Source organism: Peromyscus leucopus, chromosome 2, assembly GCF_004664715.2.
Source record: "Peromyscus leucopus breed LL Stock chromosome 2, UCI_PerLeu_2.1, whole genome shotgun sequence".
Taxonomy (NCBI): Eukaryota; Metazoa; Chordata; class Mammalia; order Rodentia; family Cricetidae; genus Peromyscus; species Peromyscus leucopus.
This window is the reverse complement of record NC_051064.1, coordinates 130,969,251-131,039,433: the sequence shown is the minus strand read 5'-3', so window position 1 is coordinate 131,039,433 and position 70,183 is coordinate 130,969,251. Positions and strand designations below refer to the sequence as shown.

Here is a 70,183-nt window from a genome sequence, read left to right as displayed (position 1 = left end):
AGCTCTACAAAGCTCTCACTGGTGTGTGTGTGTGTGTGTGTGTGTGTGTGTGTGTGTGTGTGTGTGTGTGTGTGTAAGGCAGAGGTCCACATCAGGTGTCCCCTTTGATGGCTTTCCACCTTTATTTGCTTTTATTTTTATTATTTATTTTGCGTGTACAGGTGTTTTGCCTGCAGATACGTCTATACGCTCCTGAATACCTGGTGTCCTCAGAGGCCAGAAGAGAGCGTCAGCAACAGATTCCCTGGGGCTGGGAGACATTGTGTGGATGTCTGAATTGAACCTGGGTCTTCTGGAAGAGCAGCCAGTGCTCTTAACTGCTGAACCATCTCTCCAGCCCCGATCCACATTTATTTTTGGGAAATGATCTTTCACTGAGCCTGAAAATTATTGATTTGACTGTCCCAGCTGGCCAATGAGCTGCAGGGATCTACCAAAGTCTCCTGCTCCCTCCTAAATGAGTTGAAGCGTGAAGTTGAACACTGAGCTTTCAGGTGGGTGCTGAGGATCCAGGCTCAGGTGTCATGCTTGTGCAGAGGCCCTTCCCATCCGAGCTATCTCCATAATCCCATGGCACATGGATCTTTGTGAGTTCCAGGCCAACCTGGTCTACACAGTGAGCTCCAGGACAGTAGAGAGACCCTGTCTCAAAACAAAACAACAAACAGAATCCTAATCCTTATCTCCTCTCCTTTTGTTTTTTTTTCTCCCAGAGGTCTCCCTTGAGAGCATTTTGCAATTCTCCCTCCTTCCCTCCCTCCCTCCCCACCTCCTTCCCTTTCTCTCTCTCTTTCTCTGACAGGGTCTCGTTGTGCAAAGCTATGTAATCAAGGATGACCTTGAACTCCTGACCCTTCTTTCTCCCCATCCTGAGTCCTAGGTTTACATCATTGAGCTACCACAGCTAGTTTATTTATTTTTTTTTTTGTTTTTCGAGACAGGGTTTCTTTGTGTAGCTTTGCGCCTTTCCTGGAACTCACTTGGTAGACCAGGCTGGCCTCAAACTCACAGAGATCCACCTGCCTCTGCCTCCCGAGTGCTGGGATTAAAGGCGTGCGCCACCACCGCCCGGCCACAGCTAGTTTATATGATGCTGGGACTTGAACCCAGGGCTTTGCCAACTCAGCTCCAGCCTCCCATTTTGCATTTCTGTGGTTGAGTCCACACTTGCAATGCTACTTCACGATCGCTTTAAGCATTGCAGGGAGACGTTGTACATGTGGACTGGGGTTCAGTTCCCAGCACCCATCTGTAACTCTAGTCCCAGGGGATCTGACGCCTTCTTCTGGCCTCCAAAGGCACTGAATGAATGTAGTGCAAAGACATACATGTAGGCAAAACACCCACGCACATAAAAGAAACCGAAGAAAATCTCAAAAAAATATTTTATTTAAAAAATGTTCATGACCACTAGTCACCAGGAAAATGTGAGTTAAAACCACAGGAAGATATCACCTCACACCTGTTAGACAGGCATTATCAAAAAGCCAAAAGAGAGCAAACACAGTTGAAGCTGCTTCTCACAGGAGACATCCCTGTGAATGTAAACAGTAGAGGCAGACAAGCAACGTGGAAGTTCTCAAAACATTAAAAACGGAACTGCAGTGTGACCCCACAATCCCACATCTGGGTGTGTTCGAAGGAAATGATGTTATATGCTGAGGTGTGTCTGCTCACCTGTGCTCATCACAGCATCCTTCACAAATGGCCATGGGAATGATCCTGGACGTCTACAGATGAATAAGTGGTGTGGAATGTCCCTCATCCCCAGAAAAGAGGGCAGCCCCCTCGTGTGCGGTGTGGATGAACTTGGAGGCTGTTAGGTTAAGTGAAGTATGTCATCAAAACACTGCAGGGCATCACTTAGATGGAGAATTCAAAAACTCAAGTCAGAGACACAGGGTCACATGACTAGGGGTGGAGGGGGGGAGAGTGCAGGGATGAGGAGAGAGTGCAGTGCAGACTTCCAGTTCCGTAGGGTGAGTAAGCTCTGGAGACCTAGCGCACTGCATAGGATGATGGTGACGGTGCTGACTGTGTATTTGAAATTTGCTCAGAATGGTCTGAAATGTTCTCATCTATCTCCCTGCCCTGTCTCCTCCAGTTTTCAACATTCCACTGTGGGACAAGCTGGGACATTCACAAAACTCACAAGACAGTTTCAAGACTCAAAGGCCCCTTCTTGGGTCTATATACACAGTAAATAACGGTCGGAGAGAGCAGAGTCCTCCACGGAGTGGCCTACAGGTTGGGCAGAGAGCTCAGGTGATGTGACTTTTGTGATTGGTCACACACCATAGTGGGTTCCTCAGTGATGCAGCCCTCCCAGTTGCTTATGCTCCTGTGAGTAACCCTCATCCATGTGTCTTTGAAGAACCCCAATAGACTCACTGATTCACGAAGCTGGACCAGGGCAGACTCATTTGGTCTGTCATCAGGCCTCTACCTGGAGTGGATAGACAGTGTTCACATGCATCCAAGCAAAGTCATGCAACACACACACACACACACACACACACACACACACACACACACACACACACAGTGTGGGAGGTGATGCCTACTGTAGGAAATTTAATTAGCTCAAGAGAGAAAAATCATTTCTCATTGTGTGTGTATATCAGAACATCACAGGCAACTTCATTAGATAGAGTTTTATTGATGATTCCTAAGTAAGCCAGAACACAGTGTGGTGTTAATCACAGCAAAAGAAACGGAAGCAGGGCGTTGGGGAAGGTGTACCAGGCTCACATCAGTTCAGGGAGGCCTCACATCTTTGACAAGTATTGTGTACTAGACAGAGGGAAGAGAGTCCATGCCTGAAACAGACGAATTTTAACGTCAAAGGGAAGGTGAGGGCCTGTTGAACAGGAGAGGCACACGGCCCCAGAGGCAGGGTGGCTGCTGCCAAGATGGCCAGCCAGACGCAGTTGAAATCAGAATGATCGGGTCTTCAAGGGCCCATGGTATCTTCCTATGGGTTGGTCAGCTTCTTTTCTTATACCACTCAAGACCACCTCTCCAGGGTGGCACCGACGACCCCAGGAGGCTGGGCCCTTCCACAGCAATCTTTAATCAAGAAAATGTCCCATAGATGTGCCCACAGGCCAATCAAGTTCCATCTTCACAGATGTCTAGGTTTCAAGGTGTCGAGTTAACAAAAGCTAAGCAGGACACCCAGAGAAGCTTCCCTTCAGAGTCTGTGTAGAGACGCGGTGGTGACCAGGCTGTTGGAATAGTTTCCCGTATGCTTGTGTCCCTTCCTGCTGGGAAATTGAAGCCATTTGACTTCATTCACTCCAGGCCACTACTCAGTCAAGGTGTAGCTGGTCATCTGAGCAAGTGATGCAAGTAGGCATGTCCAACCCTTTTGACATTGCCACAGGACGCTGTCACCCATAAATGGCATTTTTGAGAAACATGCGCTTGAGTCACACCGGCCGCCGCCGCCGCCGCCACCACCACCACCACCACCACCACCATGGGTTTGTTTTGGTAGTCTACACCAAAACAAACCCATAGTCACTGAGAGTATAATGTTTTCATAGAGTTCACAGATTTGTGCTGGGGTTACATTCATGGTCTCTTCATCCTCATGTGGTCCACAGGCCCTTGCTTGGACACGCCAGACAGAACAGGCAGAACCTGGGTGACGGAGCTTCTGTGAAGGAAGGGGTCTGATTTAACCAGCCCCTGGGTCTGGCTTCCTTAGTGTTCCCAGCCTCCGATCCTGCAGGGACTTATTAACATAAATTATATAAAGCTTGCAATTGCAGAGTTACAGCCTTCCCGGCTGGATTGATGTGGTTACTGCCTTCATAGATCCCCAGAAGAGGAGGGGGGATGGGGTGTAGCCGGGAGGGAACGGCTGTCACTCACAGCTCTTTACAAGGTCACAGCGTGGCACTTAGAGAGTCAGAAACAGCTCACCCACCCAGGGAAGAAGATTAATTGTACTGACAAAGGAGACATGACGTGATCTGTGGGCTAGAGGTTCATGAGGCCTGTAAATCTTCCCAAATGGCCACATTATACATCTCGAGGTGCCGCCAACCAAGTCAATTCTGATTTCATATAAGAGTCCAAGGGTCTATTATGACAATCTGTGGAAAAATTTTGTTTACTCTTTTGCATGTCTATGTGTGAATGCATGCACAAATATGTGTTTATGCGTGGGTGCAGGTACAGGTGTACACCAGAGGCCAAACGTCAAATGTCTTCCCCTACAGCTTTCCACTGTACTTTTTGAGCCAGGGTCTCTCACTGAGCCTGGAGCTCAGCATGTCAGCAAAGCTAGCTTGCCATCGCGCCTCAGGGATCCTCCTGTCCCTGCCTTCCCTGAGCTGGAATTAGAGGCATGTGCTGTGGTGACTGCTCTTTATGTGGACATTGAAGACCCATTAGGTCTCCAAGCTGTGTGACAGCACTCCACTGATGGCCATCTTCCTAGTCCCTAAACAGTTTTTTTTTTTTTTAAATCTTGAGGATTCAACTCAATGAAAATATAATCTGTATAATACCACCCAGAACAAGATATAAGCCACAGAATATTGTAGTACCCCAAAAGGCTCCCTGGTGTCCCCTCGTCGTCAATAGGGTCTTATCCAGAGGTAAGGACTCTTCTTAACATAGAGCTGGCTTGGTTTTGAACTTCATATTAAAAATACCATACATTCTGGCCATGGTGGGGTGTGAAAACTTAGGTACTCTAGAAGCAAAGGCTGGAGGGCTGAGCATTCAAGGCCAGTTTGGCCAACTTAGTAAGACCTTGACTCTGTAGCCTTGGCTGTCCTGGAATTCCCAGCGTAGAGCAGGCTGGCCTCAACTCATAGAGATCCGCCTTCCCCTGCCTCCTGAGTGCTGGGATTAAAGGTACGTGCCACTGTGCCCGACTCAAAATAAAAACATTTAAATGAAGAATTGATAATGTCAGCCAGTTGGTAGAGTGCTTACCTAGCAAGTGAAAAAGAGAAAGAATTACAAAGTATTATAGCAAGTATCTATGTATAGCAGCTATTATTATTATTATTATTATTATTATTATTAGTAGTAGTAGTAGTAGTAGTAGTAGTAGTAGAAGTAGTAGTATTGAGCCTGGCTTCTTAGGTTCAAAATTATGTTCAAGATTCACTCATGTTTTTACATTTAGCATTGGCATGTTCCTTTTCATTCCTGTATATGAGTCCATAGAATAGACTATTCTTGTATAATATTAGCAGGACCAGCCTTAATATTAATACTTCCCAGGGGCTCAGGAGAGAAACTACGAATGGCGAGGACTATTTTCAGGAAATAGAATCTCAGCACACGGAGCTCTATAGTCCACTTGCTTTAATTCCTCTGGCATAACATCCTTTATACACAGCTTCAGTTATGTTCTCGTGCCTAGCTCCTTTCTTGCCTGATTTTTCTCTATATTTATCTACTGTTCCCTCTAAGTTCTATCTTAATTCTCTCGTCTTAATTCTGCCTCATCTAGGTCCTTTTCATCTCGTTCTTACCCAGCTAGTACTTCCCCATCTGACTCTTCCTCATCTTCCATCTCGTCCACACGTACTTTCTAGTCAAAATCCTCCTTATCCCTCTCTGCTCTCCGTCTCTAAGTTCTCCACATTCCTCCTAAGTCTCCCAAGAATCCAGTTATGAACCCAAGCAATAGCAATCCCCTGGTCAAGCAAGGTCACCAGGCTTGAATTCTATGGGGTCATAAAGGCAGGTAAGAATTTTCCTCAGGCAGTGACCACCAGGCTTTCTTTTACAATCCAAAATGGGAGTGGTAAAAGAGGAGGCCAATTGAGTGCTAATGACCGGGTAGTGTATGAAAAGGGGGGTCTATGTGCTCAGTCTACGTTCCTAGGAGTGGTTAGGTAAGAAGTTACGGGTCTGTTAGTAAGGTTGTATAAGAAAGGAGGGTCTCACCCTAAATTGCACAAGAAATAAAGCTACCCACCTGACCTAGGAGACAGGTGTTGTTTCGTATGGCCTTGGATGCTTGATAGGCATTTTAGATAAATACACTGTTAGGAGTTCTTGGAAGCACACAAGAAAATCATTTTAGGAACCAGCTAATATATATATACAAAAGCTAAAATATCACCAAGACTGCTTAAACAACGGCTTGACCTTTGGAGAAGTCCTTGCCTTTCCAAGTAGTAGCTTTTGTGATAGTAGCTGAATTCCATTATGTTTTCCTGTGGCTTGCAGCAGTTCTGTTTTTTTTCTTTTAATAAAAAGGAGAATGTTTAATTCTCTCTAGGGTAGTGAAAAACATGGATAAATTTAAATTTGGAGATGACTGGAAAATGATAAGTAATGGTTAATTAATATTGATATTTAATCAATATTTGTATCAATAGTCTGAGAATTAGTTTAACCATCTAATAGTATTGGATATAGTTAGAATATCTCTGTCTCAAAAGGGGAGCAGAGGAGTAACATAAAAAAAATTTATTATTAGCTAGTATGGCATAATATGGTCAAAAGTGTCTGAATACTATGATTATGACTTATCAAAAAGAAATGGTTACTTTGGAACATTAACTCTATCTATTAATCTTTGGTTAGTGGTATTAATTTGGTTAACCTGTATTTTAAGGAGGCATAGTTAACGAGTTACCTGAGTCATGGGCACCTGTGGGACCAAGGCTGCAGCTGAAAATTACCTAGTTTAAATTTGTAATCAATGCAATATTAAACCACTAGCTATGAAAAAACAGGCCGGGCGGTGGTGGCGCACGCCTTTAATCCCAGCACTCGGGAGGCAGAGGCAGGTGGATCTTTGTGAGTTCGAGGCCAGCCTGGTTTACAGAGCGAGATCCAGGAAAGGCGCAAAGCTACACAGAGAAACCCTGTCTCGAAAAATCAAAAAACAAAAAAAAAGAAAAAGAAAAAAAAAAGAAAAAACAGTAATAACCTGTGTCAGGGTATACATAGCAAGACTTACATACAGAACAATTGTCATAAGTATATGAGGAGAATGTCTGGTAGTACATACATTTGAAGATCATGGGCAGAACTCATACAATTAATAACAGAGCATTTTTTTTTTTTTTTTTTTTTTTTTTGGTTTTTCGAGACAGGGTTTCTCTGTGTAGCTTTGCGCCTTTCCTGGGACTCACTTGGTAGCCCAGGCTGGCCTCGAACTCACAGAGATCCGCCTGGCTCTGCCTCCCGAGTGCTGGGATTAAAGGCGTCCGCCACCACCGCCCGGCCTAACAGAGCATTTTTTAAGGGCAGTCCAGCCCCTGGGCTGGAGAGTTCAGTTCAGAAAGAAGGGTATGTGACAAAGGGGGCTGTAGAAATCTCTCATGGTTACTTCCTGCTGATATGGGGGCGAAGCTGGGGGTCTTGAGGCCTGGGATGCAGTGGAAACCCAGGAAGCGCAGGCCATTTTAGGCTCTGTGAGACATGTGCAGCAGGCTTTCTTGTCTTGTGGGCTGGAGGGTGTGATGCAGGGCTGAACCGGACAGCTCATCAGTGTGGCCTGGAGGGTGGGATGCAGACCTGCAGCTAGACAGCCTGTCCGTGGTCCAGAGGATGAAAACTGTAACTCCTTAAATGGTTAGAATTTCTGCTGGAAACAAATATGTGTATTAATGGTAGAACATGCAGCCGAGGAGTTTTAAAAAGGAAACTTTTTCTCTTAGGTGTACCTATGGAATATTAAATATGGTTAGCAGATGAGAGAATGGGACACCAGGCCAGGGAGAGGGAAGGCTTCCCCCGGCCCCCAAAGAGAAGAAAAAAAAATTTGTAAGTGGGAGATAAAAACTGTAGTTAGGTTGCATTCTTTCCCGTCCTTCTTGGCTTGTGAGCATTGGAAAGGTTGATCTCCTAGAGCTTAATAGACAAAATTTTAGACATGCTATCAATATAACAATGGCAATTTTTTTAAAGATTTGTTTATTTATGTATACAGTGTTCTACCTGCATGTATGCCTGCAGGCCAGAAGAGGGCACCAGATCTCATTATAGATGGTTATGAGCCACCATGTGGTTGCTGGGAATTGAACTCAGGACCTTTGGAAGAACAGCCGGTGCTCTTAACCTCTGAGCCATCTCTCCAGCCTCAACAGTGGCAAATTTTGTCAGAGCAAAATTATGAATCCTTGGAGCCTCAACAAAATATCAGGATGGCCAGAGAATAAATCTGAAATGTGTCATTTATATATATATATCTCAAGTCTCATTTATCTTTTGACCAAAATTAATAAAGTACATTTAGAACAGAATTATTACTTCTAATCATATTTCTATAAGTTTTATATCATTGATGAACAGTTCTTCAAAAGGAATTGTATCAATTTATTCATATTCAAAGCTCAATATTTAAGAACCTAGAGGTAAATAACAGCTTGTAATCAGACTGTCGCTAGAAGTGAGCGCCTTTGTCCTGTAGCGGTCTAGCCATTGGTGTGACCAGGCAATCCAGGATTCATAAAGGTGGGTCCTGTGAAGACATGTATCCTCTTCCTGATGTTATGAAAACATCAGGACCTTTTCAAATACCAGTGAGAAGATCGTAGTGGCTTAGGTATAACTTTGTGTCTTGGCCTGGGGGTAATAAGGAATGCCTGTAGTGGGAGATATGAAAAATTAAGCACCAATTCTTAAGAGCTCTTGAAGTATATGTAAGGCTGTTGTCTATATATAAGCTCTAGGCATTCCTAAAATTGAAAAGCAGTGGAATAAATGGTGTATTACTTCTTATTTCATAACCATAAATCATAAGGATGTAAGCCTCATGGGTGAACTTCCATAGGGAGAGAATTTGTAATTGTTGGACAGACATATGAAAAGGTGCCAGTATATCCTGTAGAGCTATTTGCCATTCTATAGACTCATAAGTTTCATAGTTTGATATAAATATAGTATCATCTGTGCAATAAATGTATTGTAATATATATGCATATACACGTACATATATACATACATATATTGTTTTCATTAGGTTGGGTATTGTGAGGAAGCTATAATTGACAGTCAGTTCTGATAGTCAATCTGTATATATAATGAGGAACTCTGCTCAATAAGTGAGTCCTGGATAACAGAACTTGAATTTCCTGCTCTGTATGTCAGTTTTGGCCTCCATCATGGCAGGGTGAGTAGCAAGCTAAAAGTGAAATGCTGACAATCTTTAGGGTGATGAGGTATGGCAAAGAAGCAATCTTGTAAATTTATAACACTTGTTATTTTGATTCTTAGGGACGGCTGTGGGAGATGGCAAGCCAGGCTGAGAATCCCCTTGGCTTTAATGAATTTTATTTAATTTCTTAAGATCTTGTAACAGTCTATAAGCCTGATTTTCTTTAAACAACAAATATTGGGGTGACTCAAGGGCTGGTGGGAGGCTTTATAAGTTTCTCCTCCACCAGACAGGTCGCAGTTACAATTCTCTCAGTATTCAAAGGCCATTGTTTGATCCAGAAAGGAGCAGTAGATTTTCCTGAAATGTGGTCAGCAGTGAGGGGGATTGTAGCTGCTAGGACAAATCCTGATAACCTAGGCTATGTCTGTCATTTATAATTTCTGGAATAATGGGCTCAATTATGCCTTGAGCTTGTTTACTCAAGTTCCTTTAAGTTTAAAACCCATCTGTAGCATTTGAGATATTAGTCCACAGCAGAGAAGAATGGTACATCCATTTGTTACAGTATGCCTCTTTCCCCATAGTGTGTTAGGTATGGAGGATGACATATGGGCAGAATATGCCATAATTTTATCTAGCTGACCATCTTAATATTTTTGAGCTGCTAGCAATAATATTAGGTTGACCTAGGCCTATAAGAGATGAAGGAGTAATAGGCATCTTAAGTACTTGGCAAATCTTTTCCTGAAATATAAGAAACATCGTGCTTATGTCCAGCAAGCCAATTATTTTATTTCCCTGTATTTTAAGTGTTTAGTTGGTTTGGAATACTTAATTTCCTGAACCCAGAAGGCCATGTCACTGGAATCCACACCAGCAGCTCCCTTAGGTGTCTGTCTCCCTGCATGAATCTGAATTGTTTTTGTAGGGGGTTGTACAATGATCTTAATCTCTCCAGTAAAGTCAGGATCAACCTTTCCTGGGACAATTTTTTATACCTTGTACAGCAGAGGAGCTACAGCCTATATTTAGGCCCAGTGTCCCTTTTGGGGAGGTCCAGAGACTCTTTTATTAAGGCATATAAGTCCATTCCTAAAGCTTATATACCTCAGACCTTAATAAAAACTTTATCCATAGATCTAACTTAGGCATACACCCTCAGTATCTCTAGGTTATTTATTGAGTTCATGTATCATTTATAACATATCTAGATGTTTATGTGTTATATTTATCTATCCCAATAACTGGCAATTCATATATCATAAGTTATTTTTTAACTTTCCTAAACATTCTCTATATCTAAACTTTCATACCTTTATAAAAATTTTTCATCCAAAAGCATCTACGTATTAAATTCATCAGGAGAAATAAGTGATTGATTTTTTTTTTTTTTTGATTTTTCGAGACAGGGTTTCTCTGTGTAGCTTTGCGCCTTTCCTGGGACTCACTTGGTAGCCCAGGCTGGCCTCGAACTCACAGAGATCCGCCTGGCTCTGCCTCCCGAGTGCTGGGATTAAAGGCGTGCGCCACCACCGCTCGGCTAAGTGATTGATTATTGAGAATAGCCAGTGTAAAGTGAATTTCTTTTAATAAAGGAACAGTAGAAGGTTATTTTGAAATCTGTTAGGTGAGCTATCTTTTACTTGAAATTGGACAAATTATCTTTTAGGCCTGGTAAATGGGGATATAATCTAAATGATCTCAAAGCATAGTCTGGACAAAACCCTGGTGATAAGGGATATGGCAGTTTTGTGCAAAGCTTAAACATTTTAAATGCTAGGGGGCTAAGTAATGAATTGATTATATGAAATTTAGCATACTTAGCATGTATATAAATATGATTTTGTATACATTAGAGAATTTGATCATTCATAAGATGATCAAGTTTTAATTTGTATCCTAATAATTATCTCTATTAGCTTATAGCTTAAGTACAACTTATCCTTAACAGTTTACAGTTCAGGTCGGCCAATCAATCAATAAGTTTTATTTCTTAATTATCTTTAATTAAGGTAAACTTGTTCTGAGCAATTTATAAGTTAGCTGTCCTTATAAGCTTAGAATTTAAGTTTTATGCCTGTCAGGTTTAGCCTTAAAATTATTAAGTTTGTACTGAAGTTATTTTGATACAGAAACAGGAACTCTTATTCAAAAATATAGTATATAAGGACAGTAACAATTTAACAAATAAATCCTTTGAGGTGTAACATGAAATAAGATAAGCATAGTAAAAAACCCAAACTAAAACGGAGGAGAATTTTTTTTTTGGTAGCAGCTGCAGCCAGCCAGTTAGTCCAGTCTGTATCAAGCCAGATAGCCCCCGGGAACGGCAAGGGGAGGAGAAGGGTGGAGACACAGGTTGAGATGCACATAGCAGATAGTTAGGTTCAGAGAGAAGAAGAAGGCAGAGGTTTAGGATTCCAACCCCCAAACGTTTTGGTGGGGTGTCTGATGAATCCATACAGGTCGCAGTAAGGCGTCCCCTAACCAGGACCTGTTCTTTTGCAATAGGTTACCCGAAGTTCTTGTACTTGGCCGGTATTTTTGTAAATTATCAAGAACTTAAAAGTCAACCAAAAAAGAGGAAAGAGAGAGAAAAGGACACTTTTTTAGGAGAGCTGAGAGTTGCCATAAGTTTATAAACTGGCTCTGGCTGTGAGGCTTGCATTGTTATTTAAATGAAGGCTGCTGGAGTGAGCTCCTAATTTAGAAGTTTGAGGCTCAAGTTAGCTTTTAGATCCAGTTAGTTTTAACAAAAAAGGCTGTTTGTAGCAGGACACTGCTGCTACTATGGAGAACATAGTGAACTTTATTAGCTCTGGTTAACGTTCTCAGGAGGTCTGGTAGTGTAATAATATTGTTTTACCTCCTTGTAAGACCCTGAATGAAGTAACGGCAGGTTTCTCCCTAAAAGGGAGGGGTTAGAATCACTGCCGTTTATCATAGTCTGACGGTAAATCAATTTCATAAGGCTGGAAGCTTTTAGGGGTCTCCTAAATCTTTCCTTATGTTTTTTAGGAGGCCTTATGGTGTTAAGATAGACTGTTGTTTCCTTATCTAAGCCTGTAAACTGGAGCTGACTGAAATGCCTTTTGTCTTAAGTCTGTGTCCTGTAACTTCTATCAGAAGCTGATTCTCTTTAGACTTGTTCTGACTCATGGTGCAAGAAAGATTCTTAATAGGGAAGGGAGATATTCAACTACTCACCACAAAGAGGCCTGGGGTTCCTCCAGGTCTGCAGCACCTTTGGTGTGGTCCATCGGTAGCTGGTAGCTGGCACTTCAGGGGTCACCTTTACGACTCCCTGGAGAGACTGCCTCTTCTCTGGACAGCTTCTGCCAAGCACACCACTGCTTTTTGAATGTGTTTGGTTGATTACTCTTCCTGAGACTGGGTACCCAAGGGTGCCAGGTCTTGTATAATAATTAGAGGGACCAGCCTTAATATTAATACTTCCCAGGGGCTCAGGAGAGAAACTACAAATGGCGAGGACTATTTTTGCAGACTATAATTTGCTTATAAATTCTACTGCTTGGAGCTGGAGAGATGGCTCAAAGGTTAAAAGCACTGATTGCTCTTCCAAGAGGTCCTGAGTTCAATTTCCAGCAACCACATGGTGGCTCACAACCATCTATAATGAGATCTGGTGTCCTCTTCTGGTGTGCAGGCATACATGCAGGCAGAACAGTGTATGCATAATAAATAAATAAATCTTTTTATAAAGTTCTACTGCTTATGGATTTTTGGCTGGTTTTCACTTTGAGGATATTATAAATGTCCTTCCTATGAATGATCATTGTTAGGATCCTGCTCTCACTCTTCCGGATCTAATATCTTACATCATCGGGGGCACAGGCAACTGCATCCTCACCTTAAAAAGCCGGACATGGACCCCACCCTCTCTTTCTGTTTCCTCTCTGCTGTCTGCTCTGCCCCGCTTCCCTCCCCTGCCAGGCCTGGCTTCTCCCTCCTAGGCCCTCTTCTTTCTAATAAAGCTCTTTCTAACTCTGGTAGCCATGGCCCATGACTTTTCCGCCGACCAACCAGCGCCGTTCATCCTTTCATTGGTGCCGTGACCTCGGATAGGAAATTCCGCACACTCGGCGTTTCTGAACCGACGGCCTGCGGCTGCCCTGCCCGCCACGCATTTGCCCGCCACCGCGGTATCCTGTTGGGACTGTGCTTGCGACTGCCGGTTGGTGCGGCATTCTCCACTGCACGTTTGCTTGGTGAGTCCCGTTTCCCGAGGCTGCAGTCTGACCTATATTCCTCGTGTGCTGGACCACATGGGGGCGGTCCTCGGGCTGCGCTGCAACGACACATTTTCTCTCCTGACGAGGAGGTCAATGCTGTCGGACCACTGGGTGGTCCACGTGTTGCCTAGGCTCCCAGGCAGGAATAACCTGTGCTGATTCATAGATACTTCCTCTACCTCAGGGATGCTTGAGAAAGGAGCCTAGGATCTCAATTTGTTATTTTAATTTTTTTATTTTTCTCTCTTGGCTGCATCCATGAGACATAAGGGTGGATACCAGTAAATCTGGCAGATACCAGTAAAATTGGCTGCATAACAGCTTCACGGGAACTTCTGCCAGTGAACGGGCAAATAACAAGAGTTACCTTATCCCCAAGCCTTCTACTGAAGCTCCGAACCCTCCTCCCTCCCCCTACGGCCCCCTGCCACATGCAACCATTTCTGTCTGACTTCCACCTTCTGCTCCCTGGCAGTGGGTGGGCCGCTTCTGCTGATTCCCACTTTAACTCACCTTAACTTCTCTCACTCATTCTCAAGCTGCCATGAGAGGCACAGACAAGTCTGGAAGCGGGCTAGGATCCATGCAAATAAGTTTACAGTAATCAGGATGGCTCTTAAGCCAGAGATCAGTTTATAGCCTGCCTCCTGGCAGGTCCACCTCCCTGACATAGGCATTTGGAGAGCAAGACTCTTGACCCCACAGGCGAAAGTTTCATCTGCGGCATTCAAGGTGTACCAGAGAGAGATGAAAAAGCCTGAGAACAAAATTGCCAAGTGCTGGCACACGCTGTCTCCCAAAAGCCATTGGGTCCCTGTTCTAAGTGTGGGGGATAAAAGGCCATGCAGGCTAGTGAGTGCTCTACCAGGCTATCAATTGAGCCTTGTTGAAAGTGCCACCTAGAAAGACAACCGGTCAGCTGACTGCCCTCAGGCACCAAGATGGCGTTGGAACATCAAGCTAAGACCTCCAGCAGACCTAGGCTTGTCCACAGGCTTGTTCGCAGGGAATCCAGAATGCAGCATGGAAGTGATCCATTTCTTTCCTTCTGGACACCAGAGCCACTGACCTGGTCCTGGGAGTTTTGGGGTGTCACCTCTCCTCGTTTCCCTATTGTTGGTGTAGGGAGGACAGCCTTACCCACCTCACCAGACTTAATTGTACTTTCAGGATTACTTAATGGGAAAAGATTTCCAGCTAAGATAGGAGCTTCCATGTGCCTCACTCCAGACCTGTCAGAGTGCTTCTCCTCCTCATGCACACAGACAGGGCCCTGATCTCTGCCTTGTTCCTAATTCCAAGAAATAAGTTCTCCTGCACCACAAGCTTTTCTCTTCCCAGTTCCCTGTTCTAACTCACTGCTCAGCTAATGGTACAGGACCACCACAGAACCGGAGTCCAGAGATCATCAAGGAAGAAACTATTACAGCTAAAAGGAATTTACACCCCCAGACTCAAAAGTGTCTGGGCTCTGCAAAACCAGGCTTTAATATAACCATCCATTACTGTTAAATGCTCTCAACAATTGATCACTTGTGTCTCCTGGATGCTAAACTAGTAAAAGAAATAGGTGCTTTAAACAATCTGTCTCTGATAAAGCTTAAAAACATGTTCCAACCTCTCTGTCTCTCCCATTAACACTAACCAATATAAGCAGAGTATTAAATGCTACCATGGTTTCTCATGGCTGCTTCTTAACATGTTCAAAAGTTTTCCCAAGCTCCAGAAACCAGCTTAAATCCATCTGGAGAGGTTGGATCTACTTCAGGCTTTTTCTGTCCCACCAGCATCCTGTGAGACACAAAAGTGGCCAGGGTGCCAAGCCAAGAGGGATGGACAGATCCAGAGCAGCAGGACAGCCTTACCCACCATCCCAGGATGCCTGTCTACCTCGGAAGACCCCCTTCCCTATTCCCCCTAAGAGTGAACCAACGCCCACCAAGTCAGCTGGAAGCAGTTTTTCTGGGAGAAACGACGCCCCTATTCCTATTTACTTGCTTTTTTATAACAAGCAAAAGTCTGGAATGTTAGGATCCTGCTCTCACTCTTCCAGATCTAATGTCTTACAGCATCAGGGGGCGCAGGCGACTGTGTCCCTGCCTTAAAAAGCCAGACACGGACCCCCACTCTCTCTTTCTGTTTCCTCTCTGCTGTCTGCTCTGCCCCGCTTCCCTCCCCTGCCAGGCCTGGCTCCTCCCTCCTATGCCCCCTTCTTTCTAATAAAGCTCTTTCTAACTCTGGTAGCCATGGCCCGTGACTTTTCTGCTGGCCAAACAGTGTCGTTCATGCTTTCAATCATTTGGTGCATGTTTTTGATAGACACATCATACACGTATTTCTAACAGACATCTGCTATGAAGTAGAGTTTTTTTGTTTTGTTTTTTTTGAGACAGCATTTCTCTGTGTATCCCTGGCTGTCCTAAACTTGCTCTGTAGACCAGGCTGACCTTGAACTCAAGATCTGCCTGCCTTTGCTTTCCCAAGTGTTGGGATTAAAGGTAGAAGTAGAGTTCTTAAGCTGTAGGGTATGTGAGCATTTAACTTGTGAGTATTATCAGCATGTTTTTCACAGTGGTTCTACTGATTTACAGTCCTGCTCTAAAGAATGACAATTTCATAGGGCCTGGAGATAGTGGTGCATGTCTGTAATCTCCTTGCTGGGAATACAGAGACAGGAGACTCATGGGGACCACTGGTCAGCCAGCCTAGTTTAATTGACGAAGAATTCCAGCCCAAAGAGAGACAATCCAAGCAAGGATCTGGATTAGCTCAGCTCCATCCATATCTGTGTCTCTGAGGCCAAGATGCTAGGGATCCACAGATTCTCCAGGCTGGGCCAGGTGACAGCTGTCCTGCTGTATGTCACAAGGGAGCATCACAGAGTGTTGCGCAGGAAACCCACGAGGACCCTCTTGCTTACTGTCTGTCTTGGTGCTAGTGTTGTTGTATCTTAGATATTACTCCTTGTCGATGCTCTGAGTCCTGTCCACTGTGTAGCGGGCCCCAGACAGGCCCTGCCTCACCATGTTCCTATGGAGACTCCGTGAGTTACCCAGATAGAGCAGTTGGTGTGCATATCCCATGTAAGCAGTAAACTGTGCCTTTATCTTTCATTTCTCTCATCCATTGATTATCACTGTGAATTTTCTTCTTCTTCTTAGACTGATGAGCTGCTTTAAACGTGTTGTAAGTGGCTGGGGAGAAAACTCATTGGATAAAGCGCTCACAGCTCAAACATGGACATAAGAGTTCAGATCTTCAGAACCCATCTAAAAGGCAGGCAGGTCGGCCGTGGTGGCACAGCCTTTAATCCCAGCACTCCGGGTGGCAGAAGCAGGCGGATCTCTGTGAGTTCGAGGCCAGTTTGGTACCCAGAGAAATCCTATTTGGAAGAAAAAAAAAAAAAAGTCAGGCAGACATGGTGGCCGCATGCAATCTCATTGCCTGGAAAGTAAAGATGAGGTATGTCATGGGCAAACTGGTAGCTGACCAGCCAGAACTGGTACACTCCAGGCTCAGCAAGAGACCCTGCCTCAGTGAAATAAAAATGGAGAACAGTTGAGGAAAACACCTGATGTCAACCTCAGACCTCCATATAATGCATACACATGCATGCAAACATGTATGCAGCACACACACACACACACACAAAGAGTTTTATTCATTTTTATTAAAAATTTTCCCCTACATTGTATTTTGATCATATCCTTTGCCTCTCCAACTCCTCTTCAGATCTTCCCTACCACCCAACTTCATGTTCTCTCTCTCTCAAAACAAAAGCAAAAGCAAAATAACAAAAATCAAAACAAAAAAAATCAGCAAGACAAAAATTACCCCCCAAAGTTCCCCACAAAACAAACGAACAAAAACCACGGAGTCTGTTTTGTGTTCCCAACATGGGCGTTTTAATTGGAAAGTTTTGTCAGTTGCAACAGCATGGATAAATCTTGCTAAGTGGAATAAGCCAAGCCCAGAGGCGTGCCTATCACAGGATCTCCTTTATCTGTGGAATCTTAAGAGCTAGGCTCACAGAGATTCGGCTGGAACAGAGAATCCCAGAGCACAGGGGCGGCGGGGGGGGGGGGGGGGGGGGGGTGATGAGGAAAGGGCCGATGCTGGGCAGCTAGGACCTAACCACAGCAGCACAGAAGGCAAATGTTCTGGGGTTCTGTTACCACAAGGCTTCAGAGGGCTTTTGTCTGTCTGTTTGCGATGGGGTCTCATGTGGTCTGAGCTGGCCTTAGACTCTAGGGGTGGGGGTTGTTGGTTTGTTTGTTTTTAAATTTTCTTCCTTCCTTCCTTCCTTCCTTTCTTTTCTTTTCTTTTTTTTTTTTTTTTTTTTTTTTTTTTTTTTTTTTTTTTCTTTCTTTCTTTCTTTCTGTGACAAGATCTCTCTATGTAGCCCTAGCTGACATGGAACTCACTTGTAGCCCAGGCTGGCCTCGAACTCACAGAGACCCACCTTCCTCTGCCTCCTGAGTGCTGGGATTAAAGGCAGGAGCCATCATGCTTGGTTTAGGCAGCTTCAAGTATTGAACTCCAGCCACAGTGTTAAGAACATACTTTAAACCCCATATTTTTAAAAAGATTTATTTATTTATGTATTATGTACGTTGGGGTTTTGCCTGCATGTATGTCTGTGTGAGGGTACCAAATCACCTGGAATTGGAGTTACAGAGAGTTGTGAGCTGCCATGTGCATGCTGGGATTTGAACCGGGGTCATTTGGAAGAGCAGCCAGTGCTCTTAACCTTTGAGCCATCTCTCCAGCCCAAATTAATATGTTTTTAAACAGATGAATGAGACAAGATGGTTCAGTGGGTAGAAACACTCAAAGTGCAAGAGTGAGCCCATCTCCGATCTCTAAAGCCCATGGTGCAGGCAGAGAACCTACTTCTGAAAGTTACCCTCTGGCTGCACCTGCGGGCAGTGGCCACGCACACACACACACACACACACACACACACACACACACACACACACACACACCCATAATAATAAATAGAAAAAATTTAAAGTTAGAGAATAAAATAGCTAAAAGAGATGATTTGAAATGTTCTCATCACAAAGAACAGTAACCATTTAATGTGAGGGACATGCTAATGACTCCAAGTTTATTATTCTGTGATATTTACATGAATAAAAATGACACTGTATTACATAGTAATTGTTTATGTGTCAATCAAAAATCAAATGAAGTTTGGGGCTGGAAGTGTAGCTCAATGGTAAAGAGTTTGCCTAGCCATCAAATCCATTGTCCTGGTTATTAGTTAGAACCAGGCACTTAGCTCCTCACAGGTGAGAACTTCTGTCACCTCATGTCATTCGATGTCACCCTGTCCCATCCCATCTGTTGTAGCATACCTTTCTCATTGCTATGACACCCCCCCCATGAAGACAACGTAAGGAAAGGAGGTCCCCTTTGGTTCACAGTTTGGGGTACAGTCCATCATGGCTGCAGGAGTGTGAGGCAGGGGGTCACATTGCACCCACAGTCAGGAATCAGAGAGAGGTGGACCCTGGTGCTCGGCTCACTTTCTCCTTTTCATCCAGTCCAGGATCCCAGCCCATGGGATGGTGCCGCCCACATTCAGGTGGGATCTACATACCTCAATTAACCTAATCTAGAAAATCACTCTCAGATACGCCCCATGGCTTGTCTCTTCAATGATTCTAGACTCTATCGAGTTGAAAATTAACATTAGCCATCACACCATCCCATCCCACCCCATCCCATCCCACCTCACCCCATCTCTTTCCCTCTCCTCTCCTTCCCTCCCATTTCATGTCATCCCAACCCATCTTTTCCCCTCCCTTCCCCTCCCATCTTACATCATCCCACCCCATCCCACCCCACCCCACCCCATCTCTTCCTTCTCCTCTCCTTCCCTCCCATTTCATGTTATCCTAATCCATTTTATTTCCTCCCTTTCCCTCCCACCTTATCTTACATCATCCCATCCCACCCCACCCCATCTCTTCCCTCTCTCTCCTTCTCTCTCATTTCATGTTATCCTAATCCATTTTATTCCTTCCCTTTCCCTCCCACCTTATCTTATATCAGCCCAGCCCCACCCCATCCCCTCCCAACCCATCCTCAGGACCTTCCTGTGATGTAGAGGATGAAACTGAGGTTTTGGAGGCAAAAACACCTCCAGGGTCTAACAGGGGAGGTGCAGAGCTAGAGAAAGCCTTTTCCAGAGTCAACTGGTAGGAGATGATGTTATCTCCATGGAAACAAGTGCTTTTTCACCTTTTTGTTTGAAGCCAACCCCTCCATGGTTTGACAGTGGAATTCAGGAGGCCCTGGTGGCTCAGGGATCTTCTCTCGATCCACTGAACATCCTCCTTCAACTCCGAGTTCCTCCTGCTGGTCCTGCTTTGACTTCTGAGTCCCTGGGAGCCTGGGAGCTTTGGCCCCTGATGAGAGAGGAAGGGGATGGAGGCTCTCAACTGGAGGATCTCCTCAGCCCACAGGAACACCCGGACCCTGTCTAGTGGCCAAGGGAACCTGCTAGTCTGCTGCTACTAGGCACCTGTCCCCATCCAATCTTGGCTTCTTGGAATCTAAGATTCAATATTAGGGGTAGGAAGATGGGTCAGAAGCTGAGCGTTTGCTCTGCAATAATGAGGACTGGACTTCAGATCTGAACACCCATGTCACCAGTCAGGCATCCTGCAAATGCCTGTGACTCCAGCTCCAAAGGATCCATCATCATCTGACTTCTTCACCTGCACGGAACCTCAACCTGCACAGGCATGTGCACCCCAAGCATACACACACACACACACACACACACACACACACGCATATACTAACACAGACACATACACACAGTTAAATAAATAAAACACATCTTCTACAGAAAGATTCAATACTATACTTACTCTCAGCCCAAAAGCCAAGAAGCCACAGGACCTGAGATTTGAGATATCAAAATAATACCTTTCTAAATCAAAGGCACTCCTACTTAATCCATACCACCATCAAGTCAAAGCTCAGCAAGAACCAACTCCTACATCTCGAGATGGCAAGAAGCATTGGGTTCTATGATGGTGAATTTGTGCTAATCATAATTGATATAATCAGTCCTTCACAGTGTCCTCTATTTGGTCATATGTGAGCTTAAAAGGTAAGCCCCATAGGCATGTTAATTTCCTTCTGCGTTCTTAAGTATGCTTTATGGCTCATTTAAAAACACATGTTTAGAGATTGGAGAGATGGCTCAGTGGTTAAGAGCACCGACTGGTCATTCAGAGGACTCAGGTTCGATTCTCACCATCTACATGGTGGCTCACAAGCATCTGTAATTCTGGTTCCAGGGGACTCAGGGCCCTCTTCTGACCTCTGTGGGCACCAAGCATGCACATGTTGCATAGACATACACAGAGGCAAAACATCAAACACATAAAAAACACACACACACACACATTTCGCTTTCTGAACAATCTCACATTAATTTTATTGGCACAAGCTATTCTCTGTGCCACCCACAGTTTGTTCTGTGAGCCTGTCCTTGCTGGCCAGTGGCTGAAGCCTCCTGCTCAGAGTCCATCTTCCGCCCATTCATTCTTTCTCATGATCCTGACAGCATGCTTGCTAGGTCCTGTGGGTTGTGAGAAACACCGTTTTTACTGGGTTCTCATTTCAATCAACACAGGAGACTCTATGACCTCAAAAGACAAGTGTGTGCATGTGTGTCTGTGTGTGTGTGTGTGTGTGTGCACGTGTGTCTGTCAGTGTGTGTGTGTGTGTGTGTGTGTGTGTGTGTGTGTGTGTGTGTGAGAGAGAGTGAGAGAGTGTGAGTGTGAGAGAGAGATGTCTAGAGAGAGAGAGAGAGAGAGAGAGAGCATTCTCTCAGCAGCATTCTGCAGCAAGGCCTTGTGTGCTTCTTATTCCACAGATTCCTCCTCTTGTTCCCCAAGATCCCATTTTCCAGATGAGGAAACTGAAGCTCAGAACAGTCAGCTGATGCACCCACGGCCACGTTTTTAGAGTGGGAAGGTGGCTTTGCCATCTGCTGTCCCGCGGAGGGAGGACCACAGAGAGGCTGCAGGCAGGAGGTGGCCTATAGGAAGGGACTAATGAGTGGGCTTGATTTCTGGGTTAAGACAGACCATGTCTCTAGCGCTCCTGTCACTGGAAGACCTGGCCCCTCGTGTAGCTAGCCCCTGGTGTACCCATTCTGCCCAGGAAGGAGGGGTCATATGAACAGGAGCCTGGTCGTTATTTGCTGGAATAATATTGGACCTACTTGGATTGTAGCTTGCAGGTGGGGGTGTAAGCCTTCAAAAACTGACAGCTGACATCCCAGAGTTGGCCCTGCCTCAAGGTGGTGGTTCCATCCTGGGATGGTCATCAGGTCACAGGGAAGCCTTAGAGGCTCTCCCGGAAAGGGAGGGTAAGGAGAGGGAGGGTGGAGCGAGATGGAGTGACACAAACAGGCTCGCCATCCCAGTTAAATTGGCAGCAGAAAGCAAGAGATGCCCTGAGAGCCCAGCACCTGCTCCAGCCTCCAGGGCCACCTGACTAGTGCTGGAGACGAGATTCTACTCAGACCCACCCCTGTATGGAGTGATCTGGACACCTCTGGGGAAGAGGAGGATTGAAAGGCTTTCCGGGCTCTCCCGCTTCTAAAGGTGGCCAGTGCTTGCTTTCCACAGGTGTCCCCATCCCTGAACACCTGTCGGTAGGTGTTCCTTGGAAGGTCTTTCCCGGAGGCTTGGGCTGAAGGTAGGCTTCCTGCACCCTGAGATCTTGTTGGGACCAGATTTCCCCATAGATATTTTCTCATCACCCCAGCTCTCCTGCGCTGTACTTGAGGAAGCAGGTCGTAATGTCCACAAGGTGAGTCATGTGCGGAAGGGTCACAGACACAGTCCCATGCAATCTGAGACACTCCTTGAGGAGTGGTCACAGGTCTCACTTCTAATGTCCTATGATATACAGTTGGACTCTACCGCTCTCCTGAGTCTCAGGTTCTCATCCTGAGTGGCGAGCATGTGGGGAGGAGCCTGGGGGGAGAGTCATAGGCTTCTGTTCTGAGGGAATGGCTGGTGTGTCTTGCTTGTCACTGGCATCCATGACTCAGGCCATGGGCCATCAGTAGCCTGCTGTAAAGGTTGAAAGTATCACAGAGCTTGGTGGAGTTCTTGGGGCTGAATGGGGCCCAGGCATCAATGACTTGGCTGTGGGAGGGGCAGCAGGGGCTGAGGAAGGAAGACTAGGTCCGCAGAGCTGTCTTTTCTAGGATGTCAGAACTGTGCCCAGAGAACACCTCAGCTGGAGTCTCAGGGATGAGCACCCACCCTGGAGACCCGAGGGAGCAGCTAGGAGTCTCAGGAAGCCTGTGGCCATCAGAGCCCATCATCCTGGGGCCAGGGGGATCTGCCCGGCAGTTGGTCCTGAGGAAGATCCAGGAGCTCTCCATCGAGGTAAGGGAGAGGGTGAGTCCAACCTCCTCCGTTGCTGGCACCCAAGAAGGCTTCTGATTTACAGCTTGGAGGCCATCAGACCAGGCTTTCCCAGGGCCTGCACTGGGGTCCTGGGTGAGCTCTGCTATTCTTTCCATTCCCTTCCCTGACACTCGGGCTTTATCCTCAACCAAGCCATTGTCTAGGGCTGAAGCCATCTGTCTCCAGCTATGGTCTACAGATAGCTGCCTCCCTGCACCTCTGTTTTAAGAGACTAAAAAGACCAGAGTTCAAATCCTTTCTTTGCCCGATGTGGTGGCGCACGCCTTTAATCTCAGTACTCAGGAGGCAGAGGCAGGCAGGTATCTATAAGTTCAAGGCCATCCTGGTCTACACAGCAAGTCCCAGGACAGTTAGTGCTAGATAGAGAGATCCTGTCTCAAAAGAAAAAAATAAATAAATAAAAAAATCAATTCTCTCTTTGTCATATTCTTGCTGTGTGACCTCAAGCCACTGATTTTCCAACCAAGCCTTTGTTTTCCCTGGCCCTTAAAAAGGGAGAAACAGCAACGGGCAGTGGTAGCACACACCTTTAATCCCAGCACTGGGGAAGCACAGGCAGGCAGATCTCTGAGTTCGAGGCTAGCCTGGTCTACAGAGTAAGTTCCACGACAACCAGGGCTACACAGAGAAACCATGTCTCAAAAAGCAAACAAACAAAAAATCCACAAAGTGAAATGGAAGGAGAGGAAGAGAATGAGAGGAACAGTAATGCTTTTGTCATAGAGTGGAGAGGACTCCAGGACCTGACCCACTCCTCATCTCCTTCTCTTGTTCTTGCTCTAACAGGGCCGCCAGGACCCCTTCATGGTGGCTGACTTGGATGTGCTGGCCAGCCGCCATCAGACCTTCCTCCAGGCCCTGCCCCAAGTCCAGCCCTTCTATGCAGTGAAGTGTAATAACAGGCCCAGGGTGCTGCTTGTCTTGGCTGCCCTGGGCACTGGCTTTGACTGTGCCAGTCAGGTGAGCCTGTGCCAGCTTGCCAACCACCTCCCTACAGGCCTGTCACTTTCTGGAGAAATACTGCCCAATGCTCAGGAGATCAGGAATGGGGACTCTGGCCTCCAAGATGGTGGCTGCCATGTTGAGGGCTCAAGGCTTTGTTTGCTGTTATTGTACTAGTGTTTTTTATTTGTTCTGAATCTAACGTAGTCCAGGCTAGCTTAGAATTCACTACATAGCCGAGGATGACCTTGAACGTCTGGTCCTCCCACGTCTACCTTGCCAGTGCTGAGATTACAGGCACAGGCCACCAGTTCACTGGGTGCTGATGGACCCAGGGCTTTGTGTACACTATGCATCACTCCGCCAGCTGAGCTGAGGCCCTGTCCCTCGGGTGCTTTAAAATGAATAAAAGAGCAAATTGACGTGGTCAGCCTTGCACGTGACTATGTGACAAGACCAGGTAATCCAAACTAGGGGACCGGATCCCTTCCCGGCATAGCCAGTCACCCATCTGAGCCTCACTTTCTCCCTCTTTAAAATGGGAGCAACACTGGATGAAAACAAGGACATGATGGCTCCTAGGTATGGTTGAGGAGAAGGTTTTATTGTAGACATGAGGGAGAGAACAGTCCGAGGCATCTGGAACATGGCCAGCAGAATAGACTGGGCCATGAGAGGAGGGGAAGGGGCAGTGAGAGAGGAAGAGAAGAGAGAGAGAAGAGGAGGAAAAGAGGACCAAGAGGGCAGATGGAACTGAGACAGTGAATACACAAAATGCCCGAGTCATACAGGAACAGAAGTTGGGGGAAGGGAAGAAAACCCAGCCCTGGGTGGGAGCGGTTCAGGGTAGGGGGCAGGATGGGGGGTGCTGGGAGGAGCCACAGGTACTGAATGAGGTTTCTTTGGGACCTGACTCTCCCAGTGAAGGACCTGGTCCCAGAAGGAGGTTCATTGGCAGGTATCCCCACTAGTTCAAGCTAAGGTCCTGTCCCCAAAGAGTCAGGGAAGGCAGGGACAGCAGGGCAGCCCTGACTCTGGCCTTCACTCATGCCAGGGGGAGCTGGAGCAGGTGCTGGGCTTGGGCGTGGCCCCCTCACGAATCATCTTCGCCAACCCCTGCAAAGCCGTCTCCCACATCCAGTATGCAGCCCGCTGTGGGGTGCAGCTTCTGACCTTCGACAGTGAGGAGGAACTAACTAAGGTGGCCCAGCACCACCCCGGAGCTAGGTGAGGTGGCCGAGGTACAAGGGGAAACAGTGTACAAGGGACTCCGACAGATGGATCTGGGCCTCAGCAACCAGGCAGAAGGTGGCTCCAAGAAAACCTCTGGGCAACAAGATGGCCGGATTGCAGGCCCAAGGGTTCAGTCGGAGGCCCAGTACCTTGTCAGGAGTACGTTAGTACCAAATAGACCTTGTCTCTGCAATGGCACTGGACAGAGCTTGGCATGAGAAGGTCTGGCATCCATGACATCATAGGAAAAGTACTTGTACTAGAGTCAGACCAAACTTCTTTTTGTTGCCTCACAGCTCTGGTCCAAGGTCAGGAGCTACATTTCACATTCATTAGCCATATGCTGCGTGATCTCAGGAAAGGTGTGAAACATCTCTGTTTGGTTTTTCAAGACAGGGTTTTCTCTATGTAGCCCTGGCTGTCTTGGAACTCACTCTGTAGACCAGGCTGGCCTCGAACTCAACCATCTGCCTGCCTCTACTTCCCAAGAGCTGGGATTAAAGTCGTGTGCCACCACCACCCAGCTTATACCTCGAACTCTTTAGAAAGTTTAACTGTGCAATTCTATCTCACTTGTTCTTGCCTGGCAAAATTCTGTAAATAACATGTTTCACTCCTTGGTCTCCATGCTGGGTCGTTGGGAGCAACTAGGCAGGGGTGGGTGGGAAGGTTGGAGGGCCTCGGGGTTCCTGTGCACCCATGCCACCCTCCCTCCTTCCCCCTCCAGGTTGGTCCTTCGAATCCAGACCCAGGACAGTGGAAGCACTTTCCCGCTGAATGCCAAGTTCGGCGCTCAGTTGGAGGCATGCGGACGCTTGCTCCAGGCTGCCAGAGAGCTGAGGCTGGCCGTGGTGGGGGCCTCGTAAGTGAGCACTGGCCTTTCCTGTCTTGATTTCTATTGCTGTCCCCAGGCAGCCAAGGACTCTCAGGGACACCTCTGCTTTGTGCGTTTTCTAGGCCTAGAGGATGTGAGGCGCTAATAGCCTCGGGGACAAATTGAAGTAAACATCAAAAACTTAACGCTCCAGATATATAACATTTTCAAACAGTATTTAAAAAAAATCAAAACAAATGCAAAAATCTCCATGATGAGAAAAATTGGAATTTTAAATGAAGTCAGGATGGATGTTGCTGATTTCCTTTCTTCCCTTGGGGTCTAATCACTTTACAGATCGAGTCTCGGTTTGAAATTTTTTGCATTTCATTCCTCCGGGATCCGTGCATTCATTTTACTCTTTAAGGGATTCTGAGCCCTGGTTTTGTGGACACACAGCCCTAATCCCAGCACTCCAGGAGGCAGAGGCAGGAGAGTGACAAGATCAAGGGCAGGCTGGACAACAGGAAACCGGGTCTCAAAAAAAGGGGGGGCAGGGCTGGGACATAGCTAGATGGTAGTGTTCTTGACTGGTATGCACCCCGTAATCCCAGCACTCCAGAGATGGAGGCTGGAGGGTCAGAAGTTCAAGGTCATCTTTGGCTATGTAACAAGTTGGAGGCTAGCTTTTGCTATATGAGATACTATTTTTAAAAAGAGAGTCATTTGTTATGTTTTCATGGTCCCTTACAATGTTTTTTAATTTAAAAAATTTAATTAATTTTTTTTACATTTATTTACTATGTGTGTGTGTGTGTGTGCACATGCCACGGTGCACACGTGGAGGTCAGGGGACAAGTTTCAGGAGTCAGTTTTCTCTCTCCGTGTGGGTTTCAGGAATTGATCTCAGGAGGGGTTGGTAGCAAGTGCCTTTACTCTTTGGGCTATCTGGCCAGCCAGGCTTTGCATCTGAAGAGAAACATTCACTCACTTCATCCCCTCTAACCAGAATTGGTTTCTCAGTTTACCTTCAGGGGGCACCGGGTTGTGGGGTTCTAGGTAAGAGAAGGGGAACCCCTTCAACAAAGGCGTTGGGAGTGGGCAGCTGATTGTCATTAGCCCTGATTGGGTGACTATGGGATGTGTGTCTCCATGAGGACGCCCACCCGGTGTGACCAAGGCCACAAACATCCATGGGTGCCAAGTGGGCCAGTATCACCTTGGCACTGGCTGGCATTGGTCTCGAAGCCCCTGGGTGGTGTTCCTCAGTGCCTCTGTCCTCACACTGACTTGAATCTCCCCCTCTATGTCTTCCACACCAACGGCCACGCTCAGCTTCCACGTGGGTTCTGACTGCCAGACACCCCAGAGCTACAGGCAGGCCATCGCGGACTGCCATCGTGTGTTTGAGATGGGCCGCCGGGCTGGCCACCACATGAGTCTGCTGGATCTTGGTGGGGGCTTCCCTGGAATTGAGGGCTCTGAAGCTAAATTTGAGGAGGTGAGGTGGATGGCCCCAGGGCATGAGGGGCCGTCGGGGTACAGCAGCTTGGGATCGGGGGAGAAGTGTGTGCGCACGCCTGTGTGGTTTGTACCCAGAACCCTGCATAACTGGGAGTCTGTTTGCGGGCCCTGTGGTTTGATTCTGACAGCATGTGTGATTCACCGGACTGCATGTGTGATTCACCGGACTGCATGTGTGATTCACCGGACTGCATGTGTGATTCACCGGACTGCATGTGTGATTCACCAGACTGCATGTGTGATTCACCGGGCCGCATGTGTGGCCGTGAGTGCGTCTGAGTGTGTGCACCTGCTTGCTGTGCTTCTTTTTGTTGCCTCCCAGCTCTGGTCCAAGGTCAGGAGCTACATTGAACAATGGTCTCCTCCTCTTCCTCTTTCTCCTCTTCCTCCTCCTCCCCTCCCTCTTCCTTCTCTTCCTCCTCCTCCCCTCCTGTCTCCCTCTCATCCCTACCCCTTTGCTACTCCTTCTCCTCCCTCCTCCTGTCCTCTTCTTCACCTCCAGCCTCTCACGAGGCAGGTGTTATACCCTGAACTACCCCTACAGCCTCTGCGTTCTTTAGACACAGCTGCTGGCCCTGGCTAGGCCTGGTGGATGGACACTCATGGTCCCTTAGCTTCAGGGGACCATGGAGACATTCTGTTTCTGCTGACCATGCGTCAATTATTTGCAATGTCACATTGCTCAGGGTGCCAGGGACCGCACGCAGGCTATGTATGCACTTTGGCCTCTCTTAGCTTCGTTTCTACCTGTTTCTTCTTGAATAAGAGGAGGTGAGCTTGTTGTCTGAATGGCTATTGTAGGGGCCAAGGATTGGGGGGGGGAGCTGGTCATGACAGTTGCAGAGACTCAGGATTCAGCAGAGAGCTGGGTCTGTCTCCACAGATGGCTAGAGTGATCAATGCTGCCCGGGCCGAGTACTTCCCGGAGGGCACTGGTGTCCAGGTCATCGCGGAGCCTGGCCGATTCTATGCAGAGTCTGTATGCACAGCTGTTGTGAACATCATAGCCAAGAAGGCCTCGCTGGAGCCAGGTGGGTGCCAGGTATGGCCACTGCCCAGGTGTCCCCGGGACTCAGGGAGAGGCTGGACCGTGGGTCGGGGAATAGGAAGTGAGATCAGAGCTGGGCACTGGACCGGCCCTGTCTGTGCACTGCTTACTGTTCCCCAGAAGGGGGAAAGTAACGGTGAAGGACAGAGCCAAGGTGCTCTTCTAGGTAGTGGGTAAGTCTACCCGTCACTGAGGGAACCATGGCAAGGTTCAGCCCCCAAGGCCCTCGACACCCATTTTTAAACCTAGTCAACCATGAGCAGACCCTGGGGTGCAGGAGGTGACGGTTTCTATCACTAACAGAGTACTCGAGTACAAATTCCCACAACAGATAAAGCAGGGCTGCTGACTGCTGTGATCGGACGCATCCCTAAGGCTGACATCCTCTGGTGACAGGAACTTTTGACCCTCATCATGGTGTGTCTCCCAGGAGAGCTCTTCAGCTATTTTGCCTCTGAGTGTGAGAGGGAGATGGGGTTGCCATGTTCCCAGAGAATGAACCAGAAATGTTTTTTTATGGCAAGATTGAGAATATTCCCAGGTCTGCAGCCGCAGGGTTAGCACTCTTTGATCTTTGGAACTGAGTGACACCGGCATGTAAATATTTACTGGTCACTCTGGTCCCCTCTCCTGGTCCTTTGACGAAGTGTCTCATTGGAGGATGCTGGGGTGTAGCCCACCTGTCTTCTGTCACTGTACCACAGCCAATCACAAGTACTTGGGGGCTCATTATTCATTACATCAACAGAAGCAAAAGCTGCCAATCTGCAGAAGTCAATGACAGCCGAAATACATATTTGACCTCGTGTCTGCTCACCAATCTTGTGAGACAGCTTTGAGTTACCCCCAATGAACATGTAGACCTCAAGACTCAGAGAGGGCCAGTGACTTGTCCAAGGCAGCACAGTCAGTCAGTAGAGCAGCCAGCCCATGTCTTCCTGACTCCGGGGCTGGTGCCCTTCATCCCTAGCATCACGACGAACTCAATCCAGAACTGGTCTGGATACCATTGGAATTGGGGTTAAGGAAATAGGGAGGAGAAAGTACCAAAACCAGAGGTGAGAAAATCTGTGCTCAGAGTCAGCATCCAAATGGCCGCCAATTGCCCGGATGTGAAGAGAGTCTGACTGGAGTCCTGGATACAGGCTCGGGGGCAGTGTTGTGAAGAAAGACTAAGATGGCTGAGAAGAACAGGCTTGGTAGGCCATTGTGTCTGGGATCTGGGAGTCATAGAACAAGAGTGTGAGGGAGCTGGGGGAAAGCGGCCACATGCTTGTTTGAGTAACGTCAACAGAGGCCGAGTGTTCTGAGGGAGGGAGCCGTCTGCAGCCGCCGGTGCTGTCAGAGTTGGGCACCGTTTGATAGCACACCCAGGATTTGTCCTAAGGATTTGTTCTAATTAGCTACGGCAAGGCATGCTTACATGGAGACAGCTGTCTCCGAGCAATTTTTACACAGTTTCCCAGAGACAGGAGTCCCTGCATGAATTATCCACACAGAGTGGATCCGGCGAGAAGGGAGAGTAAGCTGGCATCTTCGCTGTGATGCTTGTTTGTGGATATAGGGTCTTGTGTAGTCTAGGCTGACCTGGAACTTGTGGCCACTCTCCTGCCCCAGCTTCCTGAGTGCTGGGATTACAGACGTGAGACACTCCACTCCACTTCCATTGTGATTTATGAGGGAGGGAATGATGAGGTTGGGCATCCAAGACAGGCTTTGTTCTGGCTGGTTCTGGTGATTTCAGCCAGCTCCAGAGTGTAAGGCTGGCTCTGGTCTCTCATCCCAGGGTGACAATCCCCAGGAGAAAGTGGCTGGAACAGGGACAGCTCACGAAATGAATCAGCAGGCCAGAGAGGGGGTCAGCAGTTTAGAGCACTTGCTGCTACCGCAGAGGACAATTCTCAGCACCCATATGGTGGCTCACAACCGTCTGGAACGTCAGTTCTAACGCCCTCTTCTGGCCTTCATGGGTATTTCATGAATGTGGTGTTCAGACACACATGCAGGCAAAATATTCATACATGTGAAATAAATACATCTAAAAAACTCTCTAAAAAGGAAGCTGCTGGCCGCTTGGGCGCTGGACTGGTGGTTGTACACGGAGGGAGGCCATTTGTGGGGACAATTACTGCCTCTAGGAATTAGTTATCCAGAGAAGGTCAGACTCCCGTGTCTGCAGAGCCCAGATGTCAGAGTGTCAAGAATAGCAAAGACTAGCAAGAGCACTCGGGAGGCAGAGCCAGAAAGGCCAGCCTGGGCTACCAAGTGAGTTCAAAGACATAGCAGAATAGCAAAGACTAGATATGCTGGTGCCCACCTGTGATGCCAGGATGAGGAGGCAGTTCGTGAGTTCAAGACAAGCCTACACTACACAGGCCAGTGTGGGCTATGAGAATTTATCTCAAACAAACAAAAACAACACAAACCTAAGATAAAGCGGGGTGTGGTGGCATCTGCCTGCAATCCCAGCACTCGGAGGCTTGAGGCAAAAAGTCACAGCTTCAATGCCATATTGGGCTACATGGTGAGATCCCATTTCAAAAGCCAAGATCTGTGGATATAGTTCAATGGTAGAACACTTGCCTAGCAAAAGCCAGGCCCTGGGTTCAATCCACCAACACCATGTAGATAAGAAAGAGAGGAAGGAAGGAAAGAAGGTAAAACGCAGTTAACAAGGCATTCCTTAAAGAAAGGAAATGTACGCACTGGCCCGGTCTGAGTGAGACATCAAATAAAAGCCTCTGCTCCTGTCCTGCCTCACACAGCAGGCACTTGGGGACCTAGTCCAAGCACTTGAACCTGCGTCTGGGGATAATCCCAGCGCATTGCCTACTCCTGTGGACTTCTGACAAGACTCAGTTTCTCCAACTGTGCAGGGGTCATGGTACCCAATAAGTGTAGGCAAGAGGATTCATATACTCCTCACATGAGTACACGTGGAGCTTAAAACAGATCGTCACATCAGTTGCTGCTGTTCAGTGTTCCTGTGTGGGGAGCGGAGGGCAGTGGGGCCCAGCGCCATGCATCTAGCCATGACAGGAGGAGGCTGGGGAAGACCCTTAGGACCAGGCAGGAGTTCTGCCTCACTGGGCAGTCGGCCTCTCCCAAGGGAGTTGGGACTCATTAGGGAGACCTAGCTAAGCACACTTCATCCTGTTCACTCCCTGTTCCCAGGAGGCCAAAGGAAGCTGGCATACTATCTCAATGAGGGCTATTATGGTGCCTTCCGAATCTTCCACAGGGAGCCTGTCCCCAGGACACCCATTGTGGTGAAGGTAAGGGGACCTTTCTGTGTCCTGAAACCACCAAGTCCAGCCCCTGACCCAAGAGGCAGGGTGTCAGGTCACCCATGCTCTGCAGGTTGTCATGCTGGGCATGGGTGCAAGGCATTGCATGCACACATCTGTGTTTCCTAGGGCATACCTGGTGATCCATGCCTGGGCAGGCCTGTGTGTCTGTGGAGGCTGCATGGGTCTGATCAGCTCAGGATGCTTCCATGTACATCTCTCTGTGCTGTGCTCTGTGTGTGTGTGTGTGTGTGTGTGTGTGTGTGTGTGTGTGTGTGTGTTTCTAGAGCTCTGGAATGTTGGAGATGCGGGAGACTTGGAGAGTAGTGGATCCAAAGCTTCCTTCTTCACATTAGAGCTGCCAGCCAAGCTGTCCAAGTCCCCACTGCCAGGCCATGCTCTCATATGTATAAATAGATTTAAATGCCCAGGTGACTCCAGTGTGCAGTGGATTCTGAGACCCGGTCTTTGGGTCCTCAGCATGTACACGTGATGCGTTTGTGAGCTGGTAGGTTGAGAATGGCCCTGGTGCGCTGTGAGCTCTAGGCAGGGCCTTTGAGCGTGTCCTAAAGGCTGGCCCAGAACAGCCACTCTGTCACTGTTCGCTGGGGTTGAATGGTGCCGTCCTTGCTGGGTGGCCACACGTCTCCCAGGGCCGTGCCTGACATCCTAGCAATGCAGTGAGACCCTTCCTTCTCTGACCTCATCTCCTTCCCCCTGCAGGAGTTCCCCTCGGAGCCCTGCCTCTTCCCCTGCACCCTCTATGGCCCCACATGTGACGCCTTTGACAGGCTCTTCCAGAAGGAGATGCAGCTGCCAGAGCTGGATGTGGGTGACTGGCTGATTTTCCCTGACATGGGTGCCTACAAGAGCTCCATGAGTTCCACCTTCAATGGCTTCCCAATCATAACGGTCTACGATGCCATGGGCCCCCAGATCAGGTGACCAAGGGGAAGGGTATGGAGGCGGCAGCTGTGGGGAGCTTTCTCTGGGCCTGGCAATGTAAACTGGTAGCTGAACTTGGGAGCTCTGGGCCTAGGAAACACTCTGTTCTTCACATCGACCCTAGCAGGGCCTAGTGGGTCTCACCTCACCTCTGTCTGTGGGGTTGACTGGGTCTTGGCCTCTCCCCAGGTAAGTCAGGTTGTCTGGACAGCTGCACCTTGTGGAGTAGAAGCAAGCAGTCTATGGACCCACCTCGCCCTTGGTGCCCTGGCCCAAACCCTCCTGGCTCTAGTGGCTTGTGATAGCGCCTCAAATTCTCAGGATTGTACCTCAGAAGAACCCCTGCCCTGGGGAGCCTGCTCTGCCCAGCTCAGTACTCACCGTCAGAGGAGGAGGAGCCCTGGGAACCTCTTGAACTGTAGCAACTTTTCCACAGGAGCCTACTGGAGTCAGCACCTTAGGCCAGGACATGGCCAGAATGGAGAGGCACCTGGTATGGTATGCCCAATGGGGAAGGCTTAAGGTCAGAGGGCGGAGGAGTAGGCCCTTGGGGGAAACAGAAGTCTAGCCTCTTCTGCACTAGCGAGACCCTTTTACACACTGAAAGCTATTGTCCTTCCTGAGCAGGCTTGAAGTACGCGCTGGATGTCCTGGGTGGCTGGCTTGGCATCCCTTCTGACTCTCTCCCTAGACAATGGAATCCCCATGGTGGGGGTGATGAGGGAGACAGGGAGGCTAGGACTTACGCCGACACAGGAGTACCCCCCTTCAGGGCTAGGCACCCTAATCTAAAGAAAAAAAAAGACTGTGTCTCCTGGGGAAAAAGAGTGCTTTGCAGTGAGCTCGTGTGGGGGTGGGGTGGGGACAGCCCCAGGGGCAATGCCACCCCTCCTGTGTGCTTTCTGAACTTCTCCTGATGAGGCTTTCTGGGATCCACAGTCTCTGCTAAGGCTTTCCTGACCGGCCAGGGTTGTGTCACAGCCTAGCTCCACCGTCTGAATGAATCTTCCAGCATCTTTGAACTGAAGAGAATTCTCCCCGAGACAACCCGTGGAAGATGTGGGCTGCAGACACCTCTCACAGACGTTGGAAAGGCTCAGCCTTCAGGACGCTGTGCCTTTCCAGAGCTTACAAATTGGGAGTGGAAACATTATCTATCTATCAAAGGAGTTTCCAAAGTACTGATATGGCTTGGCTTTGGTGAAAATACAAAACTATTTAGATGCAAGAGCTGGTGTGTTCTGCTTGTTTTGTGGATGTAATTCTCTAGAACTCTGAATATTCATATATATATTTATTCATTCATCTACCATCCACCCATTTATTCATCCATCCAGCCAGCCAGCCAGCCAACCATCGTCCACCCACATTCATCTATCTTTCATCCATTCATCCATCTACCTATCATGCATCCACCATCCATACACTCATTATCAACCATCCATTCACTTATCATTCACCCACCTGTTCATCCACTATCCATCTATCAATCCACTATCCATCATCCATCATCCATCATTCATTCATCTATCTATCTAACCACCCATCTACCAGCCATCAGTTATCCATCTATCCATTATTATCAACCATCCATCCATTTATCAGTCACCCACCTGTAATTCATTCATCCATCCAGCAATCCACTATCCATCCATCCATCCATCCATCCATCCATCCATCCATCCTCCATTCATTATCCATCATTCATCTATCTATCTATCTATCTATCTATCTATCTATCTATCATCTATCTATCTATCTATCTATCTATCTATCTATCTATCTATCTATCTACCCATCCACCAGCCATCAGTCATCCATCCATCCATGCATCCATCCTTCCATCCATCCATCATCTGTCCACCAGCCTACTGCTGTTTTAAACCCAAAGGACCCATGTTCAACATGAGATGAAAAACCTTGCCTTACAGGTAAGAAACAGCATAAACAAACACACAGGTTAATGGCAAAGTGACGTGGTAGCTTAGGAAAAATGAAGAGGAAGAGGAGTAAGTGAGCAGCCTGCAGCTCAGGGGCCAGGTGATCTCTCAGAGGCCTAGAGGAAGTGTGGCAGAGCATCCAAGAGAACCCTGCATGGAAAAGAGCAAGTCTGAAGGTCAGGGTGATGAACTCCAAGTAAAGGTCAGACGACCCATGTGAGTGAGTAGAGAAGGGAGGTTAAGATGAGGCAGGAAGAGGGTCCAGGCTGGCCCACAGGAAGAGAGTCCAGGTTGGCCCGACAAGCATCCTACTAAGTCAGGGTTTTTATGTTAATTCGAGCAGGTGAAGGTAGAGTTCAGGGGTGGAGGCAGAGGTGGCAGGGAGACTCCTGTCAGCAGAAGGGGTGGGGATGGGCGGAAGTAGAAGTGGACCCAGGGCTTTCCGACCAGGCCCGCCCTTTCATGGACAGGGGACTGGGAGGGTGGAAATCAAGACTGCTTCATCAAGTTTGAGGAGACACAGAGACCTCCAAGGGAGGCCTAGAGGCTCAGTCTCTGAGAGAGCAGTGTTGGGTGTCCTTCATAGTCCTCAGCCGAGGAAGGGGAGGCCGCTCAGCTGTGTCCGAGGCTGCTGGGGTAAGAGTGAGTAAGCCAACGTGAAGAACTCTGATGTCATTGAGGGCTGCGGGGTCCAAGGAGTGTGAGGAAGTAACTGCCCGTCTCTTAGGGAGGTGTGCTACAGGGGAGGAAGAGAGGAGGAAGGCAGGGCTGCAGGAAGAAGAGGACCAAGGGGAGAGACAGGGTTTATTTTGAGGGGAGAAACCACGGTTTGATATCAAGAGCAAAACCCATTATGGGTGAGGACGCTTCGAAGTCCTGCAGGAAGCGGCTGGGCCCTCAAGCCAGGCAGGACAGGGTGGAGGGTGCCGCCTGTGCAGAGCTCTGGAGCCAGCAGGCCGAGGAAATCTGGGGTCGGGGAACACTGACACTTTCTTCAGACTCGCTTCCCAGTGATTCAAGTACCAAGGTCATGGAGAAGGGGGCAGGAGGAGTTCCGCATTCCCAGACGGGAACAGGCGCGACAGCCCGAACAAGGCTGGGAGAGGATGCACCCGCGAGCTGCTGCGGGTTGTGCAGGGGCAGCTGGAGGCTTGCGGGAGCCAGCGAGCTGGCGGCTTGCCCTCACCGGTGTCCCGCCGTGGGCACAGGGGCACAGTGGGTGGAGCTTGCGGGAGGTACAAGGCTGAAGCCTGAGGTGGCCGCTGGATCTCTGCAGATCCAGACTTCTACCCACGGCCCCGGAAGTCCTCCGGGCTTTTTCCGGACCCACATGGAGCAACTTTCGTGGGTCACCCGGCCAGTGCCAAGCAGGCATTGAAGTCTACTGTCCTCGGTGTGCTCCATCCCACAGCAAGGCCTGCGCACAGCAAGCATGGCTCTTGGGTAAACCCACGTCTCGGCTTCAGCCACGATGCCTTTCTGCCACCTACTGACCGTGATCGGAATTGAGCCTGAGTTGAGCGCCCCCAGGGTTTGCCCCTGGCTCCAGCTAACAATGGCTCACTGAAAAAGGCTGGAAGAGTGTTCTTTTTGTCTTTTTCTTCTCCCCCCCTTTTTAACCTTTATTATTTTGTATGTGTGTGGGTATGTTTATAAGGGACATGCGCATGCCATGGAGATCATGTGACGGGCAGAGGATAACTTGCAGGAGATGGCTCTCTCCTCTTGCATCATGTGAGTTCAGGAGATTGAACTCCCTGCCATCAAGATTAGTGGCAAGTCACACTGATCCATTTTACAGCCCCCCCTTTCTTTTTCTTTTGTGACCCCCCCAGTTCTGGGGCTCTGGTCTAGGGTTTTGTGTATGCTAGGCAAGCTCCCTCCTGCGGAACTACGAGGAGTCTAGAGAGATGACTTTCAGTCATTGTCTGCTGTCCCCACTGCTGTGGGCACCAGGACTAGGCAGGAAACTCTTGAGACAAAGGCCTGAGGTGACACATTTCAGAGCAGACCTGACACAGGTTCTCCCTGCATCCCTCAATCCCAACCTGTTCACCGGGTCCTCCTGGCTGGCATACCCACCCCCTGCCCTGAACTCTCCAGTCCAGGGGACTGGGCTGCTCTTCCCCGTATAATCTAACCATTTTGGTTACCTTCTCTCTTTGTACCTTTGGCCCCCTGGATGCTGCACCCGGTTCCCCTCTCTCCCCTCTCCCTGCCCTTCCCCCTCTCTCCACATGGCCCAGCTCAGTCTGGCCATGTCCACTCCGGACTGTCCCAGATCAGATGTTCCTGACTCTGACTATGCTCCTCCTTTTATCTGCAGTGAACTTCCTCCACCAAATCTACGAGCAGTCATGTCCTGTCCTTCCCTTTCCTTTCCTTTTCCTTCCTTCCTTCCTTCCTTCCTTCTTCTTCTTTCTTTTTTTTTTTTTTTTTTCTTTCTTTTTTCATTCATTTGGTGCTGAAACCGGGGACCAGTCATCTTCCTTTCCTTTTTATTTTTTTTTTTTTTCACTAGCAAGAACATTCCATGTGGGGGTGGAGGAAGACAGGAAGTAAACAAGGACATACAATAGAGAATGTGATGGATGACTGAGGGAATTCAGAGAATGACTGGAGAAGGTGAGGTGACGGTGTGTGTGTGTGTGTGTGTGTGTGTGTGTGTGTGTGTGTGTGCACCAGAGGATACACCTGCAGGTGACAGACTGAGGAGAAACCTGGCGCAGAAGGGAGCAGTAACAGTGACCAGAGAGTCTGACAGGTCTGAGTTGATCTAGGAGATCAGAGGGAAGGCCTGGACCTCATGAGCCTCCTGCCTCAGCCTCCTGCATACTGGGGTTACAGGCATGTGCTACCACACCCACCCCACAATAGGAGCTTTGTAAAAAAAGGGGGGGGGGAATGCCTGAAATTTGTGTATAACCTTCTCAAAGAAGACTGTGTGCTGTTTATTATTGTTATAGTCAATTGTTTCTCCAGTATTACAGACATGAAGTGTTGCACAAATACAGACTAACAAATGGTCTTAAAAATTTCTGGGACTTACCTACACTCTTGACTTCTCACTCCTGAATCCCTATATTAATATCTGCTGGGAATTTAGAGACTGTGTGTGAGTGTGTGTGTGTGTGTGTGTGTGTGTGTGTGTTGTATGTGTGTGTGTGTAGACCAGAGGTGACATTGGTTGTCTTCCTCAGTGATTCTCCACTATATTTTTTGAGACAGTGTCTCTCCCTGAACCTGGGACTCATCCACTGGGCTAGCCTGGCAGGCCAGTGTGCTCCAGGGACCCACCAGTCTCTGCCCCGTCCAGTGCTGGGATTACAGTACAGCCACTTCTAACACACGTACTGGGAACCCAAATTTAGCTCTGTGCTTTTCTGACAAGCTCCTTATCCACTGAGCCATCTCTCCAGCCCCTCGGGATTCCTTTTGAACAAACCTCTGTTAACATCTGTTGAATCTTTGTTCCTCCCCCATCCCTAAGATCACCTCTCTACTTAGCAGAACTTTGTTATCTTTTCTGACCCTGTAGGTCAGTCTCCGGCACCTATAATCTGCCAATATGCATCCTGTTTGTCAAACATCTTAGTTTCTTAAAGATGATGTTTGGGGTCTTCATTTAGATCCACTGTCTCTGGGAGCTGAGACAGGAGTCTGCATGTTTAACAAATAGTCTGGAAGGCTCTATTTAAAACAAAAACCCAAGGACTAGAGAAATGGCTCAGCAGTTAAGACTATATGCTGCCCTTGCAGAGGATCTGAACTCAGATCCCTAAACCCACACCAGGTGACTTACAAATCTTATAGCTCCTGCTCCAGGGACATCCTATTCTGACCTCTGCAGGCACTCCCACACAGGTGGTGTGTGCACACATGCGGTACACAACACACACACACACACACACACACACACACACACACACACTCATACACATAAATAAAAACAAATCTTTTTAAAAAAACCCTACAAATAGAATTTTTATTTTTAAACATTAAATTATATTTATTTGTTTATTTATTTTATCAGGGGTGTTCATATACCATGGCATGCATGTGGAGTTCAGAGGACAACTTGTGGGAGTTGGTTCTCTCTTACTAACATGTGGGTGCATGTACACATTTAAAACAAAATCCTTAAAAAGAAAAAAAATCACTATAAAACAAAAATCCTGGCAGCCGCTCATGTCTGAAGACAAAGCCTGGCCACTGCCATCTTCTCCAGATGCTCTCTCTGTACTCCTCTCAGACTCTCACCCCTGTACCCAAAGGAAAACCATTACCCCGAATTCTCTTGTGCCTGTGTTTTATGTGTGTGGTTGTGGTGTTGTACAGTTTCTGTGTTAGTCACTCTTCTTTTTTTTTTTTGGTTTTTCGAGACAGGGTTTCTCTGTGTGGCTTTTCGCCTTTCCTGGATCTTACTTGTAGCCCAGGCTGGCCTCGAACTCACAGAGATCCACCTGGCTCTGCTTCCCGAGTGCTGGATAAAGCGTGTCCTCAACACCGCGTTAGTCACTCTTCTTGCTGTGACAAATAGAAACAAGTTGAGGAAGGAAGGGCTCATTCTGGCTCACAGTTTGAGCCTATCACTCCAGGGGAGGCCTGGCAGCCGTAGCTGGAGGCGGCTGGTTCTTGTACCTGCTGAAGTCAGGTGGCAGGAAGAGACTGCGGCTGTGCAGCTGGCGGCAGGGAGGGGGGGAGGGTTGGGGGACAATCTGCATCTTCGGAGAGGGGGGTACGGGGGGCAGACTGTGGCGGTGCAGCTGGCTTTCACTTTTTTTTATTCAGTCTAGAACCCCAGCCAAAACAATAGTGCACTTCATATTTAGGGTGGGTCTTCCCACCTCAACCCAGTCTAGAAACTCCTTTGTGGACATGCCCAGAGCTTGTCTCCTAGGAGACCCTAGATGCAGCTATATTGAAACTCTCTATTAATCTTCACGATTCCATTTTGCCTATTTCTTGTGGGTTCTTTTATATTTTAATTTTTATGATGAAAAAAACATGATCAGTTTTAGGACACCTTCAACCTTCCAACAACCTACAGTCATCCAGCCAGCCGCAACAAAGACACCATTTTTAGCCACATTTCCAGATCCCAAATATCCTGGTTAGTCCTCCTTGTCAACTTGATACAACCGAGGAGAGTGACCTGAGAAGGAGTCTAAATAGAGGGCTTGCCTAGATCAGATTAGTCTGTGTCTTTGGGGAACGGTTGTGGGTGGGTCCAGCCCACTGTGGGTGGTGCCACCCCTAGGTTGAGTTCTATAAGGAAGCAGGTGGAGCATGAGCATGAACCAGAGGGAGCCGAGCCAGTGCACAGTGCTCCCAGTAGTATCTGCCTTCAGGTTCCTGCCGGGACTCCCCTCGGTGGTTACCTGGCAGTGTAAGCCGAAATAAACCCCTTCCTCCCCAAGTTGCTTTTGCTCCTGTTTGATCGCAGAGAGAACAAGCTAGAGCGCGGTTTAAACAGTCTCCGGGGAAGACAGTGTCAGGTCCCTCATTGTCGTGAACAGTTAGAGTTGTGTTTGCTCTGATGTACGCTCGCATCTTATTTAGCCTTTGGTTCCCTTTCTAGCTCTCTTCCTCTTGTAAGTCATTTGTTAGTGAGAACAGGCCATTTGTCAGGGTTTCCCACCGTCGCTGCCAAGAGCAACCCCACCGCGCCGGGCTTGGATTCCGGGACTGACTTCCCTGCTCACTGGTGCATAGTTACTACAGGCTTAATCCCATTTATGTTTGATTTTTTGTTTCCATTTTGACAAGACTAAGCAACATGAGCATATTCAGCCTTTACATTGTTCTCTCTCTCTGCCTCTCCCTCCCTCCCTCCTCCCTCCCTTCCTCCCTCCTCTCCTCCTTCTCCCTCCTCCCTTCTCCCTCCCTCCTCCCCTCCCTCCCTCCCTCCTCCCTCCTCCCCTCCCCTCCCTCCCTCCTTCCTTCCACTTCCTCCTCTCTCATTGTGAATTTCTTACTGCAGATCTGAAAACTGAACCAGCTACCTTGCTAAGTAGCTATAAATGGCATTGCTAGTTAACATTGCTGACAAATGCTTAACTTCCTAAGACTACGTCTAACAGTTTGCACTTACGTGCACTCCCACTGGTGATGTACAAAAGTCCTAGTTGCTCCAAAGCTAAAATTGCTGTTTTTCTTCTTAGCCATTTTAGTTCTATGAAATACTAAATCATTATGCTTTTTAAAATAATACTTGTTGCATCATTTAACTAAACAGATTTTTTTCTTTTTTTTGACAAGCACCTACTATGTAGCCTAGGCCACCTCAAACCTGTAGCCCCTCCAGCCTCAGGCCTCTGAGTGCCAGGATTCTGGGATTTGAACAGACAATTGTGCTAATTCCTTCTCGAGCACTGATTGGTCATTTGTGCATCCTCCACAAAGTGTCAACAACCTGTGGGACCCCCACAAAAATGCTTAAAATAAAGCCAAGTGTTGCTTCATTGTCCTGTGATAGGAACTAGGAAGTTGGGTCAGTACCACGGATGGCATGGACTGCAGTCTGTGGGTGTAGACCAGGCAAAGATCAGAGATGAGTTACCGCACATGTCTGGTGTCAGCTGGAATGGCCCGCACAGCTGGAGGCCGGGCTTGTGGTCCCCAAGTATATTAGTGTTCTCTAGCAGTAGAGGGCCAGTAGAATAAATGTATATTAGAGGGGATTTAATAGATTGGCTGCACAATACAGGATGGGCACTGCAACCATGGCTGTCTGCACACTGGAGAGGCTGAGAACCAGCCAATGATCAGCCCAAGAGATGCCATGCCTCAGCAGCTCCAATCTGGTACTGAAGGCATGGAGGATTCCTGGGGAGCCACTGGGCTTCAGTCCCTGGTGGGAGGCCCAGAAAGCTGAGATCAGCTGTCAGCACAGGGGTCGAGCTCAGGCTGTCAGGCTTAGCAGCAAGCACTCTGGCCCACTGAACCCTCTCGCTGGCCCACAATCTTAAAAGTCCAGGATAAACCCCGTCTACACCTGTTCTCTATTATTGTTTCTGAACTACTAACTTGGTTTTCTAGCGTTTTGTTAAGGATTTCTGCCACTGTGTGCATGTAGGATATTGCCCAGTGGTTTGAAAATAATGCGGTTTTAGCGTTAGATTATGCTGACCTCAAAATATATTGGGAAATGGTCCTCCTTCCTCTGTATTCCGAGTTTGTGTAAGATTGGTGTATTTTTTCTTTTAGTGTCGGAATACCAGCAATGCCATTCGAGCTGGGGTGACCTTGGTTGATCAAAGACTGACTCGGGTTTCCTTTCCTCCTGTGTTGATTTTGCTGTTACTCCTTTCAAAGGATTTATTTGATTGAAGTTGTTTCACTGTGTGACATAAGTTCGTCCTATTTCCTTCTCATGTTTTGTGTTTAGGGTTTGTAATAATGTTCTCTCCTGCATCTCAATACTGGCACTGTTCTCTCTGTCTCTGTTTCTCTCTCCCCCTCCCTCTCTCAGGGTCTTACCACACAGCTCTGCCTGCCTTGGAACTCACTCTGTAGACCAGGCTGCCCTCTAACTCAGAGATCCATCTGCCCCTGCCTCCTGAGTGCTGGGATTCAAGCCGTGTGCACCACACGCAACCCTTTAATTTTTCTTTCTGTTTGTAGATTTTGTGTGTGTGTGCACACGTGCGCTACATGTGTGGGGGTTCCCAAGGAGTCCAGAAGAGGGTGTCCTGGCGTGGGTGCTGGGAACTTTACTCAGGTCCTCTACAGGAACAGCAAGTGCTCTCAACTGCTGAGCCAGCTCTCCAGCCCCCCGATTTTTTTCTCTTTTTATTCTTGTTAGAGGTTTATTCATATTATGAGTTATATTTAAAGAACTTTAAAACTTTTTTTTGCTTAATTAATTAACCGATTTGTTTGTTTACTTTAAGACAGGGTTTCACTCCATAGCTCAGACTGGTCTGGAATTCCTGGCAATCCTCCTGCCTCAGCCTCCCAAGTGTTGAGTTTACAGGTGTGAGGCATCATGTCCAGCCTTTCCCTTCTTCTCACTCACTCTGTGTTTTACTCCTCTTTTTAAAGCCTTTTTATTCTTTTCTTAACCTTTGAGACAGCGTCTCATGTAGCCCAGGCTTGCCTTGAACTCTCTGTGTCGCTGACCCTCCCTCCACTGCTGGGGCTGTCACTCCGTTTTCAATTTTCGTTTTCCTAACATCACCCAAACCTACTTTGCCCTATGAGCCCGCGTTAGTCACAGCCGCTCATTCCCCATATTCTGTCTTAATTAGAATTTCTCTCCTGACTCTGTCATGCATTATTTAACAGCTCATTGCTTAATTTACAAGTATTTAGTACTCCATTATTGTTTTCGAGTTTAACTGAATTGTGCACAAAAGCTCAGTGTGTGCAGAAAGCGTCCACCCTCTGAGTTTGTTGACCTTCTCCATGGCGACAGGGTACAGTCCATGTTCATAAATCATCGGAAGTTGAAATTCTGCATCTGGACTCTGTCAATTGAGTCAAGGTGGCTAACCCCTTCGTTCAAAAATCTCTGGATCTCTGGAGATAATCTTTTTACTTCCTGGACACTTTTAAGATGTTTTCTTTGTCTTTAGTATTTCGTGGTTTCGCCCTGATGTGTCTAGGTGCATTTTTCTTAATTAGCAGACTTTGTAAAGAGCTGTATAAAGGGAGAGAGTGCAGCAGTTGTCCCGCCGCCCTCCACAATCAGCCTTCCTCCCCGTCAGCATCCTCGATGGACGCGGTGCATCTATGACAATAAAATCAAATACTGACTCTGTGACTCAGTGAATTACTCTCTGGGGGCGTGTGGCTTCCAACCGCTGACTTCCCCCCTTCTCCTGAACTTCCAGTTAGGCCAATGGCACGTGTTTCTCACTTATCCCCTGTCTTGTACCCTTTCTTTGTGTTATTTTAGAAGGTTTTTGTTGTTGTTGGACAAGAACCAAACAGCAACTACAAAGCGTCCGTTATTGAAAAACATCCCACACCAAAATCAATCAGACCGGAAGCTCCACAAGTCAGTGAGCTTCTGTCTCTGTCAGTCACCCCTTCCTCATCCCCCAGTGTCCAGCCTTTCTTCTCTTTTTTCTACATGTTATCCGTGTCCACATGTGCATTTACTTACACATATACATATATTATGAGCTAGATTTCACATACGAGGGAGGACATAGCTTTTTCTGAGAGTGTGTGACCTAGCTTAATAGTATATATTCTAAGTCTATCCATTTTCCTGCAGATTTTGTGATTACATTTTTGTTTGTTTTTTGAGACAGGATATCACTATGTAGCTCTGATTGTCCTGGAACTCACTCTGTAGACCAGGCTGCCCTGGAACTCACAGAAGTCCACCTGCCTCTGTCTCCTGAGTGCTGGGATTACAGGTCTGCACCACCACACTCTGAGTTTTGATTTGTACTGCTTTCCCAGTGGAGTCATGAAAACATCAGCCTTAGCTGTCCAGAACCAGGAAATGTCCAATAAATGTCACAGAAAAGGAGAACTTCCTGCTTGGCTTATGTCGGTCACTGCCTCCCTTTGCTTTTGTTCTAAGAACTCCTTGACCCTGGCTGCCCAGAACCCTGACATTCTCAGCTGTCTTCTCATTTAGGAGGGGGCAGGGCAGGGTTGACAAAGAATATCATGTAGCCCAGGCTAGCCTCAAACTTGCCATATAGCTGGAAGAGTAGTCTCTACAGAGGTGGAGACTGTAGCTCAAGAGGTGAGGTCACCTGCCCAGGCTCTTCCAGCCAATAAAAACTAGAAGGGCTGGAGAGATGCTCAGAGGTCAAGAGCACTGGCTGCTCTTCCAGAGACCCTGGGTTCAATTTCCAGCACCCACATGGCATTTCACAACAGACTGTAGCTCCAGTCCCAGAGCATCCTCTTCTGAGCCCCCTGGGCATTGGTCATGTGAGTGCACACACATACATGCAAGAAGAGCATTCATACTTATAAAGTCAGTGAATAATTTTTTTAAAAGAAAAACAAACAAACAAACAAAAAAACAGGAGCTGGAAAGATGGCTCAGTGGTTAAGAACACTGACAGGCTGCCCTTTCAAAAGACCTGGGTTCAATTCCTGGTACACACGTGACCGTCCACAACTGTTTATAACTCCATTTACATGGGACCTGACACTCATATCAAAACACCAATGTGCATAAAATAGAAATAAGTAAATTAAAAAACAAAACAAAAACAGAGCTGTAAACTTCCAGCTGGCTTAGATGGAGGTCTAGCCTTTTCTTCCCTAGTCCCTTGTGTCTTCTTTGAGACTTGATTTCTCCATACCTAACGAGGAAGGAGGTGCATGCTGAGTCTCTGAAGGTCACTGAGTTCAGAAATTCTCGAATCAGGGCTTCCTGGCGGTTGAGTTCTTTGTGAGCCACGCGGCCACACCTTCAGTTCCGAGTGACCACACCTTCAGTTCCACACAGACCTGACACAGGAAGCTCGTCACGGAGAATTCCATGACGCCCACAAGGTGGCAGTGGTGTGCAGTGAGAGCCGGGTCTGTGATGACTCTGCAGCCAGGCTGCTTTAGTGGTCTTTGCTTCCTTCCCGCTGTGGGAATAAAGAGAACATGATTTAGCTTAGGATTCAGAACCTCATTTCCCCATTTCACCCCATTTAACAAACTCTGGAAGATGCCTCCTCTAACACAGAGGTAAGTGAGGATCTGTGCCCACCATTGAGGATCTGGGGTCTGTTAACCCTTTCCAGAGTTCTGATTGGTTCTTACACCTGCCTGTCTTTGCTCCTACACTATAGGGATAAACTTGTCTCCTCCATTCCCTCTTTTTAGTTTTTGTTACAGGATCTCACTATAGACCAGGTGAACCTTAAACTCACAGAGGTCTGCCTGCTTCTGCCTCAAATGCTGGAATTAATGGCATGCATCACCACATCAAGATATCAGGATATTCTCTCTCCCTCCCTCCCTCCCTCCCTCCCTCCCCCCCCCCCCCCCCCCCCCTCCCTCCCTCCTCCCTCCCTCCCTCCTCTCTCTCTCTCTCTCTCTCTCTCTCTCTCTCTCTCTCTCTCTCTCTCTCGGGTTTCACTATGTAGCTCTGGCTGTCCTAGAACTTACTATGTAGACCAGACCGGCCTTGAACACAGGAGACCTGCTTGTCTCTGCCCCAGGTGCTGGGATTAAAGTCATGAGCCACCACACTCAGCTCATCCCCTCATTCTTAAGGCTCAGCTCCAAGGTCGTCCCCCCCAAAGTCTCCCAACAGCCCTCTCAACACTGCCTTCTGCTGCAGCAGTCCGACCTCCCTGTGCCTCAGCTGGCCATGAGCTAGCCTCTTCCCCCAGGTTGAGGGCTTCCCAAGCAGGGGAGGGTTTCCCTCAACTCTGCCCATTCTGCCAGCCTGTGATTTAGTGAGTTTGTGGGGAAGGGAAGCTGGAGTTGGGCTGGGTGTGTGGCAGTCCTGATGGAGGTCAAAATCACTGAGAGAGTTTCCCACAGCTGCTTCTTTCTCAAAGCCCATACCTTTTAAGGTCCAGCTCTACACACACTGCTGAGAAGATAAAGAGAAAAATTCCCAGAAAGCTCCAGGAACCACTGGATTAAAAAAAAAATGGAACCAATGGGGCGTGGTAGCACATGCCTCTAATCCCAGCACCTGTGAGGCAGAAGCAGGAGAATCAGAAGTCTGAGGCTAGCCTGGGCTACGCAGCAAGGCTTTATAACCAAGCAGCCACCTAGAGGCTGGGGACATAACTCGGTTTGTAGAGCACTTGTATGATATGTAGGAAGCCCTGAGTTCAGTCTCACCACATAAAACCAGGCACGTGGGCCTGTAATCCCAGAATTTGGGAGGCTGAGGCAGGAGAATCAGCAGCAGAAGGGTCTGGAGCAGGAATTCAAGGACATCCTGCCCTGTGTAGTGAGTTCCAAGCTATACTGGGCTACATGAGACCCTGTCTCAAAGGCAGATGATGGAACTATTAAAAAAAAAAAAAAAAACACTGGAAGGAAACAGAGGACAGGTTCCTTTTCTTTAAAATTAATTTTGGAAAAGTTAAAGATGGCTCAGAGGTTAAGAGCACTGGCTGCTCCTGCAGAGGACCCAGATTCAATTCCCAGCACTCATCTGGTGGCTCACAACTCTCTATAACCCCAGTTCCAAGAGATCAGACTCCCTCTTCTGGGCACCAGACATGTATATGGTACACATCCATGCAGACAAAACACTTATATACATAAAAGAAAATAAATATGTCTGAAAAAAATAACTTAATTTTGTAGTTAGAAAGAAAGGCCTTTCTAGGCTTAAAACTAAAAAGGCTCCATTGGTTTGGCTGGAGAGATGGCTCAGCAGTTACGAGCACTGGGTATTCTTCCAAAGGACTAGGGTTTGATTCCCAGCATCCGCACTGCAGTTCACAACCATCTCTAGTTTCAGTTCTAGGGGATCTGATGCCCTCTCTGGCTTCCACAGGCACCGGGCATGCAAATGGCACACAGATATACATCAGGGAAAACACTCACCCGTATAAAGCATAAAAGCAGCAAGAACAAACGAAAGAAAGACAGCAATAAAACCCCAACACCAGGGTTGGAGAAGTGACTCGGTAGTTAAGAGTGTGTGCTCTGCAACGATGAGCACCTGAATCTGGACCCCACACCCGTGCAGTAAACGTAGGGCTGGCGCATGCCAGGTCTAGCCTTTCCTTCCCCTCTCCTAGTAGTAACCTCATTGAGACTTGATTTCTCCATATATAATGAATAAGTTAGCCCGGATCTGGATGTCCGAAGGTCCCCGGACTCAGACATTCTCAGGCCAGGACTTCTTGATCTGGAATGTGTCTGTTACCTCCATGCTATGGGAATTACTGCAGCTTGCTGGCTGCATGCCTAGCCCAAAACTATGAGCTCCATGTTTCGGGAGATACTCTGCCTCAAAGGAATAATAGCTTCTTCCTGCCTTCTTCTTCTGGCTTCTGCGTACACCCCAAACTCCAACCTCCTCCCACAAATACATTTTTAAAAATTTAAAAATTAGAAGCCATAAAGAAATGGAAACTGTTTTTATGCTCTTGAAGAAATGCTTACTCTTATGCATAAGATAACCACAAATTTGAAATACATTTACATTCCATTTTTCCCCTATCAGATTGGCAGAAATCCAAAGCCTGATAACATTCTTAAGCAGCATTTTCTGAGCAGGCAGGCAGCACATCACTGCTAAGGGACAGCAGAGCCTTCATGACGCCCTTATGTGGGCCAAGATAGCAATCTCTAGCAAGATCACAAGGATTTCGGGGGATGGGAGGTAGAATCCTAAGGCGATGCTCACTGACCTTCATATCCACATGACTCCTGCACTTGCGTACGTCTTGGACCCATGAATATCAGATTGAATTTGGTGATTAGATTCTGTTAAATGACCAAAGGGATCTCAAAGACAGAGGTCCCAAGTCAATTGATATTGAGATGGGAGATTACCCTCGGGAGGTGGAGACAGGTCAGGGGAGCCCTTGGAAGCCTCGTGTGTCCCCAGCAGACATCATTGATTTGAAGGATGAGAAGGGGCCACTGTGATGACTCTGACTTGACATTGAAGGGAGCAAGGACTCTGAGAGTTTGGGGCTGGTAGCAACCAAGGCCCCAGGGGCTCCAGGTCTATGCTTCAAGGAACCAGATTCTGCCACAGGACTGAGCTGGAAGCTGCTCCCTTCCAGAACCTCCAAATGAGAACTAAGCCTGGTTTGCGCACACCTTGGTTTTGCTCAGAGCAGCCCCACCCCAACAGACTTTTCACTACAGGGCAAGTGCTGGACCCTGAGTGTGGCCTTAAACTGCAGCATGGGAGGGGGTGTGATCTGTTGTGCAACGACAGAAAGCCAACGCAGTGCCTTCGGTCCGGCTGAGGGGTTTATCCTCGTGCGTGTAGGAAGCTGTGGGAGCGCCGTGGTTTGCTGCAGCACCGTTTATGGTTCTAAGATTAAAAAATAAACCAGATATGGTGACTCATGTCTATAGTCCCAGCACACAGAACGCCGAGACAAGAGGACTGCTGTGAGTTTGAAGCCAGAGTGGGCTACCCCTTAAGAGCCTGTCTCAAAACAACAGACATATAAAAAAAAAAAAAATACCTTCAGCTCTGGGGCTGAGGGTCAGGCTCAGAGGTAAAGCGTGGGAGGCGTGTGTGCTAGGCTGTGGGTTCCAGTGCCCCGCCAGACTAACGGCAACAACCCCAATGTCCACCCTTGGGGAACGTGGGTATGAATTAATTCCGGGGGTTCTGCAATGGGGTTAAAGAACCAGGAAGCCCGGGTTCACTGATGAAGATCTCAGGGGTGTGGCTGGCAAGACATGGTATGGCTTGGTGCGGTTTGCTAGCTTGACCGTGGAAAGGGGTGCTGGAAGCAAGCAGTCACTTTTGAGGGTTCATAGACAAGCCCCGAAAGAATACAGGAGATGCTCACAGAAGGTGAGCAGAGGGAGGTGGGGACCAAGAGCCAGAGGAGGGCGAGTGAGGCAGAGACAGAAGGAGACAATTTTACTACACGCCTTTTAGACTTTTGCTTTCTCCTCTGTGGTTTGACACAAGGTCTTGAGCTCCTGTGTGTGTGTGTGTGTGTGTGTGTGTGTGTGTGTGTGTGTGATTTTGCTTTCTTTTCTGTGGTTTGACACAAGGTCTCGAGCTCCTGTGTGTGTGTGTGTCTGTGTGTGTGTGTGTGTGTGTGTGTGTGTGTGTAATTCTGTAGCTGAGACAGGCCTTGAACTCAAGGAGCTCCTCCGGTCTCAACGATCCATGCACTAGGATTACAGGCCTGAGTTACCATACCCTATTTACAAATACTTTTTGAACATTAACACCCCGCTAACAGGTGAAAGATTGAAAGTCCTGTGCAATGAAGCAGTGGGGAGACCCTCCTGCTCCTTCCTGGGCCCACACTTCCTGGGCCCATCCTTTTCTGTGCAAGCTGATTCTGGGCTATCCTGCACCCAGCCCTTGACCTCTGGCCTCCCCACTTCTGCATTCTGCTCCAGAGGTCCTAGAGATAAGGCCCGTTTCTCAAATAGCTGTGTCTGAGCAGGTCTTCTGTCTGGGACTCCATGTTCCCATCTGTGACACGGGCATGATCACACCGAATATCTCATCAGGAATCGAGGGAGGAATGAGCTGAGCTGTGTGCAATGCTCAGTCTGCTGCGGGTGCCCCTGGGAGACGCCCAGCGTGGCCAGTCCTCCCGGCTCCTTCCATTGCCACAAAAGGGTTGGGCCTAATGTACCCTTGGGTTTCCATGCACTCTAAGCCATCGGTGTGCAGAGAAGGTGCTGCCCCATTTCAGATATGGGTTTGCGAGGCATTGACGGGCTGGAGGGGGGGGGGGAGGGGAAGTGAGGGGGGGCACTTGCTCAGTCACCCTGAGGCTTGGCAGTAACACAGAAAGGCTTGGACTGAGGCTCTGACTTGGCAGCCAGGCCTTGGCCGGCATGTCTCTCTACTCAGGTACATTGGCGTCTAAGAAGCCATGTGGAGACTTGGAAACTCTCCTTATTTTCTCAGGGTCTGATGGCAGGCACAGAAAGCCTGCTGCCACCCAGCCAGGCCTCTCCACACTATCAGGCCTCACAGGGAGACATAGAGTAACATTAGCTCTTGTGTCTATGGGGGTTTTGTAAGAGGGCGTTGAACTGCTGGGATGGTAGGTCTCTATATGATGCCCTGTTGCTCACTAAGTCTGTAGAAGCATACACCTTCAGCCTCAACCTCTCACTGCCCACAGCCTGCCACCATTGCCACCTGGCTCCTGACCTTGAGGTTAGGCCCCTCTGCACAGTGCTGCCAGGTTCCATGAAACATGGATGCTCACAGGCTCTACTATGCTCCTTTTTTCTGTTTTCTACATGTATTTGTTGATTCTGTTAGTGTGTGTGTGTGTCTGTTGGGGTGCACACTCGTGTCACGGTGCATCCGTGGAGGTCAGAGGACAGCTTGCAGGAGCCAGTCCTCTCCTCACACCATGTGAGTCCTGGGGACCAAACTCGGACTGTCGGGATGGAGAACAAGTGCCTTCGACTGCTGAGCCAGCTCTCAGGATCCTGGACCACATACTCTGTGTCTCTTGTTTGCGTAAGGCCAGATTCAGATACTGGAGCTTCGAGCTGACATCGGAATTTGAGTGTTTCTCTTAGCAGCAATCACACTGCTGGTGCTGTCTGCCTGCCTTCCGAGGCAGCTTCCGCCACTCTCTGCCTAGGCATCACTGCCCGCCCCTGGGAGCCAGCGCTGTTGGCTGTTCCGAAAGCTGATGTGCACAGAGCACAGGGAGACCTGCGTGGGTTCGAGCGGCATGCAAGGATCCCAGACTGACTGCTCTAATCCTGTTTTGACTGTTGTAATCTGGCTTTAGTGGGCGTTGACTCAGGAGGTTTGCACAGACGATACTAGATTCTGCTATTTTTCTCTGGTGGGCTCAGCTGGAGCATACTGCAGTCTCCCGGACTATTCCGAGGTCCCGGTCACTTTGCTTCCAATGCGCGTACTCACAGGAGACCTCTGTTTTGCATTTGTACCATGTCAGTATTGTGAATCGTGCCTTAGAGCTAAACATTCATATGATCCCGTAACTGCCTTTCTACTGAACTAGGTAATGTTGATTTTACACACGGAGAAACTGAGGCTCAGGCTCAGTACGATACTCCCTCGCTGCAGAGTGAGTGGGGATGTAGACCCCTTTCAAGGTGATTTTTCTCTTGAGAGACGTGCTGTGCAGATTAGCCAGTAACTCAAGGTCCTCCTGCTTCTGCCTCCTGAGTACAGAGTGTGGGCTATGAGTACACCATATCCGGCCTCAGAATGATTTGACTTGTCTGAACCAGTTTATTTCCCGTGGGCTGCTTTGTGCTGGTCTGTCCTTTATTTGGCCTTGATTTTGGCACATTTCAGTTGACACACAAGATCTAAGGTCTCATCCATCACTGAAGTGGGAAGGAACCACTGTGTGAGTTTCCCAGGCTTGTTAAAATTCCACCAACTTGCCCATTTAAGATGACAAAAATGTAGGGCTTTCTTCCTTCCTCTCCCCGTCTCTTTCTTTTCTCTTTTCTGAGACAGGGTTTCATGTAGCCCCAGGCTTGGACTCCTGAGTCCCCTGCCACCACCTCCCAAGTTCTAGAATTACCAGGTGTACACCACCACACCCAGCTTGCCAGGACCTTTTCCCAACACAGGTCACGTTCTCTAATGTCAGGGAATAGGATGTCGTCCTGAGAGCCTCCAATCCTTCAGGCCACACGCTGATGTCTTCTCCAAAGAGAAGAAAAGAGATGCTTCACTGAGCTGAGGTTCCCCCCACCACTGGGGGCTTATTGGTTGTGATTAGAGACAAGAAGGGAAAGTGTAACCCGCACCCCTCCCCGAAAGAGCCTTGCACTTCTCGGGACTCATGCGTTTGTTGATCTCCCTGGCTGGACAACAGAGATTTCCCGGAAATGTAAGTGAGATGTGGAAACGCTCCTGTAAACAGGCTTTGGAATGGTGCCAACTCCGAGGAGCCTCAGCCACAGGCTCCTGTGAACAGGCATCTGGAGAGCATCAGCTCCAAGATTTGCCTGCAAGGATGCACACTGTTGATTCTGGACTTTGTGCTTCAGTGAAAGCGGGTCCAGCTGAGGGTAGCAGATAATTAAGAAAGGAGGGGTGGGACCAGGTGGAGCTGCCTATAAGCCTAGGGACTTTGGAGGCTGAGACAAGGAAATCACAAACTCAAGGCCAGACTGGGCACCTTAGTGAGGGTCTGCCTCAATATAAGAAATGAAAAGGTATATCTCAGTGGAGAGCATTTGCCTAGCATGCAGGAGGCCCTGTATTCAATCTCTGCTACTTTGAGAGAGAGAGAGAGAGAGAGAGAGAGATCACCTCCAAGTATCCCAGAATTCCCGGCGTCGGGTTTAAAAAGCTAACAATCTAGATGTGCCTGAAGGTGGAGACCTGGTGTCATTACAGCAAGCCAACTTCAACACTCAGGAGCCCCGAGGGCTCGGTTGGTTCCTACCATTCCAGGCACAGAAATATGACAGACAAAGAAAGCCATCTCTCTCTGCATCTCCCGGCTTCCGCCCACAAGTGGCAACTCAATTGTCAGCGTGAGAGCGTCCTGATTCTTTGAAGATGGTGGCTGCTGTAGTTGGAGATCTTGGGGCACAGGGCCCGGACCCTGCTTTGTCCCTGACCTATGGGTGGCCTTGGGCAAGTTCAAAAGTCTTTCTGAGGTTTGACTTTCTCATGTCCAAGCAGAGTTAACAGTATTAGTTAGAAAAAGGTTCATCCTTGGTGCCTGGCGAGTGTGATGGATGACATGCTGCGGAATAGCTGGCTATCAACAGACTGGGGTCACTACAAAGCCACGCTCAGCAACTTCAGCAGTCACCCCGCATGGCCAGAATCCCAGCAAGCATGAGGTTCTGGGTTCGATTCCCCAAATCACCATCACCACCACCACACACACACACACACACACACACACACACACACACTTCCCTTCTCGATAAACCCTTTCTCCGTGTCTCCGATTCCTTCTTCTAGGCTGTCTCCGCTGGCATAGAACATGGTTTTATCTTATTTTTTTTCATTTTGCTTTGAGACAAGGTCTCATGTAGCCTAGCTTGGCCCTGAACTCATGATACATAGCTGAGGTTGACCTTGAGTTTCTGATCTTCCTACTTCCACCTCCCTAGTGCTGGGATCAGAGGCACGGGAACACAGTGTTGGTTTTATATCTCCCATATTTGGACAAAACCCTCACTTGACCTGCCAGCCCCTTCCACCCAGTGCTAATTCTCCGGCTTCTGTCACATAAAAATTTGCCAATGAACTGCCTCAGCTTCTGCTCTCTAAGTCACTGCCCCACTTGCTGTGTTATCTGTCCACTGGGATGGTGCCCCTTCCTGGTCCCCTCCCCCACCCCTTCCCCCACCCCCACTCCTCAGTAAGGCTGCCCCAGCCAACATGCTCCAACTTCCTTGTTGACTGGTCCAGGGCCATCTGTCCCCAGGTCACACAACTCATCTCCCTCCTTTTTCAGCGCTGGGACTGCACTCAGGGCCCCCCATAAACAGACTGCTCCCTCACCCCCCCCCTGCACCCCCAGCCCTCTCCTCCTAGAAACCACCCCTGTTGTGTTCTGGACACGCGTGGACTTGCTCCGCCTCACTTGCCGCTCTCTCCTCCGGGACAGAGGTTTAGAGATGGTGCCACACTATGATGAACCTGCTTGAACTCTGGGCTCAAATCTTCCTTCTTCCCCCCTCAGCCTCACAAGTAGCTGGACCACTAGGCAGCGTACCCCCGCACCTGGCTTCTCCGCCAGCCCCCTCGAAGAGAGAACCCAAGGCCTGGGGTTGCTTTTTCCCTTCCAACCCTGGCTATGAGCCCCCACAAGTAACCTCGGCTCCATCCCTAGATGCTATCCTGTGCCCACTCAGATTCAAGGGGCCTCCGCCCCTCAGTGGGCAAGAGAGCAGAGGGTTGGCAGCCAGGCCTAATTTCTATTCTCTCTAGTCACTGGAAACCCACTCTGCAGCAAGTCTGGTCAATTTTATCTCCACAATATGCCTCAGACAGGCCCCACTTCTGATCACCACTACCACTGGCTCACTCCAGCCTCAGCACCAGGAGCCTGGGTTCCCCCACCGCCTCCCGTTACAGCCTCTTAGAATCCATGCTTGGCCCACGGCAGGCTGTTCTCTACTGAATATCAAAGAGGACCTTTACATGCATGAACCAGACTAATTAATTTAATTAATTAATATTAATTGGTAGATTCTCCCTAGGTAGCTCAGGCTGGCCTCAAATTTATGTTCCTCCTATCTCTACCTCCTGAGTGCTAGGATTTCAGGTATGTGCCATCACCCTGGGCTTCACTCAGACCCAGATCTCTTCGGTGACAGAAGACAACCCCAGCTCCTTTCTCCAGCCAAGCTTATCCCAGCCCTCAGCCCATCCGTCCGCATCTGCAGTGGCCCTCCTGCTCCAGCACACTCAGCTGTGGCCAGCCTCAGGGCTTTTGCTCCTGAGTACCTGGTGTCCTGGAACATCTGTCCCAGCCCAAGGCCTGTGTCCAGCGTCTCATCCTGCAGATGTCAGCTCAGACACTGTCTGCCCTCTGAGATCACGATGACCTGTATCACTCCAGGTCCTCAGGCTTCGTGCGGAGCGTCACATCACATCACTTCCAGTCTGCTTGTTGATTGTCTCTGTGTCTATCTGCCTTCCCCTTTAGGACTTCACAGTGGGACCCGGGTCTGTGCACCTCAACCCTCAATGTTCCATATCTACCACAGAGCCTGATTTGTTGAGCTGGAGCTCAACAAATACTTGTTGAATGAAAAAAAAAAAAATCTGACCCAAGTTTTCTTAGCTACCGTTTCCACTGCTGTGATGAAAGACTATGACCAAAAGCAACTTGGGGAAGAAAGCGGTTTGTTCCACTTACATTTCCAAATCACTGTCATCGAAGGCAGTCAGGACAGGAACTCAAACAGGGCAGGAACCTGGAGGCAGGAGCTGATGCAGAGGCCATGGAGGGGTGCTGCTTACTGGCTAGCTCCTTCATGACTTGCTCAGCCTGCTTTCTTATAGAACCCAAGACCACCGGCCCAGGGATGGCACCACCCACAACGGGCTGGGCCCTCCCACATCAATCACTAATTAAGAAAATACAGCCTATCTTATGAGGGCATTTTTCTCAATTTGGGCTCCTCTTCAATGACTCTAGCTCGTGTCACATTGACACAGAAACTAGCCACCAAACAAGTATGACCTGACATGACACAACACGGTCCCTCATGGCCGGTGTTTTGTCTCCCTCAACCTCCATGATTTACTACACTTATTGTGCAACAGGCCTGGAGGACATTTTTTTTTTTTTTTTTTTTTTTGAGAGATGGTCTCAAGTAGCCAAGGCTGTCCCTAAACTTACTATGTAGCTCAGGACAACATCCCTCTCTCCCTCCCCATCCCGAGACTGCTGGCATGCGCCACTACACCCGTTTATGCAGTCCTAGGGGTCAAGTCCAGGACTTTGTGCTCACTAGGCAAGCCTTCTACCAACTGAGTTCCAGGAGTGCTTTAGAAAAACAACCGTGCGCAATAACAATGACCACACCTTAGGAAAGTCCAGCACACGGAAGCAGACCCCAACACACCGTGTCCCCACGCCTAGTACGGATCTCTGACTCAGTCCCCAGCATCATTGCTCAAAGCCCCGGACTTGTGCAGGTGACCCAGGGGCGCATAGAAGCCTGCTAGCCTTGACTGGAATGCTGTTTGGGCTGCTCGAGTCCAGAGACCTGGCGGGGCAGGGCTGCCCAGCTCAGCTTCTAGAGAGTGGTCCCTGGGCTCCAGGAGCAGTGAGGAGAAGCTTTGTGCTTCTTTTTGTTGTTGTTTGGTTGTTTTTTGTTTTGTTTTTGTTTTTGTTTTTGTTTTTCGAGACAGGATTTCTCCGTGTAACAGTTCCGGCTGTCCTGGAACTTGCTTTATAGACCAGGCAAGCCTTGAACTCACAGAGATCTGCCTACCTCTGTAACTAGCTATTATAACATTTTTGTTTGTTTGTTTGTTTTGCTTTCCGAGACAGGGTTTCTCTGTGTAGTTTTGGTGCCTGTCTTGGATCTCGCTCTGTAGACCAGGCTGACCTCAAACTCACAGAGATCTGCCTGGCTCTGCCTCCCGAGTGATAGGATTAAAGGCGTGTGCCACCACCATCCTGTGCTTTGTGTTTCTATGGGGAAAAGAGGAGGGCAGTCCTCTGCTGTGGGTCCTCAGACATGTTATCACCCCTCCCCTGCAGAAAGAAGAAAGTTTGAGAAGGCTTCTTCGAGGCTGTAATAACAGGTGGAAAATCAGGGCCCAGAGAGGGACAGCCTGCGTAGGGTCCCATCTGAAGGAGGACAGAGTCACCACAGAAGTCACCACCCCTGTCTCCTGGGAAGACTAGAGGACAATAGAAAGGATCTTACTGGTGTCCCTTGCCTGCTGTTCTGTCCCAGGCCCTAGGACAAGGTATCATTTTGAGAAAGAATTAGAGTGAGTCATGAGGGTGGATGGTTCCTTGGAAAAGGAAAGTGGGGTGTCCGGCACCCCCAGGCCCTGCCCTTTTCCTCTGCTTCTTGGCCAAGGAATCTAGTGAGTCATGAGATTCCATTGTGGTGGGCTCAGAGCCAAACTCTGTGATGGCAGGGGTGAGGGGTGGAGGGGTGATCCGGTCTGCTCTCCTCCCTGCTTCAAGTTCCTGTCTCCTGTGCACAGACGTAGATAGACAAACAGCCAGACCCCATTCAGACCCAGCTAGTCCACAGGCGCTAGCAGACAGGTGTTCACAAGCAAGAGAGACTTTCAACCTCACTCCAACAGCAGCAGCTTACACAGACGGGCACTGGACACACGGACAGACAGACCCAGGACAGGCACAGGGACACACACTGTCTACACAGCCATGGAGACACAGATACACAGGCGTGTAACAGGCAGACAAGCAAATTGGTAGACCCAGACAGACAAGAACCAGCAGGACAAGAACAAGCCAAAAGGTCCGTGGGCAGTCTGTATGCATTAGAAGTATGAAGACAGCTTTATGGAATCAAGTCCAGGGGCTGAACTCAGGTTATCAAACTTGGTGGTAAGCACCTTTACCCACTGAGCCACCCCACCAGCCTCATGCTTTTTATATGCTGCTGGGCTTGAACCCAGGGCTTCATGCATCCTAAACAAGCACTCCACCCAGGAAACTGCGTCCTAGCCCAAGTCTGTCCTCTTGTGCTTTTAGGCTTTTTCTTCTCAGGTCCTTCCTTGCATGATGCAAATGGATAGGTCCGCGCCCTGGGTACTTCTGCACCCTAGTCACAGGGCACACAAATGCCCACAGCAGGGGGTAACTTAGCCACAAGTACCCCCCTGTGCTGCTCTGTCATCCTCTGCAGAGGTGTCAGCTAAGGGGAGGGGACGGAGTTGTCCCGGAGAAGAACTAAGGGAATCCTGACACTCCTGCTTGCCCCTGAGCAGTCTGGAACAACTGTCCAGGTGTGGTGTCCTTCCTCCACCCAGAGAGTCCTCTGGCCCTGAGCCCAACCTGTCGGAAGAAGGAGCTTGCACAACGGGAGGCACAAAGTGACAGCCGGAAGGCCTCAAGGGACAGAAGCCCCATTGTGTGAGGGCAAGGCAAAGGTTAGGCCAGAAACGGAAGGGGGCTCTGTAGGGGGCCCCAGCTGCCAGGGCCCTTGATGTGAGGCCCTCCCCGGCGCCTTGTGCCAAGAAGGATGCCCTCGGGTCTGGCGGAGGAGGCGGTGCTGGGCAAGGTGCCCATCACCCTGGGGAGGGCAGACCCCACAAGGGACGGTCGGGTGTACTCAGCCTCCCCACCGCACCCACCTCCTGGGGCGGAGCTGCCCCGAGTGCCCTGAACCTAGGCAGCTTCCTGAATCATCCACTGGGAATTCCTGTCATTCCTGGGAGCTGCTGTGGCTTGGAGTGGCCCCCAGCCCAGGGTCACTGGGACAAGGATGTATATGGCTATTTTTCTTCCTGAAGGACCCGGGGGGTGGCTCAGAGATTTTTGCCCCTAGCTCCCAATTCCTATCATGTCCTAAACTCTGACCTCAGTGGCCTCTTAGCTCCCCTTCAGCGCACCTTTTCTGCTTCGTTGTAAAATCGGTTGGTAAGTCCTTCCTAGTGTCAGTCCACAATCCTTTCTCCCCTGAGCTGCAGTTTTGCTCCTTAAGGAGAGGTTTCCACTGACAAGAGACCCCGCACCCACCCAAAGGAAGGCAATCATGTGCTCATTGTCCTTAAGCTGCTCCCTAGGCTGGAGCTGAGGGCTACTCCAGGTACCAGCGAGCGGCCCCGCCCTCCCGCAGTCCCTGGCTGGGGCGGGTGCGGCCGGCAGGGCGGTACAAAAAGCGTCCCGCCCTGCGCTCCTCACTCGCCTGGGTCTGGCAGTCTCGAGCTTGGAGGCGGAGGCGCGCAGGGCAGCCTGGGTCCAGCCCACACCCCTCGCCAGGTAGGGACTCTCCCCGTTCAGAGGGCAGAGGGCGTCGTGAGAAGGAGCCCGGAGGAGGGGGGCACACAGAGGGAGGGAGCAGGACTCAGGGTAGAGAGGCACAAAAGAGAGGGTCAGAGGGACACGGAGGACAGGAGATAGGACAGGACACATCAGGAGGTGGCTGAAGGGGGACCAGGAAGACATGGAGCCAAGAATGGAAGTCAACTAAGTCAGAGGGGTAGAGGAACCAAGGGCAGGAGAGAAGAATGTGTGTTGGGAATGTCACAGTTCCCGTTTCCTTGTCCTTGACAGTCCCTGGACAGGTCAGGGAGCGGGTTCACTTCTTGCTTGTCCCCTTGTCCCCAGGAGCAGACTGACGCCTAGTACTCATGGGGACAAGGCGGACAGGGGAGTCAGGAATCAGGGTCCCACGGTTCGCTTCGCTGAGCGTCCTGGGAAGGTTCCAGGACACGTGGAGGGAGACCCACCCTTGATGTGTGTAAGGGAGTCTCCAGAACCCAACGCCTCTGACCCCTGACCTCTGTCCTCTCCGGGCCAGGAGGCACCATGTGGGGATGTCGGCTGGGGCTGCTGTTGCTTCTGCTGGCTGGCCAGGCTGCCCTGGAAGCCAGGCGGAGTCGCTGGCGCAGGGAGTTGGCGCCAGGGCTGCACCTGCGGGGCATCCGGGACGCTGGTGGCCGGTACTGCCAAGAGCGGGACATGTGCTGTCGTGGCCGAGCTGACGACTGCGCCTTGCCTTACCTGGGAGCCACCTGTTACTGCGACCTCTTCTGCAACCGCACCGTTTCAGACTGTTGCCCTGACTTCTGGGACTTCTGCCTCGGGGTGCCACCCCCCTTCCCTCCCATCCAAGGTGGGCTCCAGGGTAGCCAGGAGGGTGGCCACCTTGTCAATAGCAGTCTCAGCAAGCTTAGGAACAAGGAAATAATAATGGACATTTCCAGACTTTGAAAAGTCTGGGAAAGAAATCCTCCCCCTATTCCCTGCCCCTTTGGAAGTCCCTCCTGCGGTCTTACTTGACTCTCTCAAGTAACACTGAAAAAAGATCCTGTGGGGACTAAGGTGGCTGAAGGGCAGGGCAGGCAGGCTTCAGCCCTATCTCCCAGTCGCTATAGGGAAGGTGGTGTCACGCCTGCTGACTCACCCTGGGGCAGATAGCGCACTCAGGAGCTGGCCAGGTTGTCTTAGCCAGGCGATTTTTACCTTTCGCTTCGCTTAGGATTCTGTACCTCTAAGATTGGCCGTGCTATCGGGTGGCTAAATCTGCTCCTCCCTTCACCTGCACGTGCCCTTTCCCTGAACATGATCTTTCCCTGCCCCATCCTGCTTCAGTAGGAGAATCAAGGGGAAGTCCTTCCCACAGCCTGCTGGGCTTTGGGCTAAGGAGAACCCGTGTCTGGGTGGCTATCTCAAAAACGCTGTGCTATCTTGAGGGAGTCGCTTGCCTACCCTGGGTTTCAGTTTCTTTCCTCAAGCTCCTTCCATGCCCCACGTGCAAGTCTCAACTCATTTGAGTGACAAAGGGTACCAGGAATGTCATGGCTGGCATCCAGGTGAAACAACATGGACCCACGCCGGAGTTCCTGAACAGCTCCCAAGTGGCAGTTGGCGTGGGGACCTGCAGAGGTCCTAAGATCCACTTTGTCCTTAGATTCAGTGAGAGTTGGGATTGGCGTGTGATTAAGATGAGCTGGGAAGGTGCTGGGCTGCCTGGCCTCAAGGTCCTGGTTATCTCAGCTCTATTTCCCTCCCCTTCCTCCCGTAGGGTGCATGCATGGAGGCCGCATCTACCCAGTCTTCGGAACCTACTGGGAAAACTGCAATCGATGGTGAGTTCAGGAGACTGGGGTGGGCTCACTTGGAGTGCCACATGCCCAACAGACTTGGTGCCAAACCCTGTCTGTCGCCCATTTCCTGAGAATGTCCTTTTTTTGTGCTACGGGCCTCAGTGTCCTCATCTGTACTATGGAAACTTTCAAACTGACCACACCATCTCATATAATAGGATTCTAGTCCCAAGGTGAGGAATGGTCAGCCATGGTGGTCTGGCTGGGTGCCACACCTAAGCCAGGAGTTTTTCTCCACCCCCTCCTGGTTTGGGCTGCCTCCCTCCCAGCTTGTCCTGCTGTCAAGGGAGCGTCCAAGAAGGGGACGCCAGGAAGGAAACCTCTGATGCAGCATCCGTTGTCCTGGGCGGGCTGAGGGTCAGGCATGACTGGGCTGGCCACCAGCCAGTGGCCTGCAGCAGGGCCTTCCCTGGAATGTGCCCTCTCCCCACCCTCGAAACCCCTGTTCCTGGCAGCAAGAAGAAGGGGACATGGGTAGCTCATCCTCAGTCTGAGCTGGGAAGGAGAGCAGGTGGGGAATGTGGAGGTCTTACTGGAAACAGTAGGGTCTCTGCTGCCCCGAGCCTGCCCCCCCCCCCTCTGCCTGGACTGGGAGGCCCCAGAGAGAAGGAAACTTTGCGGAATGCATTGCACATAGCTGTTGCCTTTGCCTCACTGGGTGAGGGGTGCCAGGGTCACTGTGGGAATGGGGACCATGTGTACGTGTACGCGTGGGTGCTGGCGTGTGTCTGGGTGAGGGAAGGGTGTGTGTGTGTGTGTGTGTGTGCTCAGAAGGGCGGGGCGTGTCTGCAGAATTCTGTTGCTCTGATAGGGTGGTTGCCAGGGGGTTAACATTTCCACTGCTGTCCCAGGCCCCTCTGGAATGCCCGGGACCTGCTGCTACCAGTCTTGTCTAGACCTGCTGAACAGCCCTGGGGCTCAAGAGATGGGGGCAGGAAGGTATTGGCTGACCCCTTCAGGACAGGTCCTGGTGGCTGAATGCCCTGCGTATTCTACTTGAGAGTGGAAGACTGTCTATCTATGTGCCTTCCAACCCGGACATCACCACCAGGGATGTTTCTGCAGGGCCGGGGCTGTTGAGGAAGGTGGAAGAGGGGCCTCCCTACCCCCACGGGTCCCCCAGCTCTCTTGAGCACCGCCCGCTGGTTCTGGGGCTAGAGAGCCAGCCATATTGGGGCTTGGCTCCCCTTGAGGCTCCTTATAAGGTGGCACTGTAGGCGGGTGCCCTGGGTTGCCTGGAAGGAGGCTGTTTAGAGTCTTGTAATAGCAGAGTTATGAGCTTGTAAAAGCATTGTAGAATGCCTAGAATTCAAGCCTCCAGCTGATGCCTAATTACTGAAGACCTACTGTGTCGCAGGCACTGTGTTGGGCCCCGGAGGTACAGCTGGAAGGAGGCAGGCACAGGCCTTGACCCATGGGAGCTTGTAGTTCACAGTGAAGGACGTGGAAAAGCGAAAGCCACAGAGATGTTACGACAAGTTGCTATGGGTGTTATATAGGGTGGGGAGATGGGGGGGGGATTCCCGGTTTAGAGTGAGGAGGGGACGAGGACAGAAGGAAGGCTGCTCAGAGCTTTATGATGGAGTGAATAGAAGACAAACAAGGGACCTATGCATGGGGTGGGGCGACACCACTTAGGGGAAATAAGGTCTTCTTGGTGAGACCCTCAAGCATCAGAGACTGGAGAAGGCTCAGCCGTGTCCCAACTTCTGGGCATCTAAGAGAAGTTCCTTAAGACTAACTGGCATCGCTCATGGGTCTGTCTGGCCTCAGAGCATCTGGGGAAGGGATGGCTGAGTGAGTTGGCCTGGAGTGGGGGTGTCAGCAGAGGAGGAAGGGCAGGAAGATGGGTTCATGACGTGTGTCTTTGGCATGCACTGATGGGGAACATGGAAGGTTCCCCACAGACCCTGGCACCCGACAGCTGGGTGCCATGTTCTCAGACGAGGACAGTGGGAGGCTTCAATCTGAGATGCCATCATATATCCAGAGGTGTGGCCGGCTGCTTATGAGCAGGAGAAGTGGGGGGCAGGGTTCCTAAAGCATGAACAATAGCCAAAAGCATCCACAATGGGCCAAGCCCTTCAGAGGCCTGCCATTAAATCCCTGGAAAGTGGCACTACATATTGTCCTCACTTTACAGATAAGAACACAGATAGAGGGGGTGGAGTTTTAAAATAACCTCCCCAGGGCCACAAAACAGCCTAGCAGGATCAGAACTCGGGAGCTGAACTCTAAAGTCATTCCTAGCCACTTGGCTGTGCGGCCTAGGCCATCCATTTAAGTCAACAGAAATTTACTAGAATGCAGGCCGATAATCCTAGCTATGCTGGATGCTGAGGCAGGAGGATGCCAAGTGCAAAGGTCACAGAACTCCAGAGTAATTTCAAGGCCAGCCTGAACGATTTAGTGACACCCTTTCTCAACAAAAGGGGTCTAAGGGTGTGGCCCAGGGAAGAGCATTTGCTTAACATCCATAAGGCCCCGGGTTTAGTCCGAAGGACACAAGAACAAATATTTACTGGATGCTCACCATGCACTACTTTTTTTCTCCCCTAACCCCTGCAAGTGTCCTAAGAGTTTATGAGGAAGTGGGGATAAGTGGACAGGGGACGGGGCTCAGTCGGCACAGTGCCGGCCTCGCAGGTGAGAAACCACATAAAAGTGGGCGTGGTGGTACAGAAGGTCAAGACCGTTCGTTTGTGGGCTACTTAGTGAGTTCACGGCCAACTTCAGCTACATGATCGACGCTGTCAGAAGAAAAGGAAAAATGAAAGCCGTATAAACACCGGCAGGACCCCAGATACTGGTGGCTAAGGGCCACTGTAAGTCAGGGAGGTGACATTTGAACGAGGGATTGCAGAAAATGAGGGGGAGCCATGGAAGATGGTTGGAAGAGCAGCTCAAAGGCCCTGGGCAGGAGTTGGGCAGGTATGAACAGCCGCTATGACTGGAATCCAGGCCGGGGAGGAGTAGGGGTCAGGCGGGACAGGAGAACAGGTCACACAAGGCTTGTCGCCGTGAAGGACTTTGGCTCTTATTCTATGGTGTGAAGCCAAAGGAGGGTTGGAGCAGAGGAATGGCATGACTTAGGCTTAGCAGGATCGCTGTGGCCACCAATTTAAAAATGTACTTGGAGGATGTGGTGGTGGTGGCCGGCGGAGGCCAGAGGCCAGGACAAGGGGACGGCATAGTCAGGTGAAAGGTAGTTGGATGGAGGTGGCTATGGAGAGAACGAGGCACATTCTGGATCCTGAGTTTGTGTTAAGGTGTGGCTGGATCAGCAGGTGAGGGGTCAAAGGTGACTCCAGGTTCTGAGTCTGATGAGATGCAGGAAGTAACAGGAGCTGGAACTCACTTTGACCCACATGAAGTAGAACCTGTTGCTACATCCTCAGGATGGTGATGTTGAGGAGCATTGAGATTCTGGGTAGCAGGATGAACTTAAGAATTGTGACCTTGCTGGGCAGTGGTGGTGCATGTCTTTAATCCCAGCACTCGGGAGGCAGAGGCAGGTGGATCTCTGTGAGTTCCAGGCCAGCCTGGGCTACAGAGCGAGTTCTAGGATGGCCAGAACAACACAGAGAAACTCTGTCTCTAAAACCAAACCAAACCAAACAAACAAACAAAAGAATTGTGAACTTGAGTTACAAAGCCACCTGGCTGCTTGGCATCATTCAGGCGCTGGACTAGAGTTGCTGGTACAGAATCCCAGGCCCCATGTGGACCTCGGAAGCTCCCCAGGGACTCCCAACATTCATGCTTTCTTTTTTTTCTTTTTTTTTTTTTTTTCTTACCAGCACCTGCCAGGAGAAAGGGCAGTGGGAGTGTGACCAGGAACCATGTCTAGTGGACCCGGACATGATAAATGCCATCAATCGGGGCAACTATGGGTAAGAGGCTCTGGCATGGCAATGGTGGGCATAGGAGTGCACATGCATGTTCACATATATGATCATCAGACGTGGTCATTGTGCTAGGCAAGCACACACTAGATTTTACTTCTCTGTCCCTTGTAGCCATCTTCTGGCCTTGCCAGGTCTGTGATTTCTCTTCACCTTCCCTCCTCCTCCAGGTGGCAGGCTGGCAACCACAGTGCCTTCTGGGGCATGACCCTGGATGAGGGCATTCGCTACCGCCTGGGCACAATCCGCCCATCTTCCTCTGTCATGAATATGAATGAGATTTATGTAAGTCTTCCCTTGCCCACATCCCACCACCTCTCTCCAATGGCTTAGCACAGCAGGAATGATGTACCTTATCTTGTTCTGCTGAGCGCCTGTCCCCTAGGACGAGGCTGTGTGTCCCTGGGCCTATCAGTGCCTTCTCTGGTTCTGGCAGCAGCCCCTCCTGCCTCCTCAGCCTGGGAAAAATGCTGTTGGTCCCAGTACAGCTGGGTCAAAACCCAAGGGGTCAGGGGGTCACCTTGGTATTTTTAGGAAAAGAGGGACGGACACTCTTCCAGCTCTGGCCAGAAAAGCAACAATTCTCGGAAAAAAAATGCCGACTCAGTGAAGCCCCCAGGGAGGAGGAGGAGGAGGGTTCTGTTTTCTCACCAGACCCCACCAGTCAGAGGGGAGTGGGGGCAGGTGAAGACTCCATGCAGCAGGCTTGGGTGGGGCTTGTGCTGTCCATCAAAGCAGACGGGAGAGGCCAGGGGACTTCTGCTCAAGGCCAGGGTGACCAGCCCCTGGCCCTGCCTCTCTCCCTGGGGCTGCTTGCTATTTTCTGCTGTTTGTCTTGGCGGCCTGCCTGGTCACGGGACTTTACTTCTCTTCCAGCCCCAGTCCTTTGGGGTTGGAGGCCACTGCCATGGCAGGAAGGAGGGTGTGGCTGATCAGAAGGTACCAAGAAAGGTGGCAGGAGATGAGAGTGGGAAGCTGGCCGCCCTGGCCTGGGCGTCGCAGCGGCTGGCTTCATTTGTTGAGTAGGCCTCATAACCCCCGTGTGATCTTTGAGGGACCCCACTCAAGTCCAAAGTTGGTTATAACGAGCACCCTCCCCGCACCCCAGGACAGCTCCAGAACCAACTGCTGGAGGCTCTGGACTTTCGTCAGCCCTCCAAAGCCTGGGCTCCAGGGACAGCAGGGCCAGGCTAGGAAGCAAGTGGCATCACTCTTGTTTTACAGACGGTGCTGGGCCAAGGGGAAGTACTACCCACTGCCTTTGAGGCTTCCGAGAAGTGGCCCAACCTGATCCATGAGCCACTGGACCAGGGTAACTGCGCAGGATCCTGGGCTTTCTCCACAGCAGGTGTGTCCAGGGGCAGAGCTGGCGCCAGGGAGGAGGGCCGCGGCCTGGCCGCTGACAGCCCTTGTTGACTTTCCCACCAGCTGTGGCATCGGACCGGGTCTCCATCCATTCTCTGGGACACATGACACCCATCCTGTCACCCCAGAACTTGCTGTCCTGTGATACCCACCACCAGCAGGGCTGCCGAGGCGGGCGGCTCGACGGTGCTTGGTGGTTCCTGAGGCGCCGAGGGTACGTGGCAGGGGTTACGGGCTGGAAGAAGACGGGGCGCCCTGCAGAGCCCGGGCCTCCTGGTGCCACAGCATCTCGACCTTTGCTCCCTTCTTCAGGGTGGTGTCTGACAACTGCTACCCATTCTCGGGCCGTGAGCAGAACGAAGCCAGTACCTCGCCGCGATGTATGATGCACAGTCGCGCCATGGGGCGGGGCAAGCGCCAGGCCACTTCCCGCTGCCCCAATAGTCAGGTTGATTCCAATGACATCTACCAGGTCACGCCTGCCTACCGCCTGGGCTCCGATGTAAGTCTGAAACGAACATGGGGAGAGGGCAGATGCAAGGGTTGGGGGTGCGGTCGGCTAAACCTTACCTCGATGGATCTTCCTCCGCAGGAGAAGGAGATTATGAAGGAGCTAATGGAGAATGGCCCCGTTCAAGGTAAATACCCCTCGCCTCTCCCTGGTTCCAAAAACTTCCTGCTGGAGGTTGGGCACAGGACCCAAGGGGTTGCCAGAGCTTTAGGCACCCGGGGCAGTTGGAACAGGAGTGGAGAGTCCATTCTCCATTCCTTGCAAGAAGCCCCTGGAGAAATCAGTCTCTAACATGAGGCCCTGGTGTCCAGATGCTCAACATCAGAGCCTGTACTAATGGGCTGGGCGCCATCTTTCTCTGTCCACAGCACTCATGGAAGTACACGAGGATTTCTTCTTGTACCAGAGTGGCGTCTACAGCCACACACCTGTAAGCCAGGGGAGGCCACAGAAGTACCGCAGACATGGAACTCACTCGGTCAAGATCACGGGGTGAGGTTCCTGTGGGCACACAGGACTAGGAGCCGTGGGTGGTTCACGCTGGGGATTCTTTGGAAATCCTCGTGTTCTCCGTGGAGCTGAGGCTGCTTCTCGTCCCATTGCCAAAGAGAGAACAGACATGGAGAGGAGAGGCTGGTTCCAGGGGTGCATGGACAGCGGGGAGCTCTGAAGAGTGTCTGGGAACAACTAACCAGGTCCCCTTGAAACAGAGATGAGAAGGGAACACCCCTGCAATCTCAGCCCTGGGGGGATGGTGCCAAAGAGGGGCCAGGAGTTAGTCTTGACGGAGCAACTCCAAGTTCAGTCTGGGCTACGTGAGACCTTGTCTCAAAAAAAAAAAAAAAAAAAAAAAAAAACAAACAAACAAAACCAGGAAAACCTTCAAGGGTTATTCAGTACTTGTCCCAACTCTGGCCAACTCACTGAGTGACTGAGGCTGTTCAAAGAGAGGCAGACACTCATCAGATCCCCGGCTGCACTCAGATTTCAGAAGTGACGGGTGGGTGAGGGATGCCTATGTTCCTGGAGGGTAGGTGCTGAGACCTGTGTGATCAGCACCTCCTCCCTCTTGCTTTGCCACTAGGTGGGGAGAAGAGAAGCTGCCAGACGGAAGGACAATAAAGTACTGGGTGAGTCCCTGGTGCAAGGCTGAGCCCCACGTCCCCGCGCCCTCTCGGTCCCTCCCCCATCCCTTGCCTCATGTCTCTTCCCTTTTCACTTCCAGACTGCTGCCAACTCATGGGGCCCCTGGTGGGGTGAGAGGGGCCACTTCCGAATCGTGCGTGGCACCAACGAGTGTGACATTGAGAGCTTCGTGCTAGGCGTCTGGGGCCGTGTGGGAATGGAGGACATGAGGCATTAATGAGTCGCAGCCCCTGGGCAGGATCCACAGCCGTGGAGGAGGCCTTAGGGGCCACCCCCGATGAAGCCTTGGGTGCAGTCAGGGGAACAGGTGCTAATCCACACACACACACACAGATCCGCTAAGGCAGCACCCCACCTGGGAGCCAAAGATGCGTGAGCGAGGCTGGTGGAGGTCCCAGACATCACAGCTGGAACTGGATAGGGCCTGGTTGGGAAACTTCAGGGAGTGTAGATCCCAGGCCCTGGTCCATCAGCCCAAGACCACAGGAGCTAAGACACCCCAATCTTCCTACTACCCAACCTCATTCCCATTTTCTTACTCTTTTCTTTTTGGTGGTTTCGGCCCATCTCCCTGGCCTCCATTCTGGCTGTACCTTTCCAAAACCCCCAGTACCGTTTTCTTAGTCTTAAAATATATTTATTTTTCTTTTCACTGTTTTAAAATAAAACCAAAGTATTGATATTTACAGTGTCTTGGACTCTTCAAGGTGAGAAAGCCAAGTCAGAGCCGGGGTGCCCCACAGCTGATGACAGAAAGGACGGCCCAAAAGCTGGGGACGAGGGCACAGGCTTGTGACCCCAGCATTTGGGAGGTGGAGGCGTGAGGACCCGAGTTCTAGGCTATCATTGGGTTAGGTAGCAAATCTGAGGGCAGCCTTGGAGGACATGAGACCCTGACAGAAAGAGGAAGGGGAGGGATGAGGAGCGGAGGAGCGCCCATTACTGGGTGGCGGGCAGGGCTGGGTGAACAAGAAATCTCGGTGTCCTTCTAGTTATAATTCTCAGTGCCTAGCCACTTGGAGGAGGAGCCTGGACAACATGGCCTTTGACTTCCAGAGACCGTCTGCCCTGGCATGGGAAGGGCCTTCCAGATGCTGAGTCAGCACTGCATAGAAAGTGGGACACGCCGAGGGGTGGTGGCACACGCCTTTAATCCCAGCACTTGGGAGGCAGAGGCAGGCGGATCTCTGTGAGTTCGAGGCCAGCCTGGTCTACAGAGCGAGATCCAGGAAAGGCACAAAGCTACATAGAGAAACCCTGCCTCGAAAAACAAAAGTGGGGGGACAGTCCTCCAATAAACAGAAGCCATCCAGCAGGCAGAGAAGCAGGACCCTCTTCTTTCCCTACTCTTGAGACAAGACAAGCTGGGCATGCGTGGCAGCCCACTCCCAGTGCCTGACAGCCAGTGATCCCCTCCCCTCCCCTCCCCTCCCCTCCCCTGCCCTCCCCTCCCCTTCCACCTCTTCCCCTGTCTTTCTTATCCTCTCTTCCCTTTCGGTAAGGGTCATATTTAGTCAGGGCTGGTCTCCCGTCCCAGGCCTCAGCCTGATTTCAAGGCCCCAGAGACCTGTCTAAACAGCCTCCTACCCTGGGCCTGGGTGATACACCTGCAGTCACAGCACTTGGTGGATGCAGAAGGCCTCAGAGCAACCTGGACTACAGGAGCCTGTCCGAATGGGACGGCCCCAGAGCCTCTCTGCTCCTCAAATGATGAACACACATCCCCCGGACTACAAGGACTTTCTGGTCCTCAGTCCAGACACCCTCCCCTGCTACTCACCTCTGCCCCACTCTTATTTCAAAGCCAGGTTCTGGGTTCTTTATTCACGTGGGACCTGTAAAGGGTGACTGATATGTAAGATGCTGTACAAGGGACACACACACACACACACACACACACACACACACACACACTCACACTCACACTCACACACACTCACACTCACCCAGCATGGGTTAGACGCCTCCTCCCACAGCTCTCCTCTGCCTGCCCTTTCACCTAGTATTTGCCTTGTGCGTGTATTTGCACTAGACGCTCCCAGAGTCCACCAGGAGCTGGTTCCTTGTTCTTCCATGAATAGGGTCTCATGTAGCCAGTACCCCAGGCAGTCCTTGAACTCTCTATGTAGCTGATGATGACCTTCAACTGATCCTCCTGCCCCCACCTCCCAAACACAGAACTCAGCGGCAAGCACCACCACACCCTACTGGCCTTCTAGTTTGTTCTTACACCCCCCTTCCCTCTGAAGGCTAGCTGTGGGTCCCTTTAAGTGCAGATGCCAGTCATGTGCAAGGAGCTGTCTGGAGGACCGAGAAGGAGTAAGGGAGCCCCTAAGTCACCAGCAGAGCGAGGTCCTCACAGTGGGGCCCTGGCAGCCCACGGGCATCACCTGAAAGGAATGCCGGGCGCCCGATAAGCGGTCGCCTTTGTCTCACTTCCTGTTTGCCGGACGTCCCGAGCCCGGAGCCCCGGTCAGCGTGTACCCAGGACTCAAAGCCCAGGGCGACCTTGGGACAGCGCAAGCGGGGAGTTCCTAGGGGGCGCGCGGGCCCTGTCCTCCCCTCGGCGGCTGCTGCCCAAGACGCACCCTGATGGAAAAACCCGTCCCGGGAGAGCTGGAAATTTCTACCAGGACCTTTGGCGGAAACCGCGGGGGGCGGGGAAGGAAAGGAGACCAGAGAGGGAAATCGGATGCGGCTGATCTGTGCCCGCTGTGCCCCGTAGACCCCTGAGGATTCGACCCAGTGCTACCTGCACCTCTTCTGACCTGGGGGAGGGTGGGAATGGAGGCGAGAGGCCTCAGCAGATGCCCTGTGCCCTCAGTTCCCAGCCACCCCTATTCTCTGCACT

The 70,183-nt window shown here is 49.8% G+C and overlaps 2 protein-coding genes and 1 long non-coding RNA gene across 3 annotated transcripts; 2 read left to right on the top strand and 1 right to left on the bottom strand.

The window, feature by feature from the left end:
• Positions 1-21,266: 21,266 nt before the first annotated feature.
• On the top strand, positions 21,267-33,828 carry LOC114705638 (antizyme inhibitor 2-like). The gene is made up of 11 exons (XM_028887596.2): positions 21,267-22,188; positions 22,592-22,775; positions 23,604-23,777; positions 24,814-24,986; positions 25,720-25,854; positions 27,142-27,307; positions 28,214-28,361; positions 31,553-31,653; positions 32,389-32,606; positions 33,047-33,103; positions 33,550-33,828. Exons 1-10 carry the CDS (start codon positions 22,178-22,180, stop codon positions 33,069-33,071), a joined length of 1,335 nt encoding a protein of 444 aa, XP_028743429.2. The 5' UTR covers positions 21,267-22,177; the 3' UTR covers positions 33,072-33,103; positions 33,550-33,828.
• Positions 33,829-44,696: 10,868 nt separating this feature from the next.
• LOC119087365 lies at positions 44,697-55,090 on the bottom strand. Its single transcript, XR_005090776.1, has 2 exons — positions 54,995-55,090; positions 44,697-45,103 (listed from the first exon to the last, which is right to left on the bottom strand). It is a non-coding gene; the product is annotated as an uncharacterized LOC119087365 (long non-coding RNA).
• A 3,362-nt stretch (positions 55,091-58,452) lies between these two features.
• Positions 58,453-68,018, top strand: Tinagl1 (tubulointerstitial nephritis antigen like 1). Its single transcript, XM_028887658.2, has 12 exons — positions 58,453-58,555; positions 59,097-59,411; positions 60,324-60,387; positions 64,206-64,298; positions 64,481-64,595; positions 65,535-65,658; positions 65,739-65,889; positions 65,988-66,177; positions 66,268-66,313; positions 66,555-66,678; positions 67,271-67,316; positions 67,412-68,018. The coding sequence occupies exons 2-12, from the start codon at positions 59,105-59,107 to the stop codon at positions 67,547-67,549; spliced, it is 1,398 nt and encodes a 465-aa protein (XP_028743491.1). The 5' UTR covers positions 58,453-58,555; positions 59,097-59,104; the 3' UTR covers positions 67,550-68,018.
• Positions 68,019-70,183: the final 2,165 nt, after the last annotated feature.

Bases quoted from the DNA above. Each gene is read 5' to 3' on its own strand.
- Tinagl1 (XM_028887658.2), top strand. From the start codon at position 59,105: ATGTGGGGATGTCGGCTGGGGCTGCTGTTGCTTCTGCTGGCTGGCCAG. The intron at 60,388-64,205 runs GTGAGTTCAGGA...TTTTCTTACCAG, and splicing joins TGGGAAAACTGCAATCGATG to CACCTGCCAGGAGAAAGGGC. The intron at 66,314-66,554 runs GTAAATACCCCT...CTCTGTCCACAG, and splicing joins GGAGAATGGCCCCGTTCAAG to CACTCATGGAAGTACACGAG.
- LOC114705638 (XM_028887596.2), top strand. The intron at 24,987-25,719 runs GTGAGGTGGCCG...TTCCCCCTCCAG, and splicing joins CAGCACCACCCCGGAGCTAG to GTTGGTCCTTCGAATCCAGA. The intron at 27,308-28,213 runs GTGAGGTGGATG...CTGTCTCCACAG, and splicing joins CTGAAGCTAAATTTGAGGAG to ATGGCTAGAGTGATCAATGC.